This window comes from Pinus tabuliformis, chromosome 1_2, assembly GCF_031772625.1.
Source record: "Pinus tabuliformis cultivar Carrire ecotype Pingquan chromosome 1_2, CPIR1, whole genome shotgun sequence".
Lineage (NCBI taxonomy): Eukaryota > Viridiplantae > Streptophyta > Pinopsida > Pinales > Pinaceae > Pinus > Pinus tabuliformis.
This window is the reverse complement of record NC_142298.1, coordinates 935,874,772-935,946,860: the sequence shown is the minus strand read 5'-3', so window position 1 is coordinate 935,946,860 and position 72,089 is coordinate 935,874,772. Positions and strand designations below refer to the sequence as shown.

Below are 72,089 nucleotides of genomic sequence, written 5' to 3'. Positions count from 1 at the left end.
CACAACAGCATGATATCCATGAGACTAGACATGTCAGCTCTCCTCCATTGGTCACTTATCAGAGAGGCCACAGGGCCTTATTTGCAGCAGCTCGGCGAGTATTTTCTCCACACCAGGTGGAAGGGGTCTCGCCTTCTTCATCAGCACCACGAGTGTTATCTCCACATCAGGTGGAAGGGGCCTCGTCTCCGATAGCAGCACAGGTATCAGAGAGGGGCAAACAGCCCAGGATTGATGAGGGGCCATCAGGTGTTCCAGACATAGAGGTGGTAGACCTTGATATTAGTTCTCCTAGCCTAGAGTCAAAGGAGATCATTCAGCACCTAAGAGCTGAAAATGATTCATTGCAGCGAAGATTGGAAGGGGCACAATGGACGATCACATATTTAGAGCAGCGCAACAAGCAGTTGGAGGATGAGCACAATCTTGATGAGTTGCGGAGGATTCATGAGGACCGCAACTTGGCTCGAAAGAGACCCGGCGATTTGGTACCTGTTGAGCGAGAGGCTATGCTTCTCCAGGTCAATGCTCATTTGGAGAGGTTGCTGGCCAAGGCCAACCAAGATAAGAACTTGCTCAGGAATATGAAAAATCATTATTGGGCGCGGATGCATGTATGCAAGGCGAAAATGAAAGTGCTCCAAAGGAAGTTGGCCAAAGCACAAAAACGAAGGAAAAGGCCCGACCCCCTCCACATCTTGGTTGAGGCTTCTTTGAAGGAGCATGATACTAGATAACTCAACTCCAGCACAAATTCCAAAAAATTTTGAGTATTTTGGGTCATTTTTGAGTTTTTTTTGGCAAAAAACAGGTTTTCCTCCCTGACGGCGCGCGACCCTTTCAATTGGCAACTCCATTTTGGAAAAACTCAGCATTTCTGGATTTGTCATGAAAATTTACACTTGCTCAGCCATTACTAAGAAATTTCACCAAGTTTTGGGCCTCTAGAAAGTCAAAAAACAAGCAAAAAATGACTTTCTGCCACATTTTTGACACACAGGGAGTAGTCTTGGGAGATTGCAATTTTGGAGGGGCAAATGACAACCAAATTCAGAAATTCCACTTGGGTTGGAAATTAGACATCCAGACCTTTTCAACAAGCCCACTTTTGCCTCATTTGGACACCTGCAAGTGTCTCAAAAGTGCCTCCAAAGGCACGCGACCCGTCCAGGAAATGCGCGCGACCCATCAGGCAATTTTCACAATTTTTCACTTACAACTCATGGATTCGCCCAGCTTTTACTAGTTTTGACTTTTGATGGGATTTTTCACCCTCTTTGATGTAATTTATGTATTTTCATGTTGATATGAAACTTATTTACCTTCTCTAGAAGATTCATTCATGAAATAGCATGCATTTAATGAATGAATTGGTTTCCTAGCTTATAGAGGCAAGTTGTTTTGATTGCCTAGTTTTCAGTGCTTAGTTTAGAATTGGTTGAAACAGCTCCTAGAAGGATGAGCTCGACCCCTAGAGGCAGGGAAAGATGTTAGATGGCCTATATTTTGTACTTTCTTGCTCATTTTCATGGTTGGACTCTTGAGGGAGAAGCTCTTATTGTATTACTCACTATATCTCTGCAATTTTTGGCAAAGGAAGACCAGGGTTTTGCAGTCCTTTTTGGGATTCTTGTGGTCACATGTATTGATGGTGTGTTTCTCTTTGTACTTGTAAGTGTGTTATGTGAATCATTTCCTTACTTTTCCTTCTGCAAATTAGGCAAATGAAGTGTTAAAGTAGAATTCATGACTGTCATGCTCTGCTTTTAAGTTTGCTTAATATCAATGTTTTCAATTGTTTAAGGGGAATTCAAGGTTATTGCTTGCTCTCCTTAGCTCCTCACCGATCATTCTCATCCATCCATCTCTACCAAAGGCATCAATACTGTTTCCTACCTCGCCCCAAAGAACCCCTTGCGAAAACTGTGTCCAATCCCCGCAGCCGAAATTGCCATTCCCCAATTTTCCACCAAAACTTTAAAAATCTCAAATTTAAACCTCTTGATTAGTTTACTAGCCTAAAATCAGTGTTTCCTTATTGGTCATCTCGCCCATTGAAGATCTTTACCGAGATAGACCGGAGAGAGCCCTCTCCTGCCCCGTAGGGCTAGCTACGAGGCTAAGTGGTTTGATGTTGCCTTGGAATTTACCTTTCTCAGCCTGAGGTGAAATTTCAAGCGCTAACAAGTTGAGTTAATTTATTACATGGGTTTGGAAATGGTTGTGCAGTTAGTTGAGTGGGAATGGGTCTTTGAAATGGTTGTGGTTGAGGATGTGGTTATGGTAGAGGTGGATATGATGGATAACATTGATTTTGGTATGGAGGATATTGAGGATGTTGAGGGAAATATGGATCACCCCACTGAGGAGGTTGATGTTGATATGGATGAAAAGGAGGAATGACATATTGGGGAGGATAAGACCATGAATATGGATCACCCCATTAGGAAGGATAAGACCATGGAGACCAAGGTGAGGTGCTAGGAGGATACCAAGGTTGAAATTGTGCATTGTAGATTGTATTGAAAGATGAGGGGTAGTTCATATCTTGCTGATATGAGTTTACAAAGTAGGGTTTCTCCATGCCTCCTTCCAACTTCTCAGATACCTCTTCTTCTTCTACCTACAACAATGGATGGTGATGTGGTTCTTACTGCACCACATGATCAAATTGGGGGGTTTTTGGTGTTGGAGAAGTATTTTTTGGTTTTCATATAATTTTTTTGAATGAGAATGCTAATGCAATGCAAGATGCCTAATGCAAGTTTTTGTTTGTTTGTAAATAATATGAATGAAGAAAATAAAGAATAAATCATTCCAAGAACAAGAGAGTGCTTTCTTTGACACCCTCCCTAGAAACAACACCAAAAAGTGATGAACCCCAATATTACAACAAGAATGTTGCAACTCATGAGGCTATCAACTTAAATTATCAACTCAAGGTTCATATAAACTTAAGAGGGGTTGGAACTATATGTGTAGAACACATCTTCCTCTTTCTAGTCTGACTCCCTTTGATGCAAGTGAAAGAAGGCAATGAAACAACTTCAAATGAGCAAAGATCTAGGTAAGTTGCTAATAACAATAAGCACACATATTCTATTTCCAAAAATGTAAATCACAATGACAACTAAGAAAATTTAATCTATCTTACTGGAAATGAAATGACATTAAAGGAAATCTATTTTATTTTGTAGGAAATGAGAAGTCCTATGTCACCCTTGCAAGAAGAAAATCACACTTTGCATAAAGTAAATTACGAAAAGGAAATCTAGACTAATTGCAGAGAACAACATTAAAAAAGAAAGCGATGTAAGAGTTAAATGGCGACCTAATCAAGCCTCAACTCAACAAAAATGGTTTCAGAGCATTCATAGGCTATAAATCTACTTCTACCATGAATTTGGAGTGAATATGGGCAAGGAACATCTCGAAAACAAACTACTACAAGATCGCTACAGGATGTCTATTGTTCGAGTTAACTTGCCAAATATCCAAGAAAATCAAATGAAAATGAGATGGGGTAAATTTTGTGATTAATTAGGATGTCATAGGACTTTAATCCAAGTGGAATCATTAAAAAATACCCTTGTTAAGATGTGATAAATAATAGCAGAAAATTACTACTCTAAAAACTAGAAATTCTAGAATTAGTGAGCTAGTTAACCTACCAAATGCCTAACCTAATCAAGTGAAAATGCTATGGGGTGAATTTTGTTATTAAATAGAATTTTTTTAGGACTCAATCCAAGTGGAATCAACTCAAAAGAGCCTTGTTAACATGTGCTAAAAAATAGCAGAAAATTACTATTGTTTTGCTACATGATTGTTGGGAATGATTGTCACATCTACTTTATTAGCTAAGGAAAAGTTCATATAGGTATATGAATCCATTTTATTCATTTTTATGGTCTTATGATCATTATAAAGTGCCTAGGGGTGGTCAAGATATTTGCAGAGAAAATCAGAAATCGTTTTGAGGTTTCTTCATAGTATTATGAGATCAGGACATAGTGCTATAGGATAGCTTGTAAGTGCTACAGGATAGGGCCAAGAGCTATTTTGTTGGGTCCCCATAATACTAGTGATTACCCCATTACTATTGTAGTTATACCCCTTATTAATATTGGTGTGCCCCTATTGCCCCCATATTTTTATTACTGTGCCCCATAGAATCCCTCTATTGTTATTTTTGTGGCTTTATATTATTATTGTTAGGTCGACTGGATTATATTGTGACTCCTTAGACTCCTATATATAGAAAGGAGGTTTTGTCATTTGAATCATCCAAGAATTGTTCATTTATGTAATGTAAAGGAGGTTTCCCCCTCGAAGAGGCTGAATTCTAAGGCGTTGATCTATCTTTTCTATCTTTTCTTGAGCTGGTTTCATAACATTTGGTATCAGAGCTTTGGATTCTAGGGTTTCGCTGCTCCAAACAGGTCATCGTGGCATTTTCGCTATAACTTTTTTTCTGCGACGTTTCAGAAGTTGCAAAAAAAAACCCATTTGAGAAGAAATCGCGCTGAACCTCGGATCCAAATTTCAGAGCTTTTCGCGCTATATTTGCGGAGATATGATCTGAGGAAGTTGGTCTTTTTGCAAACGCCTGAATTACATTCCAAACAGGTGACTTGGGGAAAATCATCATAACTTTCTTTCTTAGCATCGGATTGAAATTTAGTAAGAAGGTACAGAAAGAGGACGAACTTTAGTTTTCTTGTATATATTTTTCAGAGTCAAAGGTCGAAACAGTGACACGTGGCACTTAATACAAGTTCACTCTACTGAACTAGTCTACAATCAGGTCACTGGGGGAGATTGTGCATAACTCTTTCTTGGAGAATCCAATTTGGATCAGACTAGTGGCATTGGAAAGAGGACACAGAATGCTACTACAAGTCACAATTTTAGAACTGGATGATTCGAAATTACATAGATACATCAGATTCAATATCAGGATTCTACAAAGTGAAAAAAGGTGTGTAGTTTTTTTTTTAAATTTTTGTGTAAGCTTGGTTTGAAGGAATTCAAAGGGCATAGTAAAGCATTATTATCGGTAATTGATGCCCCGAGGAAAGAAAATGCAAACACCTCGTAAGCAACCTGAAAGATCTATCATGACTTATGAAGAAGAGAAAGAAATGCAACATGATATAGCAAAATTACGAGACCAAGTGCAACAAGTGTCACTTGCACAAAAAGGAACAGAATCTAAGATGGATGGTTTAAAGAAAGATGTAGAAGCTAAGATGAATGGTTTAAAGAAAGGCGTAGAAGCTAAGATGGATGATTTAAAGATAGATTTGAAGACAAACATGGAAGAATTGAAGAAGTTGCTACAAGAAAGGGTCACTAATGGTGAAAGGGTAGTAAAGGAAACTCATGATGAGAACAAAAGAAATGTTAATCATGATTCCATAGACTCTAATGTTGGATCGAAGACCCACCATATTCCAAAAATCGATATGAGGAAGTTTGATGGCAAGGATCCCGCAACATGGATATTACAGATGGAGCAATTATTCGATCTCAATAATGTGCAAAACACACAAAAGGTACATATGACAACTTTATATTTGGAACCAAATCAGTTTTTATGGTAACAATGGCTTTTCTCTCGTAAACAATTTATCACTAGGGCAATTTTTACGGAAGAATTGATAGCACATTATGAGGATACAAAAAGCAACACTTTTTTTAGCCAATTGATAAGTCTCAAACAAAAGGGTTCAATAATGGAGCACATTGAGGAGTTCCAAAAATTGAACATAAGGGTAAAAGATATTCCAGAGGAGCATAGGATTGATGTGTTCATAGGGTATTTAAAGGATAATATCCAACATGATGTTCACCTTTGGGAACCTGATTCATTAGAGAAGGCATTCAGGTTAGCAAGAAAAATGGAAAGCAAAATTATGGCAACCAGGAAGCATACCACTCACAACTATAAAGACGGAAGTGTTTTTTCCCCTAGTCTTCCACAACCTATAAGGTTGACACCACAACAATTGGAAGAAAAAAGAGCAAAAGGGCTTTGTTACAGTTGTGATAACAAATACACTAAAGGTCATAAGTGTGTTGAGAAGAAATTATTCTACATAGATTGTGAAGAGGAAGAAGAAAAGGAGCAAGAAAGGTCAAAAGAAGAGGATATACTCCAGGAACAAATCCTAGATGAAGAAAAAATAAATCCGACCATATCTTGTAATGCATTGGTAGGAATTACCACTCCTCAAACCATCAAGATAGAAGGACAAATCAAGAAGAAAAAGGTAATAGTGTTGATTGATTCAGGAAGCACTCACAATTTTATTCATTGTAAGGTAGCAAAAGAATTGAATTGCTTCCTATATCCAACACCAGAGTGTCAAGTGATGATTGCAAATGGAGGAACAATAAATTGCTCTGGAAAGTGCCATAATATCAAGCTATCCATGGGAGAATATGTATTGACTAGCCCAATGCTTTCCATTCCAATGGGAGGTGCTGATGTTGTACTAGGAGTCCAATGGCTACAATCCTTGGGTACAATAGCTTTTAATTTTCAATAAATTTTCAACAAATTTTCTACAGAAGGAAAGGAAGTTGAATTAAGGGGTATTGCAGGGAAACCATGAAAGATAATAAGCTCTAATGGTATGACAAAGCTTCTAAAAAAGGAGCAAAGAGGTGTAATTGCACAATTATGTTCGCTAGATGTTTCCACATCGGAATCATCTATTTCTCCAGATCTCCAAAAAGTCCTGGACAATCATTCCAAGGTATTTGAGACTCCAAAAGGTCTCCCACCTATGCATGATCATGATCATGTTATTCATTTGATTCCAGGAAGTGTTCCTCCAAAAATCAGGCCGTACAGATATCCCTACGTCTGATACGTCTAGCTGGAAAAATGATTCGTTATGGTACAAAGATCGCTTATACCTCTGTAAGAATTCCCAGCTAAAACAAAAGATTCTTATGGAATTGCACACTTCTCCCTTAGGAGGGCACTCAGGATTTTTAAAAACTTACCACAGGGTTAAGAAGGAATTTTTTTGGGATGGCCTTAAATCAGATATTCAAAAGTTTGTGGTGGAATGTTTGGTTTGCCAACAAAATAAAGTTGAAACAATTAAGACACCGGGTCTATTACAACCTTTATCCATTCCAAACCAACGTTGGGAGGAGGTTTCAATGGATTTTATCACAGGTTTACCCAAGTCTGAGGGAAAGAGTGTCATCATGGTGGTAGTTGAAAGACTTACCAAGTATGCACACTTTTGTGCATTATCACATCCATTTAAAGCCAGTACAGTTTCTACTGCATTTATGGAAACAATTCAAAAGCTACATGGAAACCCAAAGATTATTGTAAGTGACAGAGATCCCATTTTCACTGGAAATTTTTGGACCGAATTATTTTCTTGTCTTGATACTCAGTTAGCTCATAGCTCATCTTATCATCCTCAATCTGATGGGCAAACTAAGATAGTAAACAAATGTTTGGAAGGATATCTTCGTTGCTTTGTATCTGATAAACAGACACAATGGGTCAAATGGTTGCCTCTGGCTGAATGGTGGTACAACACTTCCTTCCATAAAGCAACAAAAATGACCCCATTTATGGTACTTTATGGGTATCAAGCACCATCCATCACATCATATTTAAGAGAAAATTCTAAGGTTCAGGCAGTGGAACATCACATTGAACATCAACAACAAGTCCTCCAACTCTTAAAGGATAACCTCGTGTTGGCACAGAATAGAATGAAACAACAGGAAGATCAACATCGCAGTGAAAGAAGTTTTGATGTAGGTGATTGGGTATTCCTACGGCTACAACCATATAAGCAAATGTCCCTCAAGCAAGCTAAGAAGGATAATAAATTATCACCAAAGTATTATGGTCCGTACAAGGTGTTGCAAAAGATTGGTACTATGGCATACAAATTGGAGCTTCCTACAGCTTCTCGATTGCACCCAGTTTTCCATGTTTCATGTTTAAAGAAGGTTATAGGCGACAAGCTCCCAGTTTAAACAATATTGCCAGAACTTGACGAGGAAGGAAAAATTATATTGGAACCAGAAGCAGTCACATAAACAAGAACTCGACAACTACGAAATCGATCAATTTCAGAGTATCTTATCAAGTGGAAGAACTTATCTGCTGAAGATTCCACATGGGAGGATGAGAATTTTATGCAGAAGTATCCAGAACTACTCAAGCGTTGAGGACAACACTTTTTTGAAGGAGAGCGGCATGTTGGGTCCCCATAATACTAGTGATTACCCCATTACTATTGTAGTTATACCCCTTATTAATATTGTTGTGCCCCTAGTGCCCCCATATTGTTATTATTGTACCCCATAGAATCCCTCTATTGTTATTTTTGTGGCTTTATATTATTATTGTTAGGTTGGCTAGATTATATTGTGACTCCTTAGACTCCTATATATAGAAAGGAGGTTTTGTCATTTGAATCATCCAAGAATTGTTCATTTATGTAATGTAAAGGAGGTTTCCCCCTCAAAGAGGCTAAATTCTAAGGCGTTGATCTATCTTTTCTTGAGCTGGTTTCATAACATATTTGAGCGTAGCAAAAGGTGGAAATAGGAGTGTTGTAGGTTGGGGTAGGTCAACAAGGGATGAAACAGCCTGCTTCAATCCTTAGAGGGGTCAATTAGTCTATCTTGTAGCAGAAAAGACAAGATCCCTTCTTGTAGCAAAACTCTAATTGTAGACAAATTGTAGAAAATTAGAGTAGAGTTGAGAGGGTGGACTCCCGGGCACCTGGATCATTCAAACATGTTATTTAAAAAAGTGACAATGTTATATACCAGAGATGAATGCACGTGCTAATGTTGTCTAATCAAAACCCATAACCGAGTGTAAGCTAGTTATTTAAATAGAATTTATAAATGGGAATGCAGAGGAACAATGAATGGAAACTGATCTCTAAAAAACATATGCATAATCATAAATATTTTTGGCCAACCATGCAACAAAGGAACCTTGTGAATATTAGCACTATAAAACTAGTTACAAACTTTGTTATCAAGGCCGCTTTTCAGTGAAGTAATAACCAAAAAACTAATCTAGACTAAACACATAAATAAAATAACAAAATACAAAGGGACTTGAGTACCCAAGGTTGGGCCCTAACCCTAGGGAGCTCAGGCCCCTATGAAGAAAACTCAAACTGAAAAGAAGATGGATTTCATTAACTGGAAATAATGTACATACATCAACAATAAAAATGCACAATACATAACACTTGCTCTTAGCCTCAAAACTCTAATCTCCTATTCAAACCCCTATGTGCTACTAGGCCCTCTTATTTATAAAAAAGTCTTGAGGGGAAGCCTCCTTGAAGAGGGCGTCTGTTTCCCTCCAATTCCCTAAAATTGTGGATCTAGTTCCCTGATTTATTTTGAATTCCAAGGAGGATAGATCCTCTGTAAGCCAACCAAGATCAAGATCCCCTTTTTGTGGGGAACACATCCCTACTTTTTCTCAAACAATGGAGCTCCAAAATCTTCTCAATAACTTCACAATATTCCATTCATTTATGGGTAGGGAACAAGTCCTTATATTCTCCCATTCAGAATTTACTCAATATTTCTTCAAAATTATGCAAAAATAAATAATATTAGGCACATAATAAGCAAGGGGAAATCAAATTCCTAGGGACCCATTAACACTATGAATTAACTCTATGATGTGCAAGTAAAGAGGTTAAATAAATGTTTTAGGTGTCTAGGAAAGACCAAATGGACCTTATAAAATGTCCAATTTTGGGGCCATCAATGACCTATGTCTATGATGTTGAAGTTTGATGGGAAATAGATTGTTTAACTAGTTTGAACAATTTTTGAAAGGGGAATTCCATCAAAGAATCCCTCGAGAACTATTGTATGATCAAAGCGATAAAGAGGTATAAGGGTCTCCCTCCAACCGTAGTATGAGGAATCCAACTAGCTTGAAATTCTAAGTTCGTTGAGGATAAGAACACCATGCATTTGAAACATGTTTCCAAAATATGAACATGAACATCATCTTCGAGATTTCTTAATTTAAAGAATGATGTATCTTAAAACACTTCCTTGAAGAAGTCGTAAGTTACGAATACTTTCTATGGACCTTCTTTTGGTGGGGTCTCTCAGTATCCCCCAAAAAGGTGGGTAGTGGGAATTCTACATCTGCCCTCCACTCACAATAAATATTTTAAATTTGGATTGGGTAGCAACACAAATAACTTTTGTTAACTCATGGCTCTAAAACTAGTCTTTATGCTAGCTCAAGAACATGGCATTTCTCAATTTCAAATTTCTGGAGAGTCTCTACTTGTGATTCAAAGGATTGAAAGGAGAATTCAATTTGCACAACATCACTCTACAACCTATTTTCATGACATATTCGGCAAAGAAGAATTGCGAAAATTAAAATAACAATTTTATTTTTTGGGCATCATATAGGCTCAAAAAGGACAAGTCAGCCCCACCATGAAAGAGTGTGTCCCTTGGTCAAAATTCAGCCCATTCAACTTGTATATATACATGTTGTGACATTCCAATTTGATCAACAATTCATCAATCTTCTCTCTCCTAATGCAACCACATGTGTGATAGAAGAAGACCAAAGTCTAACTAAAGTTGATCGAGTAATCTGTTTGACCATTGAGATGGATGTAGGCCATAGGGCCATAGACCATATTTACAAGGGCTGCATGGCTTGATTTCTAAAAGAGTTGACCAAGGTTGACTAGTGTAAGTTTGATCAGGTTTGACTGGTAATTAACTTGGATAATTGGCACAAATTTCTAGAGAAATTGTTGATTTGTAAACCTTGCAGAAGAATAATTTCTCCTAGAAGAAAAGTTGTTGGGTTTTTATCCCAGGTTGGTTTCCCAGGGTAAAATTGCTTTCTCGTGCATGGATGTCTCTTTATGATCTTATGGTTTTTGTTGTATTTACTGTTGATATTTTATGTGTATAATTGCTCAATGATTTAGTGGCATGAGGTAAATGTTTAAAGATCATTAGGTAGTAATTATGAGACCAGAAAAGTGGTTTCTAATGTACATTTTGTACCAACAATCCTTATACTAAAACAAGCCTTCTTTCACATGTCTTTGGCAACTGTTTATAAGGGCATGAAAAATGAAGTAAACATCCTAAGGATGGAATTGCACTAAAAAATGGGATTTGGAAAAGTTCTAATATTATGAATGCTACTTTGACTATGTTCAATCTCCCTGGTTCTAAGTTACAAGTTTGCTAAATATTGAGATCTATGATCCATGTCTAGCTTCATGGAAAGATAAAATGAACCCCTGTAGGAATTGTGGTTCTCTTAGTGTATAAAGTTGAATATAGTTTATTGGAAATTTTGATGAGAATTGAAAATGATATTTCACTACTATAGATCCTAATCGATGTTTATTTGAAAGAAAATTTTAGAATGCTATATGTTTGTAAATGTGTGTGTGTGTGTATGGGGTAAAATAATTCATATTTTGTGAATAAATGCTTTGTAATGCTAGTGAGGAAGTTGTGCACTTACATTAGCGCTGAACATGGAGTTTGACAAGTGACATTTAAAAATATTTCAATATTGATTATAAATAAAATATTTCAATGGTGTATTGCTCCATAAAAAAAAATGTAGAGTTGTTTTTATGTTCAACATGAAGTTTTTTTTCCAGTCTGATAAAAAAAATGTTTTAGAAGAAAGATCTAAAAAATCAGAAAGCATAAATCCATCTTAACTCCAAATATCATGTATAAATAAGAATCAAGATTCAATATTGATTATAAATAAAATATTTCAATGGTGTATTGCTCCATAAAAAAAATGTAGAGTTCTTTTTATGTTCAACATGAAGTTTTTTTTCCAGTCTGATAAAAAAAATGTTTTAGAAGAAAGATCTAAAAAATCAGAAAGCATAAATCCATCTTAACTCCAAATATCATGTATAAATAAGAATCAAGATTCTTGAAACGAAAAAAAACTTAAATTAAAAAAAAAACAATTACCCATAACTATAGTAATCTAAATATGCTTATTCCCCAAACTATTTCAAATATACCACATATAAATGTAAATTAATAATTAAAATATCATAATAAATACAATTATTTAAATATTTATATTATTAATTTGATAATTAATTTATAATTATTTACTCCACTATTTCTTTCTCATACTTCAAATTATTACTATAAATGCTAAACTAATATAGAATAAAAACACATTTTAATATGATATTCTATATGGTATATAGATAAAAACAACTTATACTCGTGCAACCAAATTTATCATAATCATTTCTTTAAATTGTTGTTCAACCATTGAGATATCGTAATCGTTTCTTTAAATTGTTATCCAATCATTGAGAGTTTTAATTAGAAAAGCAAATTGTTGTTCAATCATTGAGAGTTTCAATTAGAAAAGCAATGTGGATATTAGGTGAACCTAATATCTATGAATTATTCATTAATATTGGTTGTTCAAACATGTGTTTTTATGGAAAATTATATAAGGTTAAAAGAATAATCATGACTTATGAAATTTAATGGTAAAATTGTTTATTGCAATAAGGAAATATGAGTTATAAAAATAATTAATATTGCATTGTCATGTTAATGATCAAATGATTTTTTTTGCAATGTGTTTAAATTATACAAATTAAATAACTCTTAAATATCTAGAGGCATCAGTCCATAATAAACATCAAAACATTTATTCTCATTTATATAAATAAACTTTGTTATAATACCATGGCTTATCAATACTACAGGCCTAAAAATCTATAACTCACTTCACATTTTATTTATTCATATGGATTTTGTTTTTTAATTAATCAAATTAATTAAAGGGGAACAAAAAACAATTATTTTGGAGATAAATTTGAACCTTTGATTTCTATATACTACCATGAATATTCTAGAATATTTAGTGGAGATTAAATCCTTACCATCCACCTACTAATTATTAATAATTAAATAAAAAATCTGAAAGTCCTATTCTTAAATAAACAAACTGTAATTAACAACCAGAAAATATAATTTATAATTTCAGAATTATTTTTGAATAATAATAACTAAATTTAACTTTTACAATTAATAGTTTAGAATTTTGGAAATTATGTTCCAATGGTGGAGTTGAAAATTGAATTGGATGAAATAATTAAAGCTAAAAGCAGGTTTCCAAACATATTTTTTTTCCGGAATTTATAAAGTTTTTACAATATAGATACAATAATAAATTTAGAATATCATTAAAAAAACGAGAAAGGTAGAAAACTTTTATATTATATATATTGATTTTAAAATCGTTTTGTCTGGGTTAAAAATTTTTTTAAGATATAAAAAAAGTGTGTTCACAACTCAAGATTTGTAGGAATGCAAACCTTCCCCTCCTCACCCACTACCGACTAATGATTTCAAGTGTGCTAGTTTTTCTTAAATGTAAACAATAGTCAATTATAATTATCCCATCACTAATTTGACAACTAAATTATCATAAATTTTCTTACCATTTAAAAATATATTAATTTTAATCTAAATATAAAATATAAAAATAAACAATGTCTTTCTAGTTTATTCCAAAAAAGCAAAAAAAGATTGTTTATGGCATTGTCATAATGTTTTACTTGAGTAACTCTTTGTAGCCAAAAATTACGGACCATATAACTTTAAACTCCAATGTCTTTCTAGTTTATTCCAAAAAAGCAAAAGAAGATTGTTTATGGCATTGTCATAATGCTTTACTTGAATAAGTCTTTGTAGCCAAAAATTACAATCCATATAACCTTAAACTACACTGTCTTTCTAGTTTATTCCAAAAAAGCAAAGGAAGATTGTTTATGGCATTGTCATAATGCTTTACGTAAATAACTCTTTGTAGCCAAAAATTACAGACCATATAACCTTAAACTAGAATTCCCTTTATAGTTCTTGGTCCTCCGCTGTAGAATTGTAAGCTTTCCTGTGAGTTTAGCCTGAGGTCGGCGTTAGAATGTACATTTTGACGGCATGTGAATCAACAGTTGATGTGAGATTGCCTTGTAAATTTGATGGAAGGTATGAATGCTGCAATGTTAAAACGAGATAAGGTGTCATAATCACTCCATAATTTTCCTAAATGTGAAATCCGCTCATGGTAACGATATTGATGATAATAATTTTTGCATATGTAATGAGAAATATAATAGAGGAAGAAAAAAAAGCCATACAGCCCACAAATCTCTAGCTTGAACCATGGCATTGGAGGGAAGGCCAATGTCTCCCCAACTGGCAGTTATAGCAGCTTGTGAACCGCCTCTATTCCATAGGATTACAGCAACTCTGTTATTGGACATTGGCCCAGCCCATACCTGCAGTTTTTTATATGTTCAAAAATACATGAGAAAATATTTCAAAATTACAGTATATATTTTAACATTAAAGGCCCAAAAGAGAGAATGCATAAAAAGCATAAGAAAGATAGCACATACAAATATTGAAACTGTGCATACATTTCGACATAATCTGAGACTCCACAAAGTTTGATATTATTCATGGTACATATAATACATAGAATGCTGAGACAGAATCCATCTTCACATAAGTTAAATATTCAACCAACAAGAATCACATACCTCGAGATGCCCTTGCTGGCTGACTTTCTTCCCTTGAACTCCTAATGGGTCTGTACAAATCCATAAGAGTATGAAGATATCAATCAACTCAGAATATATTTTGAAATTAATACTAAAAAATACTTGTTTTAAAAGATTTTATAAATCTGACCTTGGTTAACACTAATGACTTCCCTGTTGCTTAGAATCTCTAGTGTTTCTGAGGTTGCAGACCTTATATCACATCCAATCAGAAGGGGTGCCTGCAGGATATAAGATTGCTAACTAAATCAACATGAAACATTGAAATTAAGATGTTTGCATTCTACAATGTGTCTGAAATTAAGATGTTTGCATTCTACAATGTGTCTATATATAAAAGAGAGTAATTTATTGACTCCGTGAATTCTGCTATGCATACTCTGTTTTGTTCTGTTATTGTTCCTATTCTGTTTCGTTCTGTTATTGTTCCTATACTGTTTTGTTCTAGCGATCAACTGTTATGAGAGAGATGTATTGGTTACTTTTGAGTTGTTTTCAGTTTTATGAAATACCATTTGTTACCTTGATCAAAGCCCATATGCTGAAGTGTGACCGGTATTCTGCAATGCTCATATTGCCATTTCCAACCTCCAACATGTCGGGATCTGATTCCAGCAATGACCAAAAACAAAACTCAAATTGGTAAGAGAGGTTGAAATTTATCATGGAATATAAGCAGAACAAAGCTTTCTTTGTCGTGAGGGTCCAAAGTTTCCCTTCAATACAATTTATATAATATCAATAAAGCTGTAATTTACCATTCCATCCACCAGGCCCTGCATAAGCTGCCCATTGGTCATTGTGGTCAGCATGAGACGCCATGCTGGAGAAACAAGCTACAGTTAGAATACTCATGAAAAGCCATTAAATATCTATCATACATAGGAATGCATATTGTTCAGTTTCAACCTTCAAGAAGACAATATACACTCCCCATGAACCTATACTGTCCATTACCTATGCCAGTTGTCTCGAATGTCTCCTGTAGTTCTCCAGCTATTTGCGATCTTGGGTGCCCGCAGCCCAAGTTGCAGGATGCTCGAAACCCCTGCAGGATCAAACACAAACTGCCTGTAACGTCTGACTGGCGGTAAAAACCAAGCTTCTAGGTGACGTTTCTCCTTTGCTTAAACACAAGATTATTAACAAAAGCAACTTACCAGTCACACATTGAATAGAATATAGGACGACCGGCGTTACTAATAGCTTTGCTCATTTTTGTGTGCCTGTATATTTTTCATAAAAGTTAAACATCAATGTTAGATAGCTAGCAGTCTAGATCCATCTATGAAAGCTTGTTGATTAAAAATAGCACAAATAATATATACCTCTCCCTAGGGTTTGTGGCATCATGATTGCAATGATCATATTTTAAATAATCTACTCCCTGAACATTCATCCATAACGTAACCAACCATTTTTTAGTATTGCAATGATCGCATGATTCAAGTTCAAAACCTTAGCCAGAAATTGAGAAAACTTAATTTTACAGGAGGTTTAGCTTACCCATGAAGCAAACGTTTTAGCATCTTGTTCCTCATATCCAAGGGAGCCTGGCATGGTTTTACTGCATGTTAAATATCTGGCAAAACATACCAAACACAAAATCAATTTGAATTCACAGATAAAACCAGAATGAATCAGAATTTTGATATCTTAAGAATGGTTTTGATTTATCTAATATTTTATTTACACTGACCCAGCACTAGAATATATTCCAAATTTGAGTCCTTTGGAGTGTACGTAGTCTGCTAGGGCCTTGATTCCGGAAGGAAACTTTGAAGCTTTAGCAACCAAATTACCCTGACATTCCATATGCTCGCTTTCAGTTAACCGGAGGTTCTGATCCTTGATTAAACAATTTATAAATCTAAAACAAGTGAAGGAGCCTTTTAATTTACCTGAGCATCTCGGTTCAACTCACCCCAACAGTCATCTGATGGTCGATTTGCACAAGCATGAGTTTAACGATATAAAACTAGCTACTAGATGACCGTCAATTTGTATATATATATATAGATATTTATGCTGCTTATAATGAAGATATGGAATTATATAAGTTACCTATATTCACATAGTCATATCCAACTTTGGATAATCCAGTGGAAACCATTGCATCAGCTGCATCATAGATATTCATAATAAGGTAAACAAATCATTCTAAGCGGATTATTTCTTTCGATCACTGACCAAAAACTATTTTAAATGACTGTTTAGAAACCGGATAATCAAGATACCTGTTTCACGAATAGTATTTTCATCAACCGTGCAACGGAAACGATTCCAACTGTTCCAGCTGAGTACAGAACACACCCAATCTATATATACATGAGTATTTGTGTATTATACTACATAATTATATAATAGCAAATATGCCAACAGCTTATTATTGAGAAGACATTACCCCATCTGAGGCGTCTTGCCAAGCCCATTAGATAACAAACGCCTACGAATTGGACGAGCTCCATTGGTCTGATCCCACAAGCCATTTAGAAAAAGAAACAGGAGAAAGATAGAGACCGTCTTCCTGAAAGACGGGAGAAAAATCGATACCATCTTCCTCAAAGTATAAAACTAAAGAATTGCAATATAACTGCAGGTCTAAGGTCCCCGAATCTTGTCACAATATCCTGCTTATTTCCACCCTTAAATATACATGCATTCGATATTTATCGTTCACAAATCAGCCTGCAAAGTATTTGATGAACTAATAAAACAGGTAGCAGCATTGCCTCATAATGTGTGGACTAGCTTGATCTAGAATTAGTGAATGATCTACCAGCATGCGTAAGAGTTTCAACAACATTACCACTACCTGTAGCAGTGGCACTTGGAGTTCAAGTAGATTGAAATCTACATATATAATTGTTGCCTCCACTTTTGGCATTGCCTCATAAAACGTACAGACTAGTTTGATCTAGAATTAGTGAATGATCTACCAGCATGCATAAGAATTTCAGCAGCACTACCACTACATGTACCAGAGGCACTTGTAGTTCAATATATTGAAATCTAGATATGGAACTATTACTTCCACTTTAAGCAGTTTTCTTTAGTTAATCTTTTCGTTATTTTTGCTCAAAATTAAATAACCAGGGTCACACTATAAAATTCTAACAGAAAAAAGTCAAAATATGTATTAGTTAAACCAGTTAAACCATACCAATTTAAAATACTTAATAATATCTATTTTGAAATCCTGACAGAAAAATATAAAATATCAAAATATCTATTAGTTAAACCAGATAAAACCATGCCAATTTATGGCGAGCCATATTTCCCATGCTATCGGGCCATAAATGAACGGCGGGTGTATATGCCCACCGTTCGATTTCGGCCTTAGCAAAATCGAATGGTGGGCATATACACCCGCCGTTTATAATACTTAATAATATCTATTTTAACAATATCTATTAGTTAAACCAATTAAACCATGCTAATTTACTTAATTTTTAATAAAAAAATCGGTGTGTCTCTGTTCTCTACGCCGTACACTACACCGCGCCATGTATCAATCTATCTGACTATCTATTAGTTAAACCAGTTAAACCATGCGAATTTAAAATACTTAATTTTTAATTAAAAAGAAAACGGTCTGTGTCTGTTCTTTACGCCGTACACGACACCGCGCCAAATACCAATCTGTCTGACTGCTCAGATAATTTCATGGTCGATTTCGCCCGTTCTCAAAGGCGTTCGAGATCAGGCGCAGCCCGAGATAAATGTACCCAAGGTCGGGCCATCCGGAGGTCTAGATCTTCGCCCCAAATCAAGATCTGGTTAAACAAGACATGGAGAGAGAAGGCAGAATTCTATTGAGTAGAAAAGGGTTTTCAGAGCTTTTTGCCAGAGAATGGATTCCCCACCTTTGCCTGTTACAATGACCCCAACCTCTATGGGACACCCTCCTTAGAATACCCCGAATTGCTCAAGGACTCAATTCATGCAGGTTACCTATGGGACCCAGACAAGAGGGCCTTGTTGCCTAATCTGGATGCATTGAGGCAGAAGGTAAGCCCTTGGTTGGCTGAAAGTTTCAGAGGAACTGTTATGTCAGAAAGCCCTGTTGTCGCCGAGGCTTGCATGTATTAAATGTCCCCTGATGAGGATTTCATTATTAATTTCTTGCCATTGACAGAGACTGACATGTCAACAACATCTAAGTCCTCTATTTTAATCGCCTCTGGGTTCTTTGATAGGACGAATAATGGTTGATCTTGCCCTCACAGGAGAAGCTCATGGGGTGCCCCTGCAGTATTTTTCGATTGAACGTTTTCTTCAGAATCCGCAGGGTAATCCCAAAGAATATGAGGAACATGTTTCTCCTTATCTGTGTACCACATCGTCATAAAGGTACAAATATACTGAAAATAATCGTAACACTACTTGAATTTGATATTGTTCATTTCAGTTTTCCTTGATGAACTAGCATTTTCTGTGGGTTAGATTCAGAGTGAATGGAAGTATATGTAAATGTTTATAAAAATCACTACTCTTCTTAAGATCAGAGTCACAATGGATATGCTAGCTCTCCTTGCTTATATGGTGCAGGGAATCTTTTGTGCCTGTCCTTTGGCTCTATGATATATATGTGCTTTTTTTTTCTCTGTTGAAGCTAGCAACTACATCAAATGCTTGTCTATGTAAAAGAATCAAAGGAGCTTAGAGTGCTTGTCATTTTACCGGAATAAAGATCACTATGTTTTTTTTTCTCTGTTGAAGCTAGCAACTACATCAAATGCTTTTCTATGTAAAAGAATCAAAGGAGCTTAGAGTGCTTGTCATTTTACCGGAAGCAGCAGTAGATTAGTATGTTAGACATATTTTCTTTCAGATTCAGTATGATTATGTCCATGATGACTGAAGATGGAAAATTAGTTCTGTTTCTATGAATGGTCGTTTTCCATTATCTAAGAGAGCATTGCACTACATGCTTTCAAATCAAATTTTCAAAGAGATAAGTTTAAACATGCCATTTTTGGGATTTGTAATTGCAACTATTACTAGAATACAGCCATGTAATTGTTGGTGAAATTGCAACTTTTTATTATTGGAATTGCATTTATGAATGTATAAAAGGATTCAGCTTTCTGAAAAATCCCCCTAAACCTGGACTGTGCAATCTCAATCACTAATATTTACAATTCCAACAATTCTTCTAAAATTTTACCAAATTTTGATAAAACTGGTCAGAATAATGTTCCCAGAAAAAATAACAAATAAGAATGTTTACTATACTGCTTTTCAAACATTTATCAATAATATTCCTTGTTGAATTTTGTCCTGGAAGCGTCCCCTTTACATTTTATGGATTGAATGAGTGTTCAGGTTGTATCCTTTCAGGTTTTAACAAAGTTGATTTCTGTAATTGCATATTGTTAAATGCTTAAGGTCCAAATCAAATGTCATTAAATTTGTGTTATTGCACCTCTGCTCTTCTATATAGAAGAGATGTTGTAATGTCATGTTCTGTCTTGTTTTCCTTTGCCACTCATTATTGTTGAAATTGTAGTCTTATTGGCTTAAATCAAATATATCTTAATTTGAAATTCAATTCATGAAAGACTATCCCCATCTATCCATACGCTTGCAATCCATTTCTCTAGCACCCAAGTGGATAGCATATTTCCATTAAATTACCTATCACATTGAAGATGGACACAGATATCCTGGCCGGCAGTTTTCCTTGGACACAGATATCCTGGCCGGCAGTTTTCCTGTTTCATCGTCTGAACTTCGAATTTAAAAAAGCAAACAATTCTTGAACGAATCTAGCAACTTTGGGTAGTGTTCATGTGACATACCCAGTTCCGTCTATTTGCTTTTGATTGGAGTTATAAGGCTGATACAATTCCGTGCAATAGCCGTGTCGGTCCATTGCTCCTGACTTCAACTTTCCCCTCGTGGGCAGGAGGAGAGGGCTCTGTTGTGGACCTCGCACCTTTAACATGCACTGTGGTATTCATCATACACTCGACACTAATGAAGGAGTAGTCAACAAATATGTCTACTCCATCACAATATTTCCGTCCATAATGCCTTGCTCAATCTATTATGCTCACTTCTCTAATGCTTAATGGATTTGCAGTTTTGGATTTTCCAATATTTAATACCGACCAATTTATATAAATTTGGAAACAGACAGGGCCTTGTGAAAGTGGCAGGGGAATGCTTTAGGGCCTGTCAGCATAATATGGCAAAATTCATTTGACGTGACAGATGATGACCGGTAACTTGAAATTACAAGAAGACATTTTTTTGTATTTTGAGGAGAATTGTTTTAAAATAGCATCTTCAACCAGCATTTTCATTAAATTTGAGAGAGATCCATAATTCGATTAGAATTCACAAGTCCAAGACCGGAAAAGAGAGAACATGTCACGATCCTCGTGAATCATGTCACCAATTTGCAGTGTGCATTTAATCATTTGGATGTTATTCTAAAAAAGAAATAAACATCGACCAATCACAATCTTCAATTCCATTCTCGTCCCATGATCGACTTGGGATGAAAGCTGAAACCAAGCCAACTGCCACTAGAATCAGGAGTACTATACGTAAGACATTACCTTCCAATGAAACACACACGCAGACATATATAATATTTTTCAGATAGAAGAGATAAGAGGGGAGGGTCTGGGCTTCAAAATTGGATATCCTTACCAAAACAACATTCATAATCAATGATGGGGCGCATGAGCACTTGTATTACCAGAATGAATCAAAAGTTTCCTATATAGGCCTCATAACTGATGCATTTCCTCTTCCGAACGCAAGTGTTACTTTTTTGTCTTATTTCAAAGAACTCAGAATCACCCTCAGAAGGCGGGTGTTTCAGCTGCACATCATGTGTATTTGAAGAGTCAACATTTGCTAGCCATTGTGAATCAACTTCAAGTTTACCCATCGAGAAAAGATGACCACTGTCTTCATATAAGACATTTGGTGCCTTTTGACGACTAGGAAAAAGTGGCCTCTTGAAGCATGGATCAGCCACCCTTTGATCATTGGCCGGAGCATACTCAAATGCACTCTGGCCCAGATTTACCAACATAGTCACATCATAGTTGGCTGCAATTATTGGGTACAGAGGATTACTAAACTCATTTAATTTGCACGTCAGAGAGTAAACCTGCTTGCCATATAATGTGTAATAAATTCTTCTGTTTTCAAGATCAAAGCCACATCCACTGACAGTGTTCACAGCACCTCAAGCTCTTTTCATAGAAGTTAAATTATGCTGCTCTGTCTCACCATCTACATGAGCCATCCCTGCATCAACACCCACATTATATTACAATCCAAATTCCAACCTTCATGTGGATACAATATGGAACTGTAAAACAAATACAGCATTCATTTCATAGTTGGAGATATAAAAAATGTGTTAATCATTATTATGGGATAAGGTATTGACTGTCAAATATGCATAGCGCCTTCAAAGGAACTCATGAAAAAGAGCAACAAGCATGCATTCTTCAAAGCGGTGGCTAATGCAAACCCAATTCATTGATTTTGGTTCTATGCAAATTGTAGAAATTTAATCCTATTTCTCTGCAGCTAGAATGATAATTACACAAGGACAATCAACCGTTGGGATTAATATCATCATATACAAAAGGTCATTCATTATCCAGACGAGGGTGGATGCTTATAACTTCAGCGCTTAAAAGATAGGTTGACAAAACCTAAACTAGAAAATTCAATAAATGACAACCAGGCTGACCTCAATGTGCAGACAATATAAACATGCCTGAACAATATGGAAGGGTTATCTTGTGAATGTGGGTTTCTTGCATGCTTCTTGAAAGAGGTTAAATGTAGCTAAAGGTTAGATTTGCTTCTATCCAGTGAAAGTTTTCACTTAGCTTCAGGCAAGCATAATTAGTGGACTCTTGATGTGTGAATTTCCATCTTCAATCAATAACCGTCACTGTTTACATTGAAGTTCCCTGCAGTCTAGTATTATATCCTTCTTTGTTGTTTTCCTTTGCCACTCATTATTGTTGGAATTGTAGTCTTATTGGCTTAAGTAAAATATATCTTGAGGGTTCTTGGGTCGTTATAATTCCATGGAAACTCTTGCCATTTTAATTTGAAATTCAATTCATGAAAGACTCTCCCCATCTATCCATACGATTGCAATCCTTTTCTCTAGAACCCAAGTGGATAGTATATTTCCATTAAATTACCAATGACATTGAAGAGGGACACAGATATCCTGGCTGGTAGTTTTCCTGTTTCATCATCTGAACTTCGAATTTAAAAAGGAAAACAATTCTTGAACGCATCTAGCAACTTTGGGTAGTGTTCATGTGACATACCCAGCTCCGCCTGTTTGCTTTTGATTGGAGTTATAAGGCTGATACAATTCCATGCAATAGCCGTTGGTCCATTGCTCCTGACTTCAACTTCCCCCTCTTGGGCAGGAGGAGAGGGCTCCGTTTTGGACCTCACACCTCTAACATGCACTGTGGTATTCATCATACATTCGACACTAATGAAGGAGTAGTCAACAAATATGTCTACTCAATCACAATATTTCTGTCCATAATGCCTTGCTCAATCTATTATGCTCACTTCTCTAATGCTTAATGGATTTGCAGTTTTGGATTTTCCAATATCTAATACCGACCAATTTATACAAGTTTGGACACAAATATAGATAAAATATGAAAATCCAGATTACATTATTAATCAAATGCAATTACATATATACAAGAAGTGTTGTCTCAAGATAGGTAGGCTATCTTGGACACACAATTTGTTGATTGAGAGATTATCTCAACCACACACCAATCTAGGAAATAGATCCTAACTACTAGGAACATACTCCTTTACTTAGTAAGAATCACAACTAAGACAAGTAGGAATTAGATATTCCAACACTTCCTCTTAATGAGTACTTGTCTCCATATCAATATGTAAAATCTAGTTGTGGTCAAATATACCAAAAAAAATATATTGATGTCCATATAAAAGAACAACCATCCATCGGAATGCATGGGTACTAACTGCTGCAACCGCCAGTCTTATAGGATGTCCTTCGCATACATGGTTCTTTCAACCATTATAACTGCACACCTGTACCTGTACTTGTAAATCCCCCTCCAATATCATCATGGGTTTTATCGGATTACCCGTAACCATGCTATGGGTTTTATCGGATCACCCTCAACCATGCCACCAAGGGCTCTTAGCCACCAAGGCTAAACACAGCCACCAAGGCTCACTCAGCCACGAAGGCTCATGTCAACCACGAAAGCACTCAAGCCACTCTTGGCCACAACCTTGCCACTAGGGCACTCCAGCCACTAAGTCTCCCCAAAGACCCGACTCAACCAGGCCGAGGGTTTTCTCGGCTAACCCTAAACCATACCAACAAGAATCTCTGTCCCACTTCACTCTTACATGTGGTTTCTGGCTTACCACAAACCGACACTGCAAATACAAAGTGGTTTTTAGATTACCACGAACTGTATGGGGTTACACATGCCTTACAAGGCTTACATTTCACACTCCAACTCTGGAGTTACCAGGTACACAGTTTACAAAGACAACTACAAAACACCCTAGACATGCTTACTAATAAAATGTGACTCATAAAATAACATGCTAGTGAGTCTATTCCATAAACTCACAATAATTCACACAAATTCGATTGTCCATCATCTTCCAATCTCTGATGCAGCTCCTCTAATGCCATATCTAATGCCATCTTCACTGTCATGTCTTCATCATATCCCATGGTTAATCATTTCTACAAATAAATTTGTCTATTGTTGGAATGGCCAATTCCAACAGAGACACAAATGTATGACAATAGTTGGCCAAACTAAATGCCACTATATTCTTTTAACCAGAATTACATCACCAACATAACAAAAATAAAATTTTAACAATGGCATTCTCCTATTCGTTGAACAACAGCAGAAGAAAGCTCTGTCAAGCTCTCAAATCCACAGTTGAAACGATGAATGCGCCCCTTAGAATCGCGCAACTTAAAATCAAATGTATTCACAAGACCTAACAATGGATATCCTAATTTTACTAATTCTGTACCATCAACTCACTGCCTTGGAGAGAAATCACTGTGACCATCCTCATCAATCTCCGGTGGCTCTAATGTCAGAGTCGAATCCCAAAATTTCTGCATTATTGTGCTTGCTATGTCACTTGCAGCACAGCTTGAACCTCCCACCATGGCCATGGCTGCATGTGTTAGCTTTTCAACGAGGGTTGATTCTAGATAAAGGTTGTGTGCAACAATCCGTGTAAGCAAATCCTTTGAAGTTAGAATTCCTAGAGGCTTATTCCCAGTTGTAACGATGACTGAATTGACTCAAAATTCACGCATCTTCTTTGCAGCCATATACACAGATTCAGATGGTGAAATTGTTGCCACCTTTGTATTTTCTGCGATGACTGTTGATAAAGTGGGCCTAAATATTTGTTCCCGTAGTGTTTCAATAAAAGAACTGGGAGCATCTCCAAATTGTCTTTCAATGCCTTCGACGGTAGCAGCAATAGCACTGCCCTTTTCCGCGACCTTTTCCATCTTTGCTATGGTGTCATAGAGGCACTTCGTTATATCAAGCAGAGCAATGACCTTGCCATTTTCCACAACTGGCAAGTGTCTAAACTTCACATCAATCATCTTCTCGAGGGCATCTACGGCAGAAGACTCCGCCATGACAAAGATGGGATTCCGCGTCATGACCTTTGAAACTGGTGTGTCGTGAGGCTTCAAACACAGGCTTCACAAACATAGAAACCAGAGATCTACCCAAATCCAAATCTTGAGTCTCTTGATGGACAAACTAAAAACTAAAGAAAATACTCTTTTATTTCTTTAGCCGAGGATGGACCAAGCCCACAAGGGGCCAGGCCATCAGGGCTCTGATACCAAGATAAAATATGAGAATCCAGATTACATTATTAATCAAATGCAATTACATATATACAAGAAGTGTTGTCTCAAGATAGGTAGGCTATCTTGGACACACAATCTATTGGTTGAGAGATTATCTCAACCACACACCAATCTAGGAAATAGATCCTAACTACTAGGAACAGACTCTTTTACTTAGTAAGAATCACAACTAAGACAAGTAGGAATTAGATATTCCAACAGACATTGCCTTGTGAAAGTGGCAGTGGAATGCTTTAGCGTCTGTCAGCATAATATGGCAAAATTCATTTGATGTGACAGATGATGCCTGGTAACTTGAAACTACAAGAAGACATTTTTTGTATTTTGAGGAGAATTGTTTTAAAATAGTATCTTCAACCAGCATTTTCATTAAATTTGAGAGAGATCCATAATTCGATTAGAATTCACAAGTCCTGAAAAGAGAGAACATGTCATGATCCTCGTGAATCATGTCACCAATTTGTAGTGTGCATTTAATCTTTTGGATGTTATTCCAAAAAGGAAATGAACATTGCCTAGTTGTTTAAATGACCAATCACAATTCTTCAATTCCATTCTCGTCCCATGATCGATTTGGGATGAAAGCTGAAACCAAGCCAGCTGCCACTAGAATCAGGAGTACTATACATAAGACATTACCTTCCAATGAAACACACACACAGACCTATATAATATTTTCCAGATAGAAGAGATAAGAGGGGAGGGTCTGGGCTTCAAAATTGGATATCCTTACCAATCTCAGGAACAAAGAGATGAACTAGAGAAGTATAATGAGACAAAAATAGAACTCTACTATCATGCATTTGGCAAAAAATCCCATATATGGACAAGTTCTATATTTACTTATTCGCATCGAGGGCAATCTCAAAGAACTCAGAATCACCCTCAGAAGGCAGGCGTTTCAGCTGCACATCATATGTATTTGAAGAGTCAACATTTGCTAGCCATTGTGAATCAAGTTTACCCATCGAGAAAAGATCACCACTGTCTTCATATAAGACACCTGGTGCTTTTTGACGACTAGGAAAAAGTGGCCTCTTGAAGCATGGATCAGCCACCCTTTGATCATTGGCCAGAGCATACTCAAATGCATTCTGGCCCAGATTTACCAACGCAGTCACATCATAGTTGGCTGCAATTATTGGGTACAGAGGATTACAAAACTCATCTAATTTTCAGGTCAGAGAGTAAACCTGCTTGCCATTTAATGTATAATAAACTCTTCTGTTTTCAGGATTAAATCCACATCCAGTGACAGTGTTCACAACACCTCAAGCTCTTTTCATAGAAGTTAAATTATGCTACTCTGTCTCACCATCTACATGAGCCATCCCTGCATCAACACCCACATTTTATTTCAATCCAAATTCCAACCATCATGTGGATACAATATGGAACTGTAAAACAAATACAGCATTCATTTCATAGTTGGAGATATAAAGAATGTGTTAATCATTATTAAGGCATAAGATATTGACGGTCAAATATGCCAAATATGCATAGCGCCTTCAAAGGAACTCATGAAAAAGAGCAAACCCAATTCATTGATTTTGGTTCTATGCAAACTGTAGAAATTAAATCTTATTTCTCTGCAGCTAGAATGATAATTACATAAGGACAATCAACCGTTGGGATTAATATCATCATATACAAAAGGTCATTCATTATCCAGACGAGGGTGGATGCTTATAACTTCAGGGCTAAAGGGATAGGTTGAAAAAACCTAAACTAGAAAATTCAATAAATGACAACCAGGCTGACCTCAATGTGCAGACAATATAAACAGGCCTGAATAATATGGAAGGGTTATCTTGTGAATGTGGGTTTCTTGCATGCTTCTTGAAAGAGGTTAAATGTAGCTAAAGGTTAGATTTGTTTCTATCCAGTGAAGGTTTTCACTTAGCTTCAGGCAAGCATAATTAGTGGACTCTTGATGTGTGATTTCCATCTTCAATCAATAACTGTCACTGTTTACATTGAAGTTCCCTGCAATCTAATATTATATCCTTCTTTCACAACAGTTGTTTTCCTTTGCCGCTCATTATTGTTGGAATTGTAGTCTTATTGGCTTAAATCAAATATATCTTGAGGGTTATTGGGTCGTTATAATTCCGTGGAAACTCTTGCCATTTTAATTTTGAATTTCAATTCATAAAAGACTATCCCCATCTATCCATACGGTTGCAATCCATTTCTCTAGAACCCAAGTGGATAGCATATTTCCATTAAATTACCAATGACATTGAAGATGGACACAGATATCCTGGCTGGCAGTTTTCCTGTTTCATCCTCTGAACTTCGAATTTAAAAAAGCAAACAATTCTTGAATGAATCTAGCAACTTTGGGTAGTGTTCATGAGACATACCTAGTTCCTCCTGTTTGCTTTTGATTGGAGTTATAAGGCTGATACAATTCCATGCAATAGCCGTTGGTCCATTGCTCCTGACTTCAACTTCCCCCTCTTGGGCAGGAGGAGAGGGCTCTGTTGTGGACCTCACACCTCTAACATGCACTGTGGTATTCATCATACACTCGACACTAATGAAGCAGTAGTCGACAAATATGTCTACTCAATCACAACAATATTTTTGTGCAGAATGCCCTGTTCAATCTATTATGCTCCTCTAATGCTTAATGGATTTGCAGTTTTGGATTTTCCAATATTTAATACCGACCAATTTATACAAATTTGAAAACAGACATTGCCTTGTGAAAGTGGCTGTGGAATGTTTTAGGGCCTGTCAGCATAATGTGGGAAAATTCAATTGACGTGACAGATGATGCCTGGTAACTTCAAACTACAAGAGATTTTTTTTGTATTTTGAGGAGAATTGTTTTAAAATAGTATCTTCAACCAGCATTTTCATTAAATTTGAGAGAGATGCATAATTCGATTTGAATTCACAAGTCCTGAAAAGAGAGAACATGTCATGATTCTAATGAATCATGTCACCAATTTGCAGCGTGCATTTAATATTTTGGATGTTATTCCAAAAAGAAATGAATATCGCTTGTTTAATGACCAATCAGAATTCTTCAATTCCTTTCTCGTCCCGTGATCGATTTTGGCTGAAGGCTGGAACCAAGCTAGCTGCCACTAGAATCAGGAGTAGGAGTACTATACATAAGACATTGCCTTCCAATGAAACACACACGCAGAGCTATATAATATTTTCCAGATAGAAGAGATACGAGGGTCTGGGCTTCAAAATTGGATATCCTTACCAATCTCAGGAATAAAGAGATGAACCAAAGAAGTATAATGAGACAAAAATACAACTCTACTATGATGCATTTGGCAAAGAATCCCATATATGGACAAGTTCTGTATTTACTTATTTGCATCGAGGGCAATCTCAAAGAACTCAGAATCACCCTCAGAAGGCGGGCGTTTCAGCACATCATCTGTATTTGAAGAGTCAACATTTGCTAGCCATTGTGAATCAAGTTTACCCATCGAGAAAAGATCACCACTGTCTTCATATAAGACACCTGGTGCTTTTTGAGGACTAGGAAAAAGTGGCCTCTTGAAGCATGGATCAGCCACCCTTTGATCATTGGCCAGAGCATACTCAAATGCACTCTGACCCATATTTACCAACACAGTCACATCATAGTTGGCTGCAATTATTGGGTACAGAGGATTACTAAACTCATCTAATTTGCACGTCAGAGAGTAAACCTGCTTACCATTTAATATATAATAACCTGTTCTGTTTTCAGGATCAAATCCACATCCAATGATAGTGTTCACAGCACCCCAAGCTCTTTTCATAGAAGATAAATTATGCTGTTCTGTCTCACCATCTACATGAGCCATCCCTGCATCAACACCCACATTTTATTTCAATCCAAATTCCAACCTTCATGTGGATACAATATGGAACTGTAAAACAAATACAGCATTCATTTCATAGTTGGAGATATAAAGAACGTGTTAACCATTAGTAAGGGATAAGGTATTGACTGTCAAATATGCATAGCGCCTTCAAAGGAATTCATAAAAAAGAGCAACAAGCATGCATTCTTCAAAGCGCTGCTTATGCAAACCCAATTCATTGATTTTGGTTTTATGCAAACTGTAGAAATTTAATCCTATTTCTCTGCAGATAGCATGATAATTACACAAGGACAATCAACCGTTGGGATTAATATCATCATATACAAAAGGTCATTCATTATCCAGATGGGGGTGGATGCTTATAACTTCAGAGCTAAAAGGATAGGTTGACAAAACCTAAACAAGAAAATTCTTGCTAAAAACCCAAACTAGAAAATTCTTTGAGCTGAAACAACATGCATCATTTAGAATATGGGAAGAGTTGATGATGAAGGGAATATGCTAATTTCACAATATTTTGATCCATGGCCTATGTACTTTTACTCTATTTGTAAAAGAGTAATAATATACCGGTTGAATGATGTAAAGTGTTGTTACTAGGATTGACCTTAGCATAGTAAGTCCCTGGAAGCCACACTTAGCCTTTTTGCACACAGGCATCATCTTTGAATACACCATTGTGATTAAAAAAATTAAGCAGTCGGTGCACACCTTCCATGTCAGGGTGAGAGCATGGGTGTCTAGAAAACATGGAGTTATGCTTAAAGCCTGAAATTTACCAGCTCAAAAAGAAAGTCTATGCATATCAATAAGTAAAATGTAAGATTAATGGCTAAAATATCTCAAAATTTTCTTCCTTCCAAGACACAAGTTCCCTTCTTATTTAAGCAAAAAAAAAAAAATCTCAGTATTTGAGAAACACTAGAGCAATGCAAAGAGTTCAAAATGTGGGTTTGAACATATATGCCATTGTAGTGATAAATTGATATTCCCATGACTTCAGGTTTATGAATTTTGAGACCTTGTGGTCATTGTTAGATGATTAAAGTTATTGAAAGCCACAATAGAAGAACTGCACAAGTAGGAATATAGAAATCGATATTAGACAATAAATAATTGAATGTTCTTCTACCTTGCCCTTCCTTGCCTATATAAAATGGTACACTTCCATTTATATTTAAGAGAAATACATAAAAAGAGTAAGTAGGGTGCCAAAGAAATAAAACTTGCAAAAGTGGATGAAACTTGCCATAACAGGATTTCACAACCTCTTGCCCAACGATTCCACCAAACATAGCTGCCATGGGATTCAACACTTGATGGGAACCACTTGCAAAATGTTTGAATACATTTACAAAAAAAATTGATGTAAGGAAAAATATAATTTATATGATTTCTGATAACAATACATAAACAACAAACTAGCAGAAGACTACTAGTAGTAATTGAAGTTGGTCCATTCACTCTCTTCAAGAAACAATGGAGGAAAGAGAGCGCTGGGACAATCAGTCATGTAAAACAATATCAACATCCTTCCCTGAAAACTTATATGCAAAGGTTTACTCTCACATGATTATTTGTTGCAACACCTTTTCGAAGATATTTCAACAGTTATTGGGTTGTCAACGTCATTTCTCTACTGCCTTTCATTTGCAAATGAATAAATGGGTAGACCAAAGTAATAAATCACAGTTTCGTACAAACCCTATGTGTTTCTACACCAAAAATAAATAGTGGGATTCTTCTTTCCATGTCATAAAGCACATTTATAATTAGGCTATTATGGTTACCAGTGGTTGGCCCTTACATGCTACCCATCTCTCTTCCTCCAGCTGTCTCCCATCACCAACACAAGAAGCAGCACAAGGCATCCTTCTTTGTTTAGAAATTGGCTTGCATCCATTCCCAAGTATTTGATGATATTCACACCCCCTAGGCTTGCTATAAATCACTCCAGGACAAAAACCAAATGTTCAAACCTAAGTAATGAACTACAACCTATTACAAGCCCTTTGAATTCATTACACCAAAAATAAAAAGTGCAATTCTTATTTGCATGTCCTACAACACAATTATAATCAAGTTGTTATGGTTACCCGTGGTTGGCTCCATACAAGCTTCCCAACTCTCTTCCTCTAGTTGTCTCCCATCACCAGCGCAAGAAGCAACACAAGGTATCCTCTTTTTAGAAATTGGATCGCATCCATTCCCAAGTATTTGATGCTCTTCACACTCCCTCACCTTGCTACAAATAAATCCATAATAGACACCAATTGTCTGCACAATTTTACATAGGTGATTGAGTCTAATTTTATCTAGATAAACTGTGTTTTAAGGGGAAGTGACATCATAAACTCAAGCCCATCTACTATGGTCCCTGTACTATTTTGAAGCACGTTGGTGTGAATGCATGTCATTTAGATTTGCCTTGCCAGCTTTGCCTCCACAATGTGGTTAATGTTAATCATCTCAAGCCCTATGAACCTCCTATTCTGGAAGAGGAAGTTCACATTTCCCACCCACCTGATAAAATTATGGATTTTTAGCAGTTGTTGGAGGAAGACACACTACTAGACTTGTGCACCTGCTCCACTTGTTAGCAACAGACTATGACATATCTTGTTGGGCACCAAAGCCAGCTTCCTTCTTAGGACAAATGGTTGTCCTAGGTTTCTTTTGAACATAGCTTCCCGCCCCTTGTTGAGAAAGTGGGGTCATTTTTGCTAAAACAGTGAAGAATTGATGTGCCACATCTGACAATCATTTATAGCTAGTCTTTATAGTTAGTTGTAGGATAGTAAAGACATGGTTAATCTTGAGCACTATGCATTTTCGGTTTATATTATTTCTTAGTTAAAGTTGAAGTTTCTTCATTGCTGAATGAATTTTCACTTCAGAGATATGCCACTGACAATTGTCACTTTCAAGGATCTAATAGCTCACATGAAACTGTTGAATGAATTGTCACTTCAGGGATATGCCACTGACAATGGACACTTTGAAGGATGTAATAGCTCACATGAAACTATTGCTTATGATTTAAGACAATTGAATAGAATATTGTTTACTAATTTTTATCTTCAATAATTTTTTATATGTCACAATGCTTCTGGAATTTATGCCTTGCGACGTTTCCTTCGCAACATCTGGTGCAATTGCTAATTTACTCTACAATTGAAATATTCTCATGATAAACTATTTACTTAAAACTCCTTGTCTAGAACCATGATATCAAGAAAAAGGTTCTCAAGGCTTAAAGACTTTTTATTTAAACTATGAACATGTTTAAAGTTCGATAAAGTATATTTTTTAAATATTTTGTTTACTAAATTCTATATAAAGTTATTTATACGACTACTATAAAGTTGAAATTGTTTAATTTTTTTGGGTTTATAAATATTTTTAAATTTGTTTAGAGTTGAAATAGTTTAAGTTTTTTAAGGATTTATAAAAAGCTTTTTAATTTGTTTTTTTATAAGAATTGTAGTGTAGATTTTGGGTTTGTTAAAACATTTTGACTAATTTGTGATTTTATAGTTTAAGAAATTTTTTTATTGAGTAATTTAGTTAGTTATATGCTTTCCAGAGATAGAATAACTTATATATATATATATATATATATATGTTTTTTAGATCTCAACTTTGCATTTACTAGGAAGTTTATGTATCATAAACCATCTCACCTTCTTTATCCCCTAGGCATTTGAGGAGAGTTTATATGTCAAAATATCTTGATTCTTCATGAATTTGTCTTCATTAATTTGGGGACGATGTGATCAAACAACTTGTGAGGTACATAAACTACCTGCAAGTTTCTATTTTAGGTGCCAAAGTTTTACCATAAAATGCATGACTCTTCCTTTATGGTTTTTGATGACACTCTAACTATTCCATCTAATCTTGTTATTTAGTACCAAGTTCAAAATGTATTTGAAGCTAATAATTAAGAAATTTAGGTTCATATCCTTTTGAAGCCTAATATTTAAAAATCTAACAATGCCTAACATTAAGGGCAGGTCCCAGCGTTTTCTAAATGTTCCAATAGGATTCATCATAGGCATTTGAGAATATTCATCAATGATTTTAAAATCCCTAACCATGTTAAGGTCTCGACACAAAATGACATAGTCATTTGAGGCATTGACTTTGTTAAGTTTTCTACTTTTCCAAACAAAATAACAAACCTAAAAGTTGAATTTTGCTTGCAACACCAAAATCACATGTTTGAATTGATGGGTTAGATGATCGACTATTTGTTATTTAATCCTCTTTCCATTTTAATGATGTTTGAAAGTTTACATGATATCTTCAATGTTAACTAAATTTTTGTGTACCTTAACTAGATCTAGGAGGAGGATTGGACATTCATGCATGTTTCCTCATGCCCATTAGCAATTCAAATATAAATAACAAATATGAGACATCCACTATGTAGTATCAAAGATAAGCATTTCAAACTACCAAGGGTTTACAATGGTCACCTTCTAGATATTGGTTTTTGTCTTTTCCTTGAATAATTTCATATTTATTAGAGCCCCATTGCAACTAGTAGTTAGGATAATCACCATGCCAATGCATCCAATGGCCCAACATTTATAATGAACAATATTTAATTTATAAAATATCCAAAATAAGTAGGATAAATATATAAAATTCATATAGGATAAAATTGTATAATTGAGTATATGATAGATTGATCGCTACAATGAGCCTTGTGACAATATAATTATATTCATTGACCAATCATGAAGGTGAAGGGATGTGTCCCTTCAATTTGTTCCCTTTAAATGATGGTAATGATGATGATAACAATTTATGTATAATATACTCATTTCATTACCTCTCCCTTAAGATATTTTTTTTCTTCAAAGCTTTTTTGAAAAAAAGTTGTCTTCATTGTGGCTTCTAATGCATTTTCATGTTTTTTCACTGTGGTTGATGACACAAGATGTTATCATTTATGAAGTACTGAGAAAAAATGTTATAATGTGAAATCCTCAAACCATTGTAATTTGAACTACTATAATTTGTAAGATTATAAGAAATCACATTTGACCTTCTCTTTTATATGTTAGGAACTTTGCATTGATGTTTTTTTGCAATCGACGTTAGTAAAAAATACACAACTATAGTTATTGCAACTAGAGCACAAACCAAATTTGATTATAAACCTTTAATAAAATGGACTCTTCTAATTACAAATGTTATTCAAATAAATTAAGAAGTATCAACAAAAAATAAATCAAAACAACAACGTAAAAAGGATAACTAGACTTCCATTACCCAGGAAAATGCTTTATATAACATATGTGGGGAGATCTTCAGAGGACTTGGTTTCCCTTCAGTCTCCTCCTTGGGATGGCTCTTTGTGAATACTATACCTATGGATAAGTGGTTCTCTCTATTGTATGGGTAAATATAACAAAGTTGGTGTAAGGGCTCAAGACAAATGAGTTGAATGACATGTTATCAAAGGTTTGGTGATGAAATGGTTGAGGAATGAGGGAGAAAACCTATAATATTCATAAAAAATAGTTGTTAAGGTTGATATAATCCAAATAATAAAAGATGATTATTGAACCAAATCAAGCTCTAACTCCGTTTTGGTTTTTTAATTATTATTTTGTTTTTTCTTGATTAAACAAGAGGGGCTGCGGGGTAGCTAGTCCTTGCCCTATGTGGATGTTCAAAGCAATACTAAGCAATGTTTAACCTGCTCTAACCGGGAAGCAAAAAATTGATTTTGCCTGATTGAAGCTTGAAGGCCATGTTCTGCAATGGTGGGAGCATTGCTACCCCAGATTTGGCTGCAAGAAAAATGTCACAAGGGACATAGAAGATGTCATATTTAGCAAGCAAAGAATTTTGTTATTCTATGGGATCAAATGATACAAATTTCAAAGACTGTCGATACATTATCAATACACTCTGCCCCCCTAACAACACAAACTTTAGGCCAAACTATCACAATTAGAGTGAGTTAAAGACATGTATTGAAGTTACAATCACTTATTCATGTTGTTTGATCTTGTCCATTGTCAGGTGCTTCAAGGAAGCTTTGGCTGGAGTGAATCTCCTTTCTACTGAGCAACATTACTAAGCTCACTTGATACAAATGGTTTCATGGATCTGTAAGCCTATGTGCCCTGACTCAAGAGACCAGTTCAACTCATTAGACGGGTGAGCTCACTGCACCACTGAGGACTAGCGCCTTACCTCTGGACGCCCCTATCTATATATGGCGACCAAACCAGACTATGTAGAACTGTCCAGAGGGATGGCTTCTTATTCGCTTAAGCTCTAAGTGGTTCTTTTTCTTTTCTATAATTGGTATTAGAACATAGTATCCCTAATATAGCTAACAGCTTAGTTTATGCTATACACTGCTTAGAGAGGCAGAGCATCCAAATTGGTGATAGCCAACAACAATAGTGAACAGGGGTCCTAATTTGCAGGTAAACCAGAATTAACTATATAGGAGAGTACTGTGCATAAAAGTTCTCCTGATTAATGATAGAAAGGTTGAAACAAAATCTAACTTTTTGCTTTCTGCATTAGGAATTTTCCTAAACATAAATAAAAAAGCTACTTGCAATAGTCCCATCATGAGCAAAAAGTACTTTTACATCAGCACCATAAATAATTTCATTAAAATTGACAATGTATGTAACCCACGAATGCTCAACATCCTTGTATTCACCCCAGAATTCAGAGCTATGGCATTGATCACCATGTTTGATGTCTCCAACATAGTTAGGGTACACAACAAGAATCTTTCCCCGCATTGAAGCAACTATTGTTGGCCCATTAGTAAGAAGGCATTCTGCAGATGCACCATGAGTCAAGTATTAGGAAACACAATATGCTTCACATGCATAAAACAAAACTGTTGTAATTTGTGGTTTCTGCAACAATTAAAACCGCTATACCCCTCCATGTTGCAACTGATACAACATTTCTTGGTTAAAGGAAAAGCAATGTGCTACTGGATTGGATCTTACCTTTTTAAATGTCTGATGCATTGAAAACATGACCTTGATGATTTATTAAAAGGTAAAAGCACCAAGCAGGAAAGCTGCAAAAAGTTGTACAACTGATATTTATGAAGTTTACAAAAATTTGGGGGCAGAAAATGAGCTTGAGGGTCTATATAATGTCAAGACACAAGCTGGTAAAAAAGCAGACAATTGTACCACATTTAATATAAAGTTTAATCTACCATTATTACAATCAGAATGACATAGAATCGAATTGTGTAAAATTTAGATACCTTGGCAAATAATATTTTAGTTGTGGTTGAAGAATCCAGGTCTTTAAAAAGAATCTTGGAAGTGAAAACACAACTATTAGTATTTTGGCTTGAATCCCTAAATCTGACACCAGATTACTTTGATGATTTCAGACCCATTTCGTTATGCAATCATATAAGATCATCTCCAAATGTCAGAAGATTAAAGCCTACTCCGGCTGAAGTCCCCTCTCCTGAGCAGTTTGGGTTTCTTGTAGACAGGAATACCACTGATGCTAATGGTATAGCTCCCATAAAAGTCTGCATGCTATAAAAGTGAAAAATCTAGCTGCTATAGTAATCAAGTTAGATTGTTGTGTCTAAGGCTCATTCTTAGACATACAAGGCTCTGTCTTTGCTTTTGTTAATGAGGTTGAGAGACGTTTCTTTTATTCCTCTTTCTTGGTCTTGATGAATAGGTTTGCCTCTCAATTCTTCAGGCCCACCAGGGGACCAAGGCAGTGGAGCCCGCCATCATCCCCCAATTGTTTCGTTTTGTGGCTGAAGGCCACAACAGGCTCTTCGGGACCAGGGCTGATGATGTATGGCTGATATGGATGGCTCAGGAAGAGAGGATGAAGAGCTTAGAGCTGCATTGGATCTATATGGTTTGGCCACAGAAAGAGAGTTCATGGTTAAATCTAATGACCATGGATATCAAGACGAGATTAGGAGGATGCCTTATATGCCAGTATGGATATAGGAGAAAATCAGAAGAAAATGCTCCAGTTTTATTTGGGGGTTGGGGCGAAGGGAGGCAAATCCTCTAGTCAAATGGAAAAGATAAGCAAAATCTAATGCCCTTGGAGGCCAGGGACTGAAAAACATCCCTCACTTATGCAGCTAAGAGTTTATAAGAATGATTAACTCAAGGTCTCTGGCAGCAAGTAATGAGGACCAAATATATTTTCCCTATTTCTTTGGAAGACAAAATGTCCATCAAACCCACAGCAAATGCTTCAATTATTTGGAAGACTCCAGTCCCAGCCTTTCTTATCATTTAAACCTGGCTATTTTGAAAAGTGAAAAATGACGGAGCACAAAACTAGGTATTGATAAATGAGTGGACTCTGATGGCCAGCTGCCCACACAGCTTATCAGATGACTTGACTTGGGGACACAAGACAAAGGAGATCTTGACATTAGTTGATGCAAATGCACCAGAACAAAACTCAATGTGACAACATGGTCAGAAAGATGTGCAATTTTTTGGATTAAATAGTCATAAGCAGAATAGTGGACCTCCTTTATTCAAAAATTGCAAACCTGTTCAATAAGGCTGAGTCTGGAAGAAGAGTTCTGATGTGCTAAAACAACACTAGGAGTGAAAATCATAAGGCAAGTCTGGGTTAACAGCCAATTTCTTGGGAAATGAGCAAAATGAAGCATGTTGGTGGTGGAATCAAAGCAACTGTGGAATGGAATGCACCCCTAAAATCTAGATTATTCTTTTGGTTAGCAAAGGCCAAGATTTTGTGTTCTTTGCAGATTTAATGAACAAACAGCTCAGTATACTACCCTGACAGACTCCCTTCAATCAGTTCTTGATCAGACAAAGGCATACAGTCTGTCAAAAAAAAGGTTTAGAAGCTGCTGAAGAAACCCTGGTGCGAGTGGACCCTCTTCCATGACCTTATACAGTAGGCAATGAGATTTTACAGTGGATAGGAGTTGTTTTTGAATTTTAGGACAAATGGTTTCTTTGTGTACCTTGTTGTACTTGCAAAATGTAACTTTTTTCTCCTTTTAAATATGAAGTTACAATATTTGCCTTGATAAGGAAAGGTAGCATTCCAATTCCTACAGAAAGTTTCAAGGAAATCCATGGATGGGAGGAATCAACTGCGTACCACAGCAATGAAACTCAAAGATATCAAAAAGTAGGTTTATTTTTATTTAATAGGCCATTGCAAGGTCGAAGAGCACAAAAAATGCATGGAAAAATGACAACATTTTGTCCAAAAGTATAGTAGTATACATAATACTCATTTTGATTATTTCTCATATGATTTAGTTATTACTTGTGTAGCCTAGCAAATGTGTCAAAATTTGAAAAATCAATAAAGCACCTCATAAAATCTTACCCATTCTGCCAACAACTGGTGAAAATCAGACTCATCTTGTGCATCACTTCAATCTACCCCATGCAAAACTATAATTCTACAACCTAAAAGTTGTGTTTGACTAAATTAGAATCCAGACACCTAACAAAACAGTCTAATTGATCCCATGGATCAAGGACAAAACTACAATCTCAAATTTAGATTAAATTAGTAAACTAGTGGATCAATTTAATTTGTGGTACCAATACAACCTATATTTTCTCTATCAATTATGGGTGTATTCTAATGAAATCACACATGTTAACATTCATATTGTACTTGGAAGCAGTTGGCATTTTAAGCAGAGACTTTCCCACATCTTAATATGTGGTGGATGCAAGAAGCATCTTGCCAATTCTTCCCCTCAGTTATTCAATTATGGGTGTATGCTAATGAAATAACATTGATCAGTCTTTCCCTATTCAGACAACGGATTAACAGACAAACAAAAGCAGGAATAGAACCTAACTTCAAATGATATCATTTCTGGTACACTACATTGACAAAAGAAAAATATATATTTTAGAGATAAAAATCCTAGAAATGATGATGTGAACAGAAAATATTATCGACTAGAATACACAATCTCAAGACCACACCATATAACACCGCATCAATATCATTAGAGAAATTACACTAAGGTTTAAACCATACATCTAATAGAAGGTCAAACTGAGATGTAGGAAAGATCAGAAATTAAGGTCAAATTGAGATGTAGGAAAGATCAAAAAATTGGTCATGAATCTGTGACACTTGCTTCGAGAAGTTCGGCTTGACCATGTCTTAGGAGTGCTTCATTTTCTAATATTCCATTATGGAATACACTCCATAGGTATGTGAAGTTTAGCTCCACATGCCTTTTGCCTTCTTTGGTAAGTAATAAGGATGTGTTTACTGTTACAGAAAAGGTTCACCTGGAAGCAGGCTAAAGACTTGTGAATACCATAGAAGCACCTTTAATGCATCACTTGATTATAGAATCCTTTACAGATATTGGTAAACCTCAGTTTTATAATTCCTATGTGAATTTATTTTCCTTCTTTTGCATGGAAGGAAAGTTACGGGAATTTGTTTTCCTTCACCAGGGCATGGTGACTCTGGGAAAAAAGGTAAACATCAATTGAGTGCATTTCAAGTAATGCTCTACTAAATTAACAATAACATTTCAATGTCAATTGCATTCACATCATAGACAGTCATCTTCAAAATCTTCCAAAATTATCCCTATCATGACAAGGTCTACAAATGCACCTCCAAGTCCAAGTCGCAGCTCCAGATCCTCCTCCCTTATTGTTGGCACCCGAATAGTCCTCCGGGAAACTCCTTTTCTTGACTAACCACAGAATAAGGGAACTGGCAGTCCGTTGTTGGGTCATTGGCAGTAAAAACTGTGCAATTCCTGAGGGGAACTGGCAGTCAGCTGCTGGAGCTTGGCAACAAAAACTGCACAATTCCTGGAGGGAACTGGCAGTCATCTGCTAGGAAAAACTTTGTTGATGCTGGGAGGCTAGCCTAATGATCACCTCTGCACAATTTCTGAGCTGAGTGGACTGCTGGGGAGAAGAGGACTTGGTCATGAAAACGACACAATTTTCTTGGTTAGCAACCGTTCGACTTTCGGGAGGACTGGCTGGAAAAACTGCACAATTTTTAGAGGGAGACAGGGACAGGCACTAGGTGTATGTCCGACATGTCTGTGCAATTTTATCAGTCAGTGGAGTGGGCAAGTTCTACAGCCTCTGCGCAATTTTTGAGGGTAGTTAGTCGCAGGGTGGTTGCCAGGTCAAATGCTCCGATTGACCAACATGAAGGCTTACTGATTTGCTTGTGGGTAGCACAACTTCAAATGACTTGCTTGGTGCTTCTGCGCTATTTTGGGTGACATTCGATTGAGTCAATGGTGGGGTGATGGTTCAACTGTTAGAGGGGAGTCTGATCATCAGAACTTCAACAGAATTACTAAGTGTGTGAACGAGTGAAAGATGCAAATGTGATCCTGCAAACACACACTTACATGAATCGATGACGAGATGACTCAAACCATCCAGACACACATACTCAACATGACTGACTGATGGTGTGAGCGACAAGTGTGAAAGTTGTGATTGATCATTGGTCGACCGTGGTGACGTTTGTGCGACAGTGTATGTGACTCTGTGTGTGAGTGTGACAAATGTTTTCATAGCGAACACAACATGTACACACAAAGCGAAGACCTTGAGAATGACCAGAACATGGTTGCAAGCATAGCATTGACATCAACATGCAAAAACTTGGGTGAAATTATCAAGCAAAGTGGGTGCGAAGACTCACACGAGCTCACGGAGTGAACTCGAGTGTGTGCAATCATCAAGTGAAACTCTCAAGAGAGGCTCTGAAATTGGATGCAAGCCAACATCTTGGAGGGTGGTTGTAGCCACTACAACATGTACATATGATTGGAATAGGAGGCCAATACTAATAACTTGAAATATGTTAATATGGATACATAGGACCAAATGCCTCCTCACTAAGGGAAGGGGATGGAAATAACTTGAGAATCCTTATTGAATAGGAAGGGTCTTTAACGATCTCAATGAGATAATTGAAGGTAAGCTCATGCTAAGGACTCTCAGAATAGTGGAACCAAGCCACTTTAATTAAAGGAATTATATTTGAGGCTAGATCATGAGTTGTTGGAGGATAGGAATATAAAGGAATACTTGAAGGGAAACCCCCTCTTGAGGTCTAAAACCAACTCCCACATTCCAAGTAAAGTTGGGACAATCATCTAAAGCAATGGACCATTAGGTGTATGATTCTAAAACATGTGACGATGAGATGGAGAGGAGCACATGAGAAACAATCAATTTAGAGAGCATTGGCATCTTCCTCTACTTCATTCAAGGCACCCACTAATTAGGAATACGAGTTTAACTTGAATTAAGGAACTTACCAATCAGGAAGATCACTGTAACATACATTGTCTAGCATACATTTTAGTACTAATTTTTTCCACAAGTATGAAAATAAACCTAAAAAAAACATTAATTTAGTCTAGAATATAGAGACAAAGGATGCATTCATGGCCACAAACTTCTCTAAAATGGATACAAAAGGAGTCAATTATGTCCACTCTTTTAAAAAAAAGAATCCAAAAAAACCATAACAATAGTCATCAGACTGGCTAACTTCTTTACAAGATTTGTTAACCATGAAGGTAATCAAGAACTAATTGTTGAAGTGAAGAAAGAGGAACTTCCCCATAGAAGGAACTCTCCATAACTTCCAAAAGGAGAAAATTCTAGGGTTGAACAATCTCCCAACAGAATAATTCTTGAACTATTTTGATTTTGAACGAGTGGTTGAGGTCTCTAGAACCTCTAGGAAAGTTTTAGCAACTTTTAATTCTTGTTTGTTAACCATGATATTGAAGACACATAATCTCACTCCCTTTGAGAACTTTAATCTAATTTCTTTTTGTAATTTTAATATTTCAATAATAATAGCCAAGTGGATGAAAGGAATTATCTCTTGTTAGATCTCTCCAAAGAAATTTGGATTTTTGGAAGGGACGAAATTCATGAGATAGTGGGATATCACATGAGAGTCTCCACTCAATCAAGATTGGGAATCTAAAATCCCTATCCCTTAAGTAGAAATTTATAAATCATTTGATAGGGAGATTTAACTTTTGATTAGACTCATCCCTATTCATGTCAGTTTCTTCCATAGCTTTATTACCTTGGTAATGAGCTAATTCCAATCAATGGTGTTTCCTCTCCATTTTTTAATTTTGAAATTTGGATTGTATAAGGCTATCCTCTCCCCAATTTTTGTTCCTAATTATTGTAGGAGATCTCAATAAATCTATTAAGGAGGTTACTAGAACTAGAAACATCAAAGATGTAAATATTGGTATTTCCTATTGTGTCAGCCATTTACTCTTTGCTGGTGACATTTTAATCTTCTATAAAGGAACTATAAGGATGATGTAAAATCATAGAGAGGTCATCAATCTCTTCTATGGAGCAATGAGTATCAAGTTTAAGTATTGACAAGTAAAAAAAGTCTTACTATGGATTTTGTTGACAGTGCTGGACCCGCAAACATGTAAGGGGATCTCCCTGGTAAAAAGTCCCAATTAGACCTCAGACTGTTTGGTGTGGGAGTCCCAGCAGTGGGTCGTATGGTAATGCCTTGACCATGATTTTGTGTAGAGGCAAGTAAGATAACTCTGTTGGTAGCAAGGGTGTGACATCTGCAGTAAGCCAAAGAAGGTGCATGAGAGGTTCTAACACACTAGGGTTTAGATGAGTGCGCCCCTTGGAAACCTGTGATAGCACGGAGTTAAGAAGGGAACACACGAGCAAGGATGCATCACAACATGGAAGGAAAGTTAGCTAGAAATCCAAAGTGATGGTTAAACCAATAGCACATTTCAAAAAGATTCATACATACTTATACAAAATAGTCCATACATGAATGTGTAAGCAAACAAATACATATATCATTTAGAGTAAACCAGATAAAATAGAATACAATACAACATATGCATGAAACGTGATGGCTCTATTATATTAAGAAGTGTAAGTTCTAGTCATACAATACATCCATGTCCAGCCATTAGTTCTAATAACGGAACATTATAGCCATAACCGCCTTCTCCTCCAAAGAGATGTACTAGCTCTGCGTAGTGGAGAAGCCAAGGCTCATTACAATATTATCCAAGATTTCTCTACAATAGTCCTATCAGAAGCTTGGCTGACCAAAAGCCTTTTCAATGATTTATGAGGTTATATTTATAACAAAGGGTGGGGTGACCCTTGACATTCCTCTTTATGACAGTTTGTCTACCCTCATGACTCTTCATCTACTCTATGACTATTACATCCAACTATCGACACTTGAACTTCCACTTGACAAGACGTTACATTACAATGCACATGTGCCCATGTGAGACAAAATGGCTTGAGCAAGCCATGCAAGACATCACTGACACTCGGTCCGTTGTGGTGAGACCAAATTTTTGACATGCTTGTGATGGTGAAGGTGGTGAGCTGATGCCAAGCTTGGTCGTCCATGATGGTGTGCATGTGCTCCATGGTGACATCTAGCTGAAGCAAACTCTTGCCTCCATTGCATTTGGGTGCATTAGTATTGCTCCTCCATCCAACTCGTCTGCTAGCATGCACATGGTATTCTTGGGTGCAGCCGAACCAGCAACACACTGATGCATAGTGTCCGTGTTGATCTTCCAATGTGTGTTGATCGTCATGTGCATCAACTGTCAACTACATGTTCAGCTCCAATCGGACTTGCTTCTTATCTTTGCCTTGGTGAGTGTGTTGAATGGGTGGGATCGTATGAGTGTGCACAATGACATGCATGCTGCTGAATTCCCTTGCTTGTGATCAACAACACTGCTCACCATGTCTTCTCCATGCCACCTGCTGGGATGGATCTATAACTTGTACAGGTGCAGTTTCATATGTGAGTGCATGTTGCACCCCCTGCTATACCTATTCCTACTGCAACTCATTCTCTCTTCTATGCAGCTCTTGTTCTTCCTTGAGTTTTTGCTTCAGCACATGCAACTCCTTCTCTGTTCTGTTCTCTTCCTTCGCGCGATCTTCATGTCGTGTTGTCACCTCATAGCCTAAGTCTCCAAATTTTCTTTAAGCACAAGTAGATATTCTTGAGCTTGCAACTTTGTTCCGCCTCTGTGTTGTCAACAACCTTCCTCTTGTGTTCGTTGCATTTGGTATGATGCCTTCAGTTGTTGTTCATGGTGTTGCTTGTTGTCATGCTGCTACCCTCATATCTTGATGTCATTTTCTACGAACAACTTGATGTCTTTGTGGGTATGCAAGTTCATAGACACTTGATCGACTGCATCCCCAAGTGTGCTATAAACGATTTATTCAACTCTGCTCTCCTAGAAACCATTGTACCTATACTGCTAAGAGGAATATGAACACCTACGATACCTGGAGACATGGAAAGTAATCTGTTAGTAAAAAACCAAAATGAACTTGAGAACTGACTTGCAACATACCTGTGTGACTGATCATGAAGGTCATGCAATTCCATCGGGAGGTTGGGAGAATGATTACCAAAACTGTGCTAGGCACAGTCCAGGCTGTCAGGAGGCTGACTGACTGTTGGAACTACACAATGCACAGTCCAGCCTAGCCTGCTGAGGACTGAAACTGCGTAATGCACAATTTCAGTCAGCAGTGACATGCAACCAGCAAACTGCATTACGTAGTTTCTGAGGCCAACAGGACACTGCCTCCAAAAATTGCGCAATGAAACCCTGGAGGTTAGTTCCTGGCTATAATTGTGCAATTTCTTTAGGGAAGGTAGAGTCTTTGCTTTTAGAAATGTACAGTGCTAGTCGAGCAAGGCACAGTCTGGGCCAAGGCATCCTAGTCCAGCCGACAGGTGACTGAAAACATGAGAAGTTTGAATGCATGGTGAGATGAGTGCAAACGAGAGTGAATGATCATTCATGTAACAACAAGTGTGGGATTCAGAAAATGAGAAAGCATGCATGTGTGTGAAGTGAGTCACCGCAATGATGACCCTCCATGCAAAACAGTGTCATGCATGCGACAACAGTGAGATGAAAATGAAAACTGAAACTGTGCTAGTATAAGCTATTATGCATGCAAATGATAGCAAGCGCTCACTAAAATCAAGCAGACAACACTCACACAAAGAGAAACACAAAAAGCAACAGAAACGTGGCGCAAGTCATGAGTAGCGAGCTTACCCCAAGACAATTGCGTTGAATGTGTCGACGATTCCTAGATGTAATGTGGGATGCCAGAGTTGCATGGTCAATGTGAGGAATGAGCTTTGAAGCGTCCAGTTGATGAGTTTTGATAAGATCGAGGTTGTGACGCATATGCCATAATCTAGGAAAAGCGACACTTGGGGGGAGGCTTCTGAGATGATCCTTGCATGTAACCTCCAGTTGCTAAAAATAGATCCCTGAATTAAGGGATGCCTTTGCATGCTGCCTTGGGAGGAGCAACCCATACATGAAAATCAGTTTTGCTCAGTCCCGGAGGGAACCCGTCAACTCAACTGCACATGCAACATTCTGCTCAACTAGGAGGAAAAAATGCACATTTATGGGAGGGAGCTCGGTTGGTTGCCCAGAGGGATTGCACAATTTTTGGGTAGAAAAACTGACTACTGCCCAGAATTGCGCAATTTCTGGGCTAAGAAGCCCTGATGGGTGGAATTGCGCAATTTTATCAGTGAATAGTGACATATAGATTTCCGCACTTCTAGAGCCCAGCAGGCTACCAGACAGAATTGTGAAATTTCTGGAGGGAAGGATGGATGCCCTCCAGAATTACGCAATTTCTTAAGGGAGCTGCTCATCCTACAACTGGACCATGTCCAGTGAAATAGCCTGTGACGGGGATGCATCAAGCTCTCATGGATAGACTGCCATTCTGCAAGAAAAACACTCGAGCTTGTGTACTTGACAAGGAAATACATGCTGCTGTGAAAGGTTGGTAGGGAGGCTCCAAAACAAAGCTAAGGAAAAATTTTGGAGGGTGGTTGTAGCCGTTACAACACTCATCGACACACTGGTAGAAATCCAGCTCTCTTAATGGACGTTGTTCGTAAAAACCAAGTCTAACACCTCTGGAAGTATTTTTTAGTTCTCAGTTCTTGGTTTCCACACTTGCTTGATTGTAAGATGTAGCATCTACTAAGCTCTTGGTCGATTGACACACATTCCAAGCCAATTCAACACAGTTGTTTTGATTGGGGTTGAGGGGTATATTGGTGCACAAGCAGTATAGTCGTCATAGCCTTAGTTTCATCTCTGGTGTTGCTCCACTACGAGCAATCCTGGACAGTACCTAGGCAGAGTCATGTAGGAACACAAGCATCACTCCACTACTAGTGAGCCTGTTCAGTTACTCACATCACCTCAGGAAGCCTTTCTCTTCTTTCACCTTATTCATTTTCATTTTATTTTTTTTCATCTTCATAATTGTGCATAGCACTTATTCATTTCAGAGGTGGAAGAGGGATCCCTACTTATTGAGAGCAGAAGAGGTTGCTCCTTCAAATAAGTAGTTTATGTATACCTCTGATGTGCTTCTTAAGTTTTTCCCCTCACCTTACTCTACTTGACTGAGCTGAAAAGGATTAACCCAAAAACAACCTACTAGAGTAGGTGATACTAGTTAGTGTGCAAGTGTTGTGTTTTCACCAAGGTTCACTTCGAACAATATGTATTTTGCATTGATGTATCATGGACTGAAGACAACAAATTCTTACATAAGAGAGTGGAAAACAGATAACCAAATGTTGATAGTTGTACAATTTCTCTCGAACTTTACCCAGCTTGTTTCAAGGGTCACACACGGTCCATGCAAAACTAACCTACGGATAATAACAAGAAAAAAAAAAAAAAGGAAGCAAAAGCAAATGAGGAAGAAAATCGAGTAAGAAAACAAAGAAGCAAGTGTTGAGTGATATAAGGTGTTTTTTTAACTCTATTTATCTTCACATTAATTATCAATCCAGGTGCGATTTTTTATTTCAAGAGTGTACTCAGTCTGAGGCGGCTATTTACTCAAGAGTAATGTTTTGCAGTATAGTGCTTAACATGCAAAAGTAAATGAATTCTTGAAATAAAATCTACTTAAAATTAAAAAAAACTTAACACTCTGAAACTTAAATCATTCACTCAGAAAACTACAACATTTTATCAGTCAAGGATGCAATAGTGATAACTCTTTCCTCTGTCAACTGATATAAATGAAATCAAACATAAACAAGATCCACTATCTGAGAACTTAGACAGCTATAGTCAATGTTCTTTACAGTTGTTGATCTTTCAATCCACACTAAAGCAAATAACTGGAAATGGCAATTCAATTGGAAATGCTTACTGAAACACACTTGCTACAATATCAGTTAAAAGGTGAAATCAAATCCTTGCATGAAAGAGATAACAGCTAAGCCTATTTGAAAAACAACACTAAATTAATGGAAATGAACAACAATCTGAAATATAACGGAACAATAAAGCTAATTAAGTGGAAACACACAGTGACTGTGAATTAAACTGAATTAGCAATCTTATCCTAGCAAAATGAACAACAATCGCAATTATAAATGAACAACAATCATAGTTATAAATGAACAATCATCATAGTTATAAATGAACAACAAAATTTGAAATGGACAGCGAAGTATTATATCAGAATTAACAGCATGACATTTTAAGTTATAAATAATAATCTTGCTATCAACGCAATCCAATCATGATTTTGATAACAGGGCGATTCAGCAAAATGTTCAGAAACAGAAGATTACTGAATAAAGCAAATTAAAGAAATGAAAAGGAAATCAAACCATCACACGGAACTGTAAAATAATGATACAAGAAGCAAGTGGATCCACCAGGGTCGGGCCCTTAGCTGCTAGTGAAGCACTGCCGAATTACTTCAGGAGATGCGAAGGAACTGCAACTGTTTTTATATGTTAATCATTGCATAAACATTACAGTAGTTTCGTTCTCTGCTTCAACAATGAGAGTCAACAATAACAGTTACAATTTATCAATAGTAATTCTCCCATTCCTCCTATCGTATCCTATCTATTTCTAATCTAATGATCCATCTAATTCTCTCTCTAATCATCCATCATGAAAATCCATAATTCCCCTTCTCTGATCTTTGTTCTGATTTAAATACACACAGAGAAAAGAGAAGTTACAACCGTGATGATTACAAAATGATTCTCATTACAAAATTGGATTGTCCCAACAAATTGATAAGCAAGATCATATCTGAAATATCTTTCCATCAATCATTCAACAGGAACAGGTTGAATTTGGCATTGCAACTGGGATAATTTGGAAAATGGCCACAACAATGAATCTAAGAAAAACATCTTCAAAGAACCTTCCATTTCTCTTAGTACGGGCTGAATTTGGGAAAACTTCTCATTAGAAAACTAATTTTGTCTGTTCTGAACAAAACCCATGTTTCGGATTTTCCATATTCTTCTCCATTTTCCTGAACCGTTCAATACAAAATTGTCACTTCTTATTCCATCGAATTTTTGAGTTGGCACATGATCAAATCTTCAATCTGGAAAATATCTTGGAGGCTAAAATGGTGAAAAAATAAGTTAATAAACCATCATTGGTAAAAACATGCATAATCATCAATTTATTAAAAATAAAGGAGAAGAAACAATATTTATCCATAAGAGCATAAATAATTATAAAATAGAATTATACGATAAATTATGATAAATGATGAGATAAAGAATGGTAGAAATGGGTGGAATAGGTGTTAAAAAGTGATAATAATAATGACATATTAGCGGCCCAACAGCAAGCAAACAAACACACAAAGAAAGAAGCAAACATGCATGCAAGCAAACAACCCAAAAGCAAACACTACTCCTACTCTTAAGATAATAGTGCATGGGTCATCTCACATGAAGTGATACTTCCAATGCAACCAGCGGCGCATTGGTTGACCCATGTTGGTGAAGGCACGGTTTGGGAACGTCGCAGTTGCGCAAACCAGCAAGCATGAAAGATATAACGATGAAGAGAGACATACCTCGAGCTTACAAGTGACCACATAATAAAGATGAGTGAAAGCACATGACATGCACTCTATGGAGCTGCCATGGTGTTGTGCTACACTACATGCAGATGTTGAGTGTATGCATTCTCTTAACTGTGACATGCAAGAAAACGTGAGAAAGGTAGACCACTTATATTGTGCATGTGTGCTTGCTGTGTAAGATTCCTCCAATGCATGAGCGACGAGATCGTGTAGTTCACGTGGAGGAAGAAAAATATGGGTGTTTGGTTGACCTTCAATGCAAAGCAGTGAGTGATGAGGAGTCTTGAGTGTTTCAACAATTTCATGACCAGAAATGAAACTAGCCTCAGGACAACGAGGGCTTAATGTAACCATCAGCTCGGGCTGAAGTGCCTCGACAGTCTACAGGGTTTCGACTTCATTGACAGATAGATCCTCATAGACTAGTGTCTTAGACATATTAACAACAAAATAAATCAACATCGTGATCAGATGAAGAAGTAGAGAGATCATGACAACCAAGATCATAAAATTCAGGATATTTGTGAGCATCCTCATGATTTGATGAATTGTGCAGAGGGGTAGATGAGAAGCAAGGATGTTCACCCTCTGTGTTTCTAAAAATGATAGATGACAGATTGGACAGAGTTTTGGAGGAAGATGTGTCCTCTTCGCAATGTAATGAAAGACTAACATCCGACATGTCCTGTGGATGATCGGAAGTAGAAACATCCGGAAATGAGTTTTCATAGGGGAAATCAGCAGTGGCAGAATCACAAGGGATGTCAGGATAAATAAGATGAGGTGCAATAGGAAGGGAGCCATCCTTCACTGCGGGTTCTTCTTTAGATTCTTGCACACACTCATCATGAATGATGGCGCATGTTGGCTGCATAACAACAACTTCGTCGACAACTTGATCCTCGTTCATAGTAGGTGAGGAGTCCGGAATGGAAGAACACAAGACAATACAATCTAGAGGATCAACAAAACGTGGGGACAGAGGTTGAGGGAATGAATCCATGTGACAACCAATAGGCTTGCAAGCCAAATCTGTGCAGATATCAAGAGCAGGTGGGGTGGAAGGATGTGATAGTTCAACAGATGTGTGTGCATGATCTCCCACATCACTCCGCGTTGAGGAGGCGAAGGCAGACAGTCACTTATGACAGCAATTGTTCCTGCCTGTGATTGCGCATCTCCATCACTGAAGTGTGCTGAGCGGGGTTCGGATATGCACCGAAGAAGATACTCAAATCTTCCATAAAGAAATTCCCAATCAATTTCATCTTTGGTAAATCGGTATGAAAGATTACAAAAGCGTGTGTAAAACTAATCAACTGATTCATCGGGTGCTTTTCGTAATTTCAGAATTTCTTGATCAAGTGCTTTATGGTTAAAGTGATTGAAAACATGGTTTATCTCTGCAACCGGATGAGAAAGAGAATGAATAGATCTTTCGGGCAGTGTGGCACACCAATGCATGGGGTGCCCTCAAAGCATGTAGACGAACAACGCGCAGGTCATGTATTCTTCAAAGATTCCATGTCTTTTGCATGAGCCTACAACGCCGACCGCGTGCCTAACCAAGGCTACGTGGCCTCCACCATCATATGTTTTATGTGACAAGTTATCTGAGAGCTCTTCCGAGATAATGAAGTCATTTCCATAAGACATATACTCCGAAAGAGGAACTCAGTAGTTAGTTATGATAGACATGTAGATATTCAAAATAGATGTGAGGACTCATCTTGTCATCTCACCCTCCTTCTAGCACCAAAACATTGACAGTGCTGGACCGCCAACATGTAAGGGGATATCCCCGGTAAGAAGTCCTAATTAGACCTCAGATCGTTTGGTGTAGGAGTCCCAGTAGTGGGTCGTACGGTAATACCTTCACCGCGATTTTGCACATAGGCAAGTAAGATAACTATGTTGGTAGCAAGGGTGTGACATATGCATTAAGCCAAGGAAGGTACATAAGAGGTTCTAACACACGAGGTTTGAGATGAGTGCGCCCCTTGGAAACCTGTGATAGCACGGAGTTAAGAAGGGAACACACGAGCAAGGATGCATCACAACATGGAAGGAAAGTTATCTAGCAATCAAAAGTGATGGCTAAGCCAACAACACATTTCAGAAAGATTCATACATACTTATACATAATAGTCCACACATGCATGTGTAAGCAAACAAATACATATATCATTTAGAGTAAACCAGATAGCATAGGATACAATACAACATATGCATGAAACGTGCTCGCTTTGTTATATTAAGAAGTGTAAGTTCCATTCATACAATACATCCATACCCAACCACTAGTTCTGACAGCGGAACGTTATAGCCACAACCGCCTACTCCTCCAAAGTGATATACTAGCTCTGGACAGTGGAGAAGCCAAGGCTAGTTACAATAATGTCCAAGATTTCTCTAAGATAGTCCTATCGGAAGCTTGGCTGACTAAAATACTTTTCAATGAGTTATGAGTTTCTATTTAGAGCAAAGGGTGGGGTGACCATTGACATTCCCCTTTGTGATAGTTTGTCTACCCTCATGACTCTTCATCTACTCTATGACGGTTACATCCAACTATCGACACTTGACCTTCCACTTGACAAGACATTACATTACAATGCACATGTGCCCATGTAAGAAAAAATGGCTTGAGCAAGCCATGTAAGACATCATTGACACTCGGTCTGTTGTGGTGAGACCAACTTTTTGACATGCTTGTGATGGTGAAGGTGGTGAGTTGATGCCAATGTTGGTCGTCCGTGACGGTGTGCATGCACTCCATGGTGACATATTGCTGAAGCAAACTCTTGCCTCCGTTGCATCCGGGTGCATTATTATGGCTCCTCAATCCAACTCGTCTACTAGCATGCACATGGTCTTCTTGGGTGTAGCCGAACTGGCAACACACTGATGCATAGTGTCTGTGCTGATCTTCGATTGTGTGTTGGTGGTCATGCGCATCAACAATTAACTTAATGTTCATCTCCAGTCAAACTTGCTTCTTGTATTTGCCTTGGTGAGTGTGTTGAATGGGTGGGATCGCATGAGTGTGCACAATGACATGCATGCTGTTGAATTCCCTTACATGTGATCAACAAAACTGCTCACCATGTCTTCTCCGTGCCAGTTGCTGGGAGGGATCTATAACTTGTATGGGCGCAGTTTCATCCGTGAGTACATGTTGCGCCCCTTACTGTACCTATTCCTACTGCAACTCATTCTCTTGTCTAAGCAACTCCCGTTCTTCCTTGTGTTATTACTTCAGCACATGCAACTCCTTCTTTGTTCCATTCTCTACCTTCACGTGGTCTTCATGTCGTGTTGTCACCTCATAGCCTGATTCTCCAAATTTTCTTTCATCACAAGTGGATCTACTTGAGCTTGCAACTTTGTTCCGCCCCTGTTTTGTCAACAACCTTCCTCTTGCGTTCGTTGCATCTGGTATGCCGCCTTCAACTACTGTTCATGGTGCTGCTTGCTCTGATGTTGCTGCCGTCATATGTTGATGTCCTCATCTACGAACAACTTGATGCCTTCATAGGCAGGCAAGTTCATAGACACTTTATCGTCTGCATCCCCAAGTGTTCTCTGAACAGTGTCTTCGACTCTGCTCTCCTAGAAACCATTGTACCTGTACTACTGAGAGGTAGATGAACACCTGCAATACCTGGAGACATGGAAACACTCATGGCAAGCAATCTTTCAGTCGAAAACCAAAACAAACTTGAGAACTGACTTGCAACATACTTTTGTGACTGCTAATGAAGGTCGTGCAATTTCCGGCCGGGAGGTCGGGAGACTGACTGCCAAAACTGTGCAAAGCATAGTCTGGGCTCTCAGGAGGCTGACTGACTGCTAGAAATGTACAATGCACAGTCGAGCCTAGCCTTCTGAGAACTAAAACTACACAATGTGCAATTTCAGTCAGCAATGACATGCAACCAGCAAACTACATTGTGCAGTTTTTGGGCCCAACAAGACATTGCTTCCAATAATTGCATAATGCAAGCCTGGAGGTCAGTGCCTGGCTAGACTTGTGCAACTTATGGAGGAAAGGTAGATTCTTCGCTTTCGGAAATGTACAGTGCTAGCCAGGCAAGGCATGGTCCGGGCCAAGGACTCCCAGTCCGGCAGACAAGTGACTGAACACATAAGAAGTCTAAATGCATGTTGAGATGAGTGCAAATGAGAGTGAATGATCATTCATGTAACATCAAGTGCAAGATTCAGAAAACGAGAAAGCATGCATGTGTGTGAAGCAAGTCACCACAACAGTGACCCTCCGTGCAAAACAATGTCATGCATGCGACAACAGTGAGATGCAAACGAAAACTGAAATGGTTCTAGTACAAGCTAGTAAATATGCAAACAACAACAAGAAATCACTAAAATCAAGCATACAACACTCACACAAAATGAAAAACAAAAAGTGATAGAAACGTGGTACAAGTCATGAGTAATGAGCTTACCCAAAGACAACTAAGCTGAATGTGCCAACGACTCCTAGATGCAATGTGGGATTCCAGAGCTGCAAGATCGATGTGAGGAATGAGCTATGCAACGTCCTGTTGATGAGTTTTGATAAGATCAAGGTTGTTATGCGCATGCCACAAATCTAGGAAAAGCAAAACTTGGCGGGAGGCTTCTGAGATGATCCTTGCATGTAACCTCTAGCTGCTAAAAATAGATCCCTGAATCAAGGGTTACCTTTGCATGCTGCCTTGGGAGGAGCAGCCCATGCATGCAAATCAGTTTTGCTCGGTCTGAGAGGGAACCGGTCAACTGAACTGCACACACAATAGTCTACTCAACTGGGAGGAAAAGAATGCGCATTTGTGGGAGGGAGCTGGGCTGGCTGCCGAGAGGGATTGCGCAATTTCTAGGCAAAGCAACTGACTGCTGCCCAAAATTGCACAATTTCTAGGCTGAGAAGCCCTGCTGGGATGAATTGTGCAATTTTCTCAGTGAATAGTGACATAAATTTGCGCAATTCTGGAGCCCATCAGGCTGCCAGAAAGAATTGCGCAATTTCTAGAGGGAAGGCTGGTTGCCCTCCAAAATTGCGCAATTTCTTAAGAGAGTTGCTTAGCCTACCATTGGACCAAGTCCAGTGAAACATACTGCGAGGGGGATGTGTAAAGCTCTCATGGACAGGTTGTCATTCTACAAGAAAAACACTCGAGCTTGTGTACTTGGCAGGGAAACACATGCTGCTGTGAAAGGTTGGTAGGGAGGCTCCAAAACGAAGCTAAGGAAAAAATTTGGAGGGTGGTTGTAGCCGCTACAACAGACTCTTATAGTATGAGAATTTTGTGCATTCCAAAGTATTTACTTGTCAAGTATTGGCACCATATGAGCGAATGAAATAACTATGATTTCATTTGGAAACAAATTAGTATAAAAAAGGAAACTACTATTGGCTAATATCCTAGGTATAGAAAATAAACTTAACACATGGTGCAATTGATGACTCTTAATAGGAGGTTGATTGGTTCTTAACAAATCAATAATAGAATCCATCCATGTCTATTTGATATACCTATAATGGATTTTGAAAGGACTCATGAAAAGAAATCAAAAAATTAAGATTTAGGTTCACCTACTATAGGGAGGTAGGTAAAAAAGTGATGGTTCTAGCCCCGTAGAAGAAAATTGGAGTACCATGGGTTGGGAAAGTAATGATGCTTTCCTATTTCCCAAGTGATAGTCCCAATAGCTCCAATAATGAAAATAGGAAGAAGGATGGAGTCTTATGAACATATTCATTTTCTCAAAGGCCTTCGTAGGAAAAATGTATCGACGCTAATATAATGCTTTAGATTATGGGCATAAATAATCAAAGATAAACATATTTCTTCTAAATCCATAGAATAATGGGTCAATATGCTGATTTGATCGTCTTAGGACATATGGAAAGTAATGTTTATGGCTTTCCACTTAATAGGTAATTTGTTGATTTGGAAAATTGGAAAACAAAACAAAGTCCAAATTGGCATGGACTCCTGGATAGGAAACAATGATTTATATATATATGTTACAACACCATTTAATTATGGCAATGAAGAGTTAGGGTTAGCATACTTGGAGATAGTTAGCTTGGGGATTTGAACCTTTGAATACGCCACAACAATGACTTTCTTGGGATGAGCTTGGACTACATGAGGAGAATGGGGACATTTGGAAACATTATACTCAAAAGTTAAGACATTGCTTCATAAACTTGAATGATCAAGAATACAAACTCATTTAGCCTTTGAATCTTGTAGGTAACTACAAGACAAAACTAGTATACAAGGCCCTAGCTCTTGTGGGTAACAATAATCCCAAACACTATTGGTTAAGGTTTCTATGGCAATTCAAATGACCATATAAATCAAAACTCTTTATGTGGTTGTTGTTCAACAAAAGTGTTAACATGGGAAATCCTTCAAAAAAGAATTTATGAGGAACTAAGTTAATGTTGTCTCTACAAAGATGACTCAAAAGAAAACTCTCATCTTATTATGATGATCTGAACTTGAACAAGAACACAACAAATTATAGATATAACCATAAATACAAAGATGCAGCAGAAATAAAACTTCATTTCATTAGTATGAAATACTGAAATATGCTTACAAACATAAAAGAAATAAAACTACCTGAGGTGATGGTAGCTTATCTTTGAGGAGAGATGTGGCAGCTACATGACTCTGGACTGTGTTAAAATGAGGCTCAAAGGCCTATTTATTATTAAGAAATAATAGAAAATCCAAAAATCCAAAAGCCTAACCCTAGGAGGTGAAGCGCTAAAACTATGGGCCCCGTTTGGGTAAATTGGTACATCAACTTCCTAGGGTCATAACTTTGGCATAAGATCTTCATTGACGTGCAAAGTACCTTGTTAGAAAGGTCTATTCGAGGACTACAACTTTTGAATGTAAACATCAATCAAAAACCAAAGTTTTCCAGATTTCCTGAAAAATGTCGTTTAGTGCCTCAAAACGGCTCCAAAAGTTGAGGACCCGAAACACTGCCAAAAATAGTAAACTATGCTACAATTAAGGAAACTAAAAAACTAAAAGAGACAATGGTGGGGGTCCAAGTAGAATAGGTGGGTGGCCACCAATATCCACCTGGATCATATGACCTATGGATATGATGTTGAATTTTGATGGGAAATAGACTGTTTAACTAATTTGAACAATTCTAAGGGAATTCCATCAAAGAAGCCCTCAAGAACTATTATATGATCAAAGCGATAAAGAGGCATAGGGGTATCCCTCCAAACTTTGTATGGGGAATACAGCTAGCTTGAAATTCTAAGTTCATTGAGGATAAGAAGACCCCGCCTTTGAAATATGTATCCAAAATTTGAACATGAACATAATATTTGTGATTTCTCAATTTAATGAAGGATGTATCTTAAAACATTTCCGTGAAGAAGTCGTAAGTTACAAATACTTTCTATGGACCTTTTTGGTGGGGTCTCTCAAGTATCCCCCCAAAAGGTGAGGTAGGGGAAATTCTAAATCTATCATCCACTCACAACATATCTTTTAAAGTTGGATTGTGTAGCAACACAAATAACTTCTATTACTCTAAAACTAGTCTTAATGCTAGCTCAAGAACATGGCATATCTCAATTTAAAATTTATGGAGAGTCTCTACTTGTGATTCAAAGGATTGAAAGAAGAATTCAATTTTCACAACATAACTCTACAACCTTTTTTCATGACATATTCGGCAAAGAAGAATTGCGAAAATTAAATACCAATTTTATTTATTGGGCATCATGTAGGCTCAAAAAGGACAAGTCGGCCCCACCATGAAAGGGTGTGTCCCTTGGTCAAAATTCAACCCATTCGACTTGTATATATACATGAGGTGACGTTCCATTTTGATCATCAATTCGTCAATCTTCTCTCTCCTAAATCAGCCACATGGGTGACAGAAGAAAGAACAAGTCTAGCTAAAGTTGATCGAGTGATTTGTTTGACTATGAGGTGGGAGTAGGCTGTAATGGCCATAGACTGTAGATGTAGGGGCTATATGGCCTAATTTATAATAGAGTTGACCAAGGTTGACTAGTATAACTTTGACCAAGTTTGACTAGTAATTGACTTAGGTAATTGGCACAAATTTTTAGGCAAATTGTTAATTTGTAAACCTTGCTAAAAACCAATTTCTCCTAGAAGAAAAGTTGTTGGGTTTTTCTCCTAAGGTTAGGTTTCCCAGTGTAAAATTATTTTCTCTATTATGCATGGATGTCTCTTTATGATCTTACAATTTTCTCTGCGTTTACTATTGAGGTTTTATGTGTATAATTGCTCAATGATATCAATGACATGAGGTAAATGGTTAAAGACAATTAGGTAGTAATTATCAGATCATAAAATTGGTTTCCACTGTACATCTTGTACTAAATTCAATAATTATTTTACTTAAACAAGCCTTTTGTCACATTCTTCTGCAAATGCTTATGAGGACATGAAAAATGAAGCAAACATGTTATCTAAGGATGGAATTTCACTAGAAAATGGGATTTGGAAAAGTTCTAATATCACTTTTGAATGTTATAGTCGCCTTGGTTCCAAGTTTCCTTTGCTAAATATTGAGATCTATGATCCATGTCTAGCTTCAAGGAAAGATAAAATGAACTCCTGTAGGAATATTGGATTTATTGGTGTATAAAGTTGACTATAGTTTATTGGAAATTTCGATAAGAGTTGAACTAGTATAGATCCTAGTATATGTTAGTTTGAAAGAAATTTTTAGAAAGATATATACTTGTAAAGATAATTTTTGAATGCTCCCTCAACAAACCACTATAATTTTTTTATATAAATAAAATTACAAATTTATTTACTTATTGTTGTATATATGTGTGTGTGGGGCGGCCGGGGGGGGGGGGGGGGGGCGCTGGCAGTGAGGAAGTTGTGTAATTACTTTAGTTCTTAACATGGATTTGACAAGTGGCATTTAAAAATATTTTAATAATGAATATAAATAAAATATTCTAATGGTGTATTTCTCAGTAAAAAAAATATGTATAGTTCTTTGTATGCTCAACATGAAGTTTTTTCCTCCCCTGTAAAAGTGGGAGCAATAAAGCTGATCAAAAGAATGTTTTAGAAGAAAGTTCTCCAAAAAATAGAAAGTATAAATCCATCTTAACTCCAAATATCATATATAAATAAAAACCACATTTCTTGAAATAAATATATTTTTAAATTGAAAAACCAAGTATCCATTTAAACATGCTTATTCCTCAAACTATTTAAAAGAATTAATAATTGAAATATCATAAAAATAATACAATTATTTAAACATTTCTATTATTAATTTGATAATTATTCTATAATTATTTACTCTACCATGCCTTTCTCACGCTTGAAACTATTATTATAAATTCTATTTTTGTGATAGCATTAAAATGTTAAATTAATATAAAACAAAAACACATTTTAATTCCATATTCTATATGGTATATGAAGGATTGATCAGAGTACAACACAGTTTACATAACTCAAACACGCAACTTCAACTACTAACAAAAAACTACTCATAACATTGAAACAGCAAAGCAACAACTATAGTTGCATACAACTACTCGAACTGTGCATCCAGACTATGCATCCTCTTATGCCCGATAATCTACTTTTATACACAAAACTAAGTCAGTTATTTGTCCCTTGAAATTTATATGTTTATTGCAGTGATGGCTCTTTGAAAGTTGAACAAGTCATGGCAGTGAAGGTGAGGTCGTGCTCAGTGGTGAACTTATAAGCGGTAATTATTTCTACACTCCCCTTTAATTACGATTAGAAGCTTAACCATGACTTAACATAACTTAAACATGCCTGTTAGTCTAAGTCTCAGCTAGGCTTACAATGAATAAAAAAATTTGACATCAACTCTTACGTTGGATTTATTTTTCCTTTTCTTCCAGATCCTGTATCCTCTAAACTGCTTCATCTTTGTCCTTTTGTTGTAGGTTTCAAATTTCAGTTTTTTCATTTGTTATTGCAGCTCTTTCATCGTTAAATCTTTGTTTATCATAAAAACATAGAAAATCATTTCAAGTGGTCCATCAATGTCCTCAACTTCTTCAAAAATATGTTTGTATGTGGATTGTTCCACGTGTCATTTTCTATAGTTTGTTCTTGATCATCAATTTGCTGCAACATAAGTTCATAATAGAATTTCATCTCTTCACGACTCCAATACACAAAAATTTCGTTGACATTTTCATTTTCAATATCGTACATGTTTTCTTCAACATTCAATGTTGCAACTTCTATGCAAACATCATCGACACGTGATGTTTCAAGCCATGCTTCAAGGAACTTTATTTCTTCTTCAAATTTTGTTGCTTCTTCTTGGTTGGGTTGCTTCTAACATCTGGACACTGAAAATCAATGTTAAGTTTATATGAAAAAAATCTTCATCACCATATTGGTTCTGTTCATTTTGGTATGCAATGAGAGCTTTCTTCTCTTCTTCCTTCTTTGACTGTGTCAATGCCTCATAATCTTGATTCTCCACCTATGCTTCTGTAATCAAATTTTCTTCCACTCGGTTTCCAGACACAAGTGGGTTTCTCTCGCAAAATAACAACATTTAATAAGACATTTATGTTGCATCATATGCAACAACTCGTCACTATTTAATTGTTCTTCCTCAAAGTTAACATCAGAAATTTCAATTGTTGGATCTGAATCAGTTACTTCTCCATTGGAAACATTATCTATGCCGAAATAAGCTTTTGTTGGTAACATAACATCAACATTGTGATCCAATTTCAAGTGAGATTCACCAAACTCTTCATCTTTCTGTAGATTCGCTGCTAAAAATCCATCTTCATTTTCATCTTGATGCACTGCTTCAACAGGCTATACGACACTACGATCTTCGACTTGATTACTCCCCCTTACACCAAAATTCCTCTCTAGGATATCCCAAGCCTCCTTTGTTGTCTTTCCATCTGCAATGAGGGGGAAAATGTTGTCATATGTGCATTCCTTTATGCATTTTAACGCCAAGTCATTATTTTGCCTTTTGACATCCAAAACTTTCAAATATATGTCAATCACCTCTTATTGTTGCTTTGACTTTCTCAGTCTCTTTGCCTTTCCCATTTATGTAATGAGAACACAACAGGTTCCATGCTCCTTATCAAACTATCACTTCCACTTCCACTTCCACTTGCACACAAATGCAAAGCTTTTCTTCCTTTTCCTTCTTCTCCAACAGCGTTCTACTTCACAACACAAACATCTCGAAATCGACCTGGAACTTCCTTGATTGCTGATCAAGTCTCTATAAATCCCGCAAAAAAGACTATAAATTAGACATATGCATGCCATTTATATTAAAATAGATGGACGCCACATAAATCAACCTTCAAAAAGATGTTAGGCAAATTGTCTACCTTGTAACATCCCAAACTCTAAGCAACAATTTCACTGTTAAAAAATAAATGTACAAATATTACAGTAGTTCAAAAAATCAACGTGTCTTGCTTTAAGAGGATAACAGTCGTTCAAAAGCCTTCTAAAATTCTCTAAATTTATTAATATCACCCGGTGGAATGTTATGAAAACCACTGAAAATAACCAATATTCTTTAGTTGCTAACTTCAGCATATAGGCCCCAGTTGAGTTAATAAAAACTACAAAAACTATTCTTCATTTCATCACTTCTGTTAGTTCTGCATATGCTTCAACTCAATATATGATGGTAGAAAATATGCCTCAATGATGTTTCAGGAAATTCCCGTACTGCTACAGGCTCACGACGGTGGCTATGACACCTTACTAAACAATTATTTCTTGATAAATGACATTAGTTAAAGCAAAGAGATAGGCTGACACGCCTTTTATCATCCACGTTCTCTGTTGTTCCGCCAACATTTAAGCGAACCCACTATCCATATATACTCGATCAGACTGTAACGATATGCAGATATTGCTAACAAAGCGAAGAGAAAGAAACATGAACTAGATAACTTGGGAAATAATGAAATACCATGGAGCATGCAAAGACCAGGAATTAATCCGTAGCAAAGTATATGCATGGAAGACAGAGACCATAACGGGCAGTAAATATAACACATTCACTGGGCTATTTGTATTCGATGAATCCCATATAGATATGGGAAAAACTTACTCGCAAACAATTCCAGGTGACCAACAACCCACCTTTTATGCTGAATAAATGTATCAATCAAATTACTTGGAGGCTCAAAACAAAAGCTTCACGCGACTTCTCCCAAGACTCCACGCTATACATATCTCCTCAAACTTCTCCTAAACATCGGCATCTTTGACGCATGTGAAACCAGCCCATGCAGTTAAGGTGGGCATCCCCACAAGTCCTAAATAATAATCAGACAGTTTAGCTACACTGCTGTCAATTTTTCTGAGGTCACCTCCTGGAACAATAGCGAACTCAGAAACTTGATAGAAATAGTAAACGATATCATAGCTCCCAAACATCGGCATCTTCGACGTACAGTTTAGCTACACTGCTGTCAATTTTTCTGAGGTCACCTCCTGGAACAATAGCGAACTAAGAAACTTGATAGAAATAGTAAACGATATCATAGCTCCCAAACATCGGCATCTTCGACGTATGGGAAACCAGCCCATGTCGTCAAGGTGGGCATCCCCAAAAGTCCCAAATAATAATCAGACGGTTTAGCTACACTGTTGTCATATTTTCTGAGGTCACCTCCCAGAACAATAACATACTCAGAAACTTTATAGAAACAGTAAACGATATCATAGCTCCACGATTCTGCCTCCGCACTCCAAATACATGCTTCTTCACATGACAACAACTTTCACACAACATCACTAGCGGACTTCAACTCCTACAGCCGATACCAATTGAAGGATTGATCAGAGTACAACATGACGTACATAACTCAGACACGCAGCTTTGGCTGCTAATAAAAAACTACTCATAACATTGAAACAACAAAGCAGCAACTACAACTACATACAACTACTCGGACTGTGTGTCCGAACTATGCATCCTCTTATGCCCGATCATCTAATTTTATAGAAAAAAAAAAAAAAAAAAAACTAAGTCGATTATTTGTCTCTTCAAATTGATATGGTTATGGTAGTGGGCTCTTCGAAAGTTGAACTGGTCATGACGGTGACGGTGCTCGATGGTTAGTTTACAGGCGGTAATTATTTCGGAAAGTATACGGATAAGAATTTATATTCTTAAAATTTGCAATGAGATTTATCATAAAAGAAATTAATATGATAACTGTTCTTTTATCACCGAGAGTTTTAATTAACAGAGAAATGCGGATATTAGGTGAATCTAATATCTATGAACTATTGAATTGTAGTCATATTAATTGATTAACCTTTGTTGTTCAAACATGTGTTTGTATAGAAAATTATATACGTAGAAAAGAACAATCATTCAAAAGAACAATCGTGATCTATGAAATTTACACATAATGGTAAAGTCATTTATCACAATCCGGAAGGGTTAGCTATAAAAATAATTAATACTGCATTATCATGTTAATTCGATCTATGAAATTTACACATAATGGTAAAGCCATTTATCACAATCGGGAAAGGTGAGTTACAAAAATAATTAATATTGCATTGTCATTGTCATGTTAATTGATCGAATGATTTTTCTTCTAATATGTTTAGCTAGTACAATAATATAATTAAAAGAAAAAAAATAATCAAATTAATTAAAAGAGAAAAAAATACATAACTACTTTGGAGGTAAATCTCAACCTTTGATTTATAGATAGTACCATGAATATTTTAGAATATTTAGAGCAGGTTAAATCCTTACCATCCACCGAATAATTATTAACCATCATAGATCCATTTAAGTACGGATCTAACTTGATCCGAGAGAGATCAAGTGATTTTTTTCTATATATAGATATATATGAAGTTGATATGGACATAAATTAGTTAACGTAGATCTTCAAATAATTTATTTAAATCTCTTGTTGAGATATTTTTGAAATGTATAAGATTTAAACATCTAATTTACACATTTTTTTACTTCTAATTACTTTACAACATATTCATTTTTTTTAATTATGGCTGAAATTATTTTTCTATTTAGAACATAATTTTTATTTTTATTGTTATTTTAAAGGGGCACGTACAAACTTACACATCTCCTCATATTGGTTTTTTTTAGTTATAACCGACACTATTTTTCTATTTAGAAAATATTTTTTATTTTTTATTTTTATTTTAAAGGGGTTTTACAATATAAATACCATCTTAAGTATTAATAAAATTTAAAGTAACTTAAAAAAAAGAAATCAAATATGTAGAAAACTTTTATATGATATTTATTTATTTTAAAATTGTTTTGTCTTAGTTAAGAACTTCTTTTTAGATATAAATAATCAAGGTAAGAGCTCAAGGTGTGCATGAATGAAAATCTTGTTCTCAACACTCTCAATGGATTTCAATGGATTTTCATGGTGATGAATCAATCTGTATATATAAACAATGGCTAATTATAATTATCCCATCACTAATTTGACAATTAAATTATCATAAATTTTCCCACTATTCCCCCTATTTAAAAATATATCATTTTTAATCAAAACATCCAATATAAAAATTAACAATGTCCTTTAGTTTATATCAAATATAAAAATTAACAATGTCCTTTAGTTTATTCCAAAAACTAAAAGGAAGATTGCTTATTATGACATTGTCATAATATTTTACTTGAGTAAGTCTTGGTAGCCAAAAATTACAGACCATATAGGCTTTCCTGTGAGTTTAGCCCTAGGTTGGTGCTAAATTGTACATTTTCATGGCATGTGAATCAACAGTTGATTTGAGGTTGCCTTGTAAATTTGATGGAAGGTATGAATGATGCAATGTTAAAATAGAAAAGGGTGTCATAATCACTCCATAACTTTTTTTAATGTGAAATCAATAAAACGATGTTCGCTAATACCCAAAATAATTTTTTTCTATCGGTTAATGATGGTAATAATTTTGCATGGTCACTTCAAGGTCATCTAACATTTTGCAAAGTATTAATTCTTCTTCTAAGTGTCAAAGTCACTTTCCCACACATGTTCTATATTCGTTGAATCCATAAACACACATATTTCTGTGAAAGATTAGATAAGCATTGTCTAACTCTTGAAGGTAATATTTTCACAATTACTAGTGATAGTGACTACGCAATCCATAAGCAAAGTGTACTACAAAACACATGTTGACAACCAGTGCACACTCTCCATTGATAGTCTACCTCACTTTTATTTCAATTTTACTTCTATTTTAGTGAGTTTCTCAATTGTCGCTTTGGCACATCTTTTCTTTCACAAGTGTCACTTTTACATTCATAATTGTCATTTTTGCTTGCACTCACTTTAATAAGTGATGTTTCTTTCATTTCTTTAAGCCTTTGTAAGTGTCTCTTGCACTTTTCTCTTACTTTCATATGTGTCATCTTGTTGTTAGGGAAACATCGCATCTAGTCAAAGGGACACATTTGTATATTCTTGAAGGGTAGTCCTAATGCATTCTCATGCACTAGTATGTTATATCCATAATAAAAACATGTATTAGACACATTCCCCAAGCCTTGTGTAACACCCTCCTCCCACATCTACCCAAGTAACCAGCCAACTGGGGTAAACATACAGTGAGAGGCTAATATGATTGGATTCAACCTCCTATGTGACCTTAAGGAAATTGAATTGATGGAATCACAACATACAAAACTTCCAAATCAGCTATAGGACCCCTGAGAACCATCCCAACAATTCAGACAGCTTGGCCCTGGGTCCCATTGAAGCTTTTGATCACTTGACCTCTGAACGCTCTCACGAGATAGGCCTACCAGTGTCTAGGATGCTTTGGATGCTCTCATCCTATAGGCATGCCAACGTCTAGAGACTATTTTTCCCAGTTCTGTGCCAGCTTCCCTGGAATTTAAGCCACTTTTTCAGGCCCAAAGCCTAGGTCATTGCCTAAAATTGCATGACATCTCCAGAACAGTAAAATAAAAGGGAAATAATGATTTTAAAGAAAATACTTGAACAAGCCCTTAACCAGACCCCTACTAGCCATGACAAGCACTTCATCAGACATATCACAAACATGTAACCTACAGATGTAAACAACATAATTAAGCATAGGGATCTCATACTTATCTAAGAATCTCTATGAACCATTGTTCCCTCATATCATTTGTTGCATTATCATCTATTAGGTCATAGATACATTTTCCATTCATTTACAAGTAAAAAAATGATGAGAGCCATACATAGCCGCTATCATAAAACACATATATAACCAACATAAAAGCAGCAAAAATATCAATGAAATCACATCGATATGATCCACATATAAATAATCATAATACTCATAGAAATATAAGGAGAAATAACCTTTCATTAAGTATGCAAATTCCAAACCTAAGACGGGACTACCACATTCCACCCAACCATAGAATGGCTAAGCCAAATCTCTCTTCAGCCATTCACCCCCATGCCATATTCCAAGAATGAATGTGGGACTCAAACCAAAAAGAACCAACCAAGGCATATCGAGGCTAAACCACCTCACCCTCATGAATAGAAACCAGGCTTTACCGTAATCCATCACGGATCACTAGGACAACATAATAAACATGTCATAGCATGCTTTACCATGATCTCCACCCAATCATTAGGCCAAACAAGCATGGATTCCACCAAATTTATCCACCTACACCATAAGGAATTTTCCTATCTCCTAGTCTCTCAGGTTTTACCGCAATCAAAACTCTGATCACTCAGCCCTAAACCGAGACCCACCCTCCAATTTTTACTATATATCCCAAAACTGGGATTACTAGGCCAAATGGAGAGCAAACCACCTCTTAGATTTACGATATATCCTGCCATTCACTAAAAAGGATTCCTAGGCCTGCCGAGGCAACACAATCCTATCTTTACCACTATTCATTGTCTAGCTCAAGGGTCACCAGGAAAATATCTTTATCGTGATCCACTTTCTGGTTCATAGACCACTAGGCCATGTGCTCTATCATTTATATATCCACCTCACTCATCTTCGAATCCATCCAGCAATTCAACTTAACCAAAACATGAGAACACCATCACACCATGGATATCCAGAAATGGCAAGGCTAGGCTAAAAATACTGTTACACTCGGAAAATCCAATGCCATAACAACATAAGAACCACATGCAATACCATGCATGCTAAAACTAGCAACGGAAATTCACATGCAAATCAATACCTATAAAAAATATTGTTGTAGCTACTTGATCTTTCCTTTCCTTGCAAATCAATACCTATAAAAAATATTGTTGTAGCTACTTGATCTTGCCTTTCCTTGCTTGATATTTTCTTCCTCTTGCCTTCTTTTCCTTTCTTGATCCAGTGCCAAAATTATCCAAGAAAAATTTAAGTGTCCAAGAGTGAGAGAGAGAGAGAGAATAATGAGAGAGATCCAAAACTGAACTAACAAAAGGTTACATTGAACAAGCCTGCCCACTAATCCTCATAAGCCTTTTTATGAATGAGGCCTCTTATTTTTTTTTATATTATTTTCCTTCATTTTCCTCCTCACATGCAACCTATGACCTTTCACCTCTCTTTACTCCTAATTTCCTTTATTTTTTCCAATTAATGCCTCATGTCTTTCCAAAGCCTTTGCCATTTCCTTTGCCATTTTCCTTAGCCATAATAAATTGAATGAAGACACACTAGGATGTTTTACCCAACATTAAGCTTGGAATACATGTCCCATGACCATGGTCTTATATATATTTTACATGTATTTTTAACTAGGCTTCTTACAGAACCCTCCCCCTTAGGGAACACCGTCCTCAGTGTTCAATGACGCCTATAACCAATAAGACTATTGAAAACAAAACATACTGCTCATGGATCTTTGTAACATAGCTCATTGTAGTATTTACAATGACCATCTGCTAAAACATGACAAACATATCGTTTACTGGAGCTTTATAACACAAGTCATTACGATATCTACAATAATAACCACATATACTCATGCACATTTGCTTCACCTAGCAAATAATAATACTTTTTATGGAGCTTTATAAATCCAACTTGATATAGTATTTACAATAATACACACATATACTCATATGCACATTTTCTCAAGTAGAAAATAAAAGGATACAATGCCTGCATCTGCAACAAGGGAATCCAGAGGCTCACACCTTCACCCTCGAAGTAATACCAGGATTCACCTCCTTTCCAGGATGTCCAAAATCCATTGCCAAATTCAAATCTGCATCTAATGTCCAGTGCTACAATCCAGCGCCACTTGTCCTCTCAGTGAATAGTTACCAACTCATTGTTCTAGGGCACACTTCCAATATGCATCTAATTCCATATGGCAATGATAATGACAAAAAAATATATATCCTCAACCTTCCCTTCTCTGCTACATAGTCCCTCAGGTAATCCAGTCACCCCCTTCTGTGCAACACACACCTTCCAAGTTTCATTAGCGCCCCCATCTTGAGAATTCCATCCCTTGACAAGTATTCCTCACATCAGAAGTTACAAAAACCAAGGCATATACCTACCTCAAAACCATCATACTGGTCATAGCATGCTCATGGGAATCAATGGACACTATTGGGTACCAGTGTCCCGTAATGTCCCTACTCCTGAAGTGCTTTACCAGCATACTTTTGCATGTTCCAATTCCTTTTGTTGTTGCTAATTCTTGCAATCAATTTCAATCACCCAGCCAACATTTCCATGCTTCATGTACCAGTTACATAACTTCCATTATATTTAAAATAAATTGAAATAAATTCACATCATACCTCATTGGTAGATCTTCAATAAGGTACACTTGCAATCATGTAATAGTACGCACTCCTAATCGGTTTCCACACCCGATAAACACCCAGTGCCTTCTTTGCAACCATGTGCACATACACATAGTGTACATCCCACACATACAACCACACATGACATACCACACCATGCAATACATGCACCTACACCTGATATAAAACACATACACCTACACCAAGTGTACAACACAACACAATACATACGCCTACATCTCGTGTAAACCACCACACAATACATACACCTACACCCAATGTAAAAAAAAATACATACATTTATACTCGATGTACAATGCCACACAATACATTTACCTACACCTGGCGTACAACACAACACAATAAATCTATACCTGATGTAAAACACCACACAATACATGTACCTACACCTGGCGTACAACACAACAAAATACATGTACTACACAAAGTATGACACAACAAGTACACAATTCACTAACATAGTACTGCATGCCCTCAAGACAACATTTATCACATGCACACAATACCACACGTACACCAGTACCATATGTACAACATGTACATAGTACCACCTGTACACCGCACCACTTGCACAACGTGTGCACAATAGGTACACAATGCCACATGTACATTGCACCACTTGTACAACGTGTACACAATACCACATGTACACAGTACCACATGCACGACATGTACACGACACCACATGTACACAACATCACATGCACGACATGTACACAAGACCATGTGCACACAACACCACATGTACAACATGTACATGGCACCACATGCTCACAACACCACTTGTACAATAATGCACACAATATCATATGTACAACATCCACACAACACCATATGTACATAGTCCCATATGTACAACATGCACACAACACCATACATACATAGCACTGTGTATACAACATGTAACTAACACTCTATGTACACAACACTACATATTCAACATGCACACAACACCATATGCACACACCAATGCATATAAATCATGCGCACAATAGAATATGTACACAACACCACATACCCAGCATGTACATAGCACCATCTATACCCAGCACTGCATATGCAACATTCACACAACACTATTTGGACCACCTTGTACATAATCATTGCATAAACAAAATGTACACACACTATATATACACAACACCACATCTGCACAACATCATAGATTCAACATGTACAACATACACAACATATGCATAATAGTAGTACTACACATTCAAAACCTACACACTGTCTCTAGAAAGCAACCTTGCTTCCAATATCTTATCCATGCTTGTCCTATCATGTCGCAGACCACACTTCTTTCATTCTGTTGATGTATCCCTTAGTATAGTATGTCCATAACATAGACATAATATAATCATATATATCAACTCATAACCACATGATACTCTTCCCACTTGAATCCCACTTGATTCCTCATAGACATGAACCTCTTTATGCCATTCACCTACATAAGCAATCATTCCTCCACAAGAATGATCCATGACAAGCCTTTCAGACAGTGACATAGATACATAGATACATAGATACATACATGTATTTATATATAAACACTAGTATTAAACAATCATGATTATGTTAGACAATGACATACATACATACATATATACATATAAATATTAGCATAAAAACAACCATGATTGATGACAACCTTGTCAGACATGACATACATACATGTATACACATATAAACATCAGCATAATCATTATCACAATGTAATTACTAGATATCATAAGGTCAGGGTTAAGAGAACGCCATTTATCCATACACACCATGCACAACATTGAGAACAATCATTCCCAACATAGCCAAGGAATTTGATGCCTCAAATCCATTTGCATTCTTTTCTTAATTAACTTTCCCATGATTTTCCTGCAATCGTCCATTTACACCAATGGACCCAACCAGTCCAATGTGTTGTCATACTCTTTCCTTCAACTTCCCTTACTCATGCACCGAGCTTCATCCAGGTCTTATCTTACCTATTGGGTACCACACAGCTCTCCTCGAGCTCCATTAAGTTCCTCCTTCCCCAACCAATTCCCAAGAATATCAAAATCATAAAGGCAATACCAAGAAGAAAACAAGAAGAAAATCATGGAAAACCAACAGCAATATGACACCACAACCAAAGTGGCATGTCCAAGCACAAGATGCAAACAAAACCACAACAAATCACCAAAAGACCAAAAGCATAAGACTTACAACAGAAGCCATGAATCAATCCCCATGGTTCCCGGGGAAATATCAACTTGAGCCTTCTTCAATATTTCATGGCAACCTCTCTTGCCATGCAACTCCCTTTATCATACTTCCATCAACACTTAACTATCATTGCATAAATAAACATAATGATACACTAGTTACCTTACCTTGCTACAATCGAGTCTTACTATGCACTATAACATCACGCAATTGTTAGTTATATAAACACATAAACTATTTCCTTGCCATGCTAATACCAATCATGTTTCCTACATTGTTTACACATGCCAAACACATGTTCAAAATATCAAGACAAACATATCTATCAATTTGAAATCAAGCTTTACCAAGACTAGAAATCATGTCATAATCCATAGTCAACTCATAGTCATTAGAGATAATGCTACAACTGTCACCTACCTACACTCTAAGTACATATCAGCTATCTCAACACATATGTATTAGAGAAACCATCTTAAAACAAGATCATTTCGGCAAGAAATATTATAGACACATACTCATATTATGAAATTCATCAAGCATCCAACCAACTTAATGTATCTCATGGGAGGCTATCTTGTCTACACAATCAATCCATATTAGCATGATATAACTTCACAACATATCAACTCAACAAAAAATAATATCATGATATACATAATAGTCACTAGTTAACATGTTCACATCATAAACAATTAACATTCATACATAATAATCACATCTGCACAATCAATCTAGATTAGTATGAAATATCACAACATATTAACTCATACCTAAATTTCATAAACCTAACCATTTTCATAGACTAATCCAAATTAGTATGATATATATATCATCAAGATCTTAACGTAATAACCTGAATCATCAATTTACTATCATATAACAATAACAAGTTATACATCATGCTCATCAACACCATATAATCTAATCATCAAGCTAACTATCCTATAACAACAACAAGTTAACCTATAACATACTCCTCAACAACATATAACCTAATCATCAAGCTAACTATCATATAACAACAACAACTTAACCTATAACATACTCATAAAAAACATATAACATAATCATCAAGTTATCTAACAATAATAGCAATGCATACAACCACAAGTTACTATCATTCATGACTATCCAATACATGTGCATATAACTATACTAATCAACTAGTATCTACCATGCATGAAACCACAACAAAAATCAAATAACAAACAAATATATAACCCTAATTCATATAACAATCCATTAACTAATATACATGAATGCCAAACATACAATACCTGTATGACAACATGCTTTTGCCTCAAGGACCAATATTGCAACTTCACTTTAATGATATGCATCTCCTGCTCTATCTCATCCAACACATTATCATCATAACGATAATATCATGATGAACTAACTGCATACAATGACCTCATAATGCATGCATGACAACCTTCATCATGAAAATGCATGCATAATAACATATAGACACCGACATGCGTAACAAATTCATATACAACCATACATTGATGACGACACATTCCACAACAACACCATCAACCTTCACATGGTCACATCACTACAACCATGATCAACATCATGCAAATGCAATAAGCACAT

At 36.6% G+C, this 72,089-nt stretch overlaps 2 protein-coding genes, 1 long non-coding RNA gene and 2 pseudogenes across 3 annotated transcripts; 1 reads left to right on the top strand and 4 right to left on the bottom strand.

The window, feature by feature from the left end:
• Positions 1-13,983: 13,983 nt before the first annotated feature.
• On the bottom strand, positions 13,984-17,204 carry LOC149209019 (alpha-galactosidase-like; annotated as a pseudogene).
• Positions 17,205-18,232: 1,028 nt separating this feature from the next.
• Positions 18,233-19,359, top strand: LOC149209018 (uncharacterized). Its single transcript, XR_016252175.1, has 2 exons — positions 18,233-18,659; positions 18,848-19,359. It is a non-coding gene; the product is annotated as an uncharacterized LOC149209018 (long non-coding RNA).
• Positions 19,360-24,543: 5,184 nt separating this feature from the next.
• LOC149209017 (CBS domain-containing protein CBSCBSPB3 pseudogene) lies at positions 24,544-25,365 on the bottom strand (annotated as a pseudogene).
• Positions 25,366-26,420: 1,055 nt separating this feature from the next.
• On the bottom strand, positions 26,421-26,912 carry LOC149209016 (uncharacterized). Its single transcript, XM_089398496.1, has 2 exons — positions 26,897-26,912; positions 26,421-26,713 (listed from the first exon to the last, which is right to left on the bottom strand). The coding sequence occupies exons 1-2, from the start codon at positions 26,910-26,912 to the stop codon at positions 26,421-26,423; spliced, it is 309 nt and encodes a 102-aa protein (XP_089254622.1).
• Positions 26,913-28,913: 2,001 nt separating this feature from the next.
• On the bottom strand, positions 28,914-29,402 carry LOC149209015 (uncharacterized). Its single transcript, XM_089398494.1, has one exon. The coding sequence runs from the start codon at positions 29,400-29,402 to the stop codon at positions 28,914-28,916; it is 489 nt and encodes a 162-aa protein (XP_089254620.1).
• Between the last annotated feature and the right edge of the window lie 42,687 nt (positions 29,403-72,089).

Coding starts and splice junctions, on each gene's coding strand:
- LOC149209015 (XM_089398494.1), bottom strand. CDS start 29,402: ATGGCTCATGTAGATGGTGAGACAGAACAGCATAATTTATCTTCTATG.